At 41.1% G+C, this 71,408-nt stretch overlaps 4 protein-coding genes and 2 pseudogenes across 5 annotated transcripts in view; 1 reads left to right on the top strand and 5 right to left on the bottom strand.

Moving 5' to 3' along the window:
- Window positions 1-1,093, top strand: part of MC4 (metacaspase 4) — a 1,679-nt gene extending 586 nt beyond the window's left edge. The window contains exon 2 of the mRNA XM_089603009.1: window positions 1-1,093. This exon is cut by the window's left edge and continues 21 nt beyond it. Coding sequence (XP_089459135.1) covers window positions 1-908 — 908 coding nt within the window. The 3' untranslated portion in view covers window positions 909-1,093.
- Window positions 1,059-12,759, bottom strand: EMB1135 (RING/FYVE/PHD zinc finger superfamily protein). Its single transcript, XM_089603008.1, has 32 exons — window positions 12,003-12,759; window positions 11,593-11,658; window positions 11,259-11,432; window positions 11,033-11,163; window positions 10,803-10,879; window positions 10,057-10,241; window positions 9,875-9,952; window positions 9,588-9,720; window positions 9,430-9,490; window positions 9,271-9,352; window positions 7,432-7,557; window positions 7,126-7,269; window positions 6,899-6,998; window positions 6,689-6,817; window positions 5,965-6,035; window positions 5,718-5,890; window positions 5,527-5,620; window positions 4,680-4,777; window positions 4,466-4,601; window positions 4,221-4,327; window positions 3,826-3,921; window positions 3,635-3,722; window positions 3,401-3,521; window positions 3,113-3,218; window positions 2,910-3,033; window positions 2,591-2,668; window positions 2,396-2,514; window positions 2,176-2,229; window positions 1,982-2,084; window positions 1,781-1,909; window positions 1,578-1,689; window positions 1,059-1,461 (listed from the first exon to the last, which is right to left on the bottom strand). The coding sequence occupies exons 1-32, from the start codon at window positions 12,600-12,602 to the stop codon at window positions 1,430-1,432; spliced, it is 3,927 nt and encodes a 1,308-aa protein (XP_089459134.1). The 5' UTR covers window positions 12,603-12,759; the 3' UTR covers window positions 1,059-1,429.
- Window positions 12,760-14,290: 1,531 nt separating this feature from the next.
- LOC149378645 (transcription termination factor MTEF18, mitochondrial pseudogene) lies at window positions 14,291-16,967 on the bottom strand (annotated as a pseudogene).
- Window positions 16,968-26,083: 9,116 nt separating this feature from the next.
- LOC149378644 (transcription termination factor MTEF18, mitochondrial pseudogene) lies at window positions 26,084-28,835 on the bottom strand (annotated as a pseudogene). Its single transcript, XR_016294047.1, has 2 exons — window positions 26,507-28,835; window positions 26,084-26,374 (listed from the first exon to the last, which is right to left on the bottom strand). The product of XR_016294047.1 is annotated as a transcription termination factor MTEF18, mitochondrial pseudogene (transcript).
- Window positions 28,836-43,392: 14,557 nt separating this feature from the next.
- On the bottom strand, window positions 43,393-45,332 carry LOC149378643 (transcription termination factor MTEF18, mitochondrial-like). The gene is made up of 2 exons (XM_089602398.1): window positions 44,867-45,332; window positions 43,393-44,779 (listed from the first exon to the last, which is right to left on the bottom strand). Exons 1-2 carry the CDS (start codon window positions 45,157-45,159, stop codon window positions 43,465-43,467), a joined length of 1,608 nt encoding a protein of 535 aa, XP_089458524.1. The 5' UTR covers window positions 45,160-45,332; the 3' UTR covers window positions 43,393-43,464.
- A 684-nt stretch (window positions 45,333-46,016) lies between these two features.
- On the bottom strand, window positions 46,017-47,657 carry LOC149378642 (leucine-rich repeat extensin-like protein 4). The gene is made up of 4 exons (XM_089602830.1): window positions 47,621-47,657; window positions 47,448-47,548; window positions 46,278-46,820; window positions 46,017-46,037 (listed from the first exon to the last, which is right to left on the bottom strand). Exons 1-4 carry the CDS (start codon window positions 47,655-47,657, stop codon window positions 46,017-46,019), a joined length of 702 nt encoding a protein of 233 aa, XP_089458956.1.
- Window positions 47,658-71,408: the final 23,751 nt, after the last annotated feature.

Here is a 71,408-nt window from a genome sequence, read left to right as displayed (position 1 = left end):
TGGATCGGATCCCTGAAGGCTGCCGGATCACCATCGTCTCTGATTCGTGCCACAGCGGTGGTCTGATTGATGAGAGCAAGGAGCAGATCGGCGAGAGCCACAAGCGCACCGCCAAAGAAGAAGAAGAAGAAGAGGAAGGATCTTCTGGCGGATTCCATTTCGGGTTCAGAGACATGCTCCAGCGCAAAGTGGAAGGCGCGGCCAAATCCCGCGGCATCCACATCCCCAGCGCCCTCCGCCGCAAGAACGATGATGAAGAAGAAGAAGAGACGAGGGAGATGGAGATGGACGGGGAGGATGGGCCGATCAAGGTGAAGAGCCGGTCGCTGCCCCTCTCGACGCTGATCGAGATGCTCAAGGAGAAAACAGGGAAAGACGACATCGACGTGGGGAAACTCAGGCCGACTCTCTTCGACTGCTTTGGGGAAGACTCGAGCCCCAAGGTGAAGAAGTTCATGAAAGTCCTGCTGGACAAGCTCAACAGCGGCGGCAGTGGCGGATTCATGGGGATGGTGGGGAGCCTGGCTCAGGAGTTTCTGAAGACCAAGTTGGAGGAGAACGACGCGGACTATGCGAAGCCGGCGATGGCCACGGAGGTGGGAGCCAAGGAGGAGGTTTACGCGGGCTCAGCGGCCAAGAGGGAGCTTCCGGACGGAGGCATTTTGATCAGCGGGTGTCAGACCAGCGAGACTTCTGCGGACGCCACTCCTAGAGGGAATGCCTCCGAGGCCTATGGGGCTCTCAGCAATGCCATTCAGACCATCATTGCAGACACCCATGGTCGGGTCTCCAATCAGGACCTTGTGAGGGAGGCAAGGAAGATGCTCAAGAACCAGGGCTTCACTCAGAAGCCTGGACTCTACTGCAGCGACCACTTTGTTGATTCAGCCTTTGTCACCTCCGCTTGAAACCCTACATGCATACATGATCACTGGTGTTTCTTGTGTTGAAATCTCATCAACTACGTTTCTTCTGTTTTTGTTGGTTGTGTTTGTTGTGTGTGTAATGGTTTGGATTTTTAAGAGTGAGATGAAAAGAATTGTTTGGATTGGAGTTAAAAAAAAAAAAAAAAAAATTATTTGTTTTCTATTCATCATTCATTACAACACTCGTGGGGAAATGTTGTAGCGGAGAGATACGCCAAAATGAAACTATATATAAATCAGTGTGTCATTCATGTACAAAAATTATATGGCCAAAAAATAGAGAGCCAAAAGGTGAAACAAAACAAATAAATAAGAATGAGCTTGAACAAATGTTGCAGAGTTGTCTCGCTTTCCAAATTGATTGTAGCATTTGTTTTCTTCCTTCCTTATCATAATTATTATAATGAGTTCTTCGGGTCAGAAAGTAGGCTCGGATAACTCGCTTGATGCTATCCAATGGAAACAAACTACCCAGTTGACCAGTTGATGATTGTTGCTACATGTTAATCGTCAATTTCCTGAACCCACGCTAGTTCTGCAATTTCCAGACCAAAGATTAGAATCACTCTCAACAAGGAAAATTATCACCAAGTTTTAGATAATGCCAGTTAATGACTTGATGATGCTTATGAGAGAGAGAGAGAGAGAGACCTTGGAGCACTGTTTCAACTGCTGCGTTTGGGATAAATAACCCAACAATTCGCTGCTTATCTGTAGTAGTTTCAATGCGCACAACCCGAAGCCGCTTGTGGCTTTGCCGAGACTGTTAAGTTATTTCCAGGAATGACGAGCATAAATTAGCACTAAAAGTACAGGGTAAAGAAGACAGGGTTTGAATTAGTTTCATGATTAACCTGCTTCGCAAGGGCCTTGTCGATTGTGCCCCAAACTGGAAGAATAAGACCACCCAAAACATTTACTTCCTGTTGTCTTCTGCCAACAGTGCAGTAGTTTCCGAGCTTACATTTGGGACCGTGCATGCACTGCATAGCATATCATCACATCAAGTTATACACATTTATGACTTAGTCAACTATATTTCTATATATGCATACCTGTTTAGATGAATCATTGTATTCAGCTTCCCAGCCTTTGCGCGCCTTTTCCAAAGATGAAGTTTTCCGGTACTTGCTTTTCAGCTCTGGCAAAGGCATTTCCCTGTACAGTTGATATGCAGTAGGGTTAGCAGCAGAGAGGGAAAAACTAAGAATTGTAAAAGCATTTGCTTAACTTTATGAAAGATTTTTACCTTAGCGACTCTCCAACGGCCGGTCGTACAATTTTGTACATTCCCGATGAAGAGCTGCAACACAGTTTAAAGAAGAAAAATTCTAAACAAACAATAGGATGTCGCAGCCAAGGAATTAACAAGGAATCAACAACGTGTTTTGCTGGTATAGAATAAATTGCACTTATTTGACATGGAATGGGTTTGACATAAAAAGAGCACGTGAGATGAGGTTTGGTACCTTTCAAATGCCAAGGTGAAATGGCGTCTACCCATCCACTCCCTCCTTGATTCATAGAATCCATCGTGGTTTGACCCGAGCCCGTCCTTTTGCTTTTCTTCCAGCATCGTACTTGCATACTATTACAGTAAAAAAAATTAGTTACTATTTGCGATTACATAATAACGTAAAATGTGATGATAAACAGCCAATTACCTCCCATGTGATCCCACGATCTAGAGTGAAAGTGAAAAGCACTGTGGAGGCCCCAGACATTTCATCAACATGGACAACCTGCAAAGAAATTACAACACATGAGATGTCCAGAGTACAGACATAGGAAGCACTGGTGCAGTTTTAATGGAGAATGATGATATAGTCTATTTTGTTCCTTCGTAATTTTGTCCAGAGTACAGACATTTCATCCTTCGTAATTTTGTTCCCTGGCCTCATTATAGTCTACTTTTACTTCTCTTCCACAGCTCTTATTTTGGGATGATAAAACACAAACAAAAAAAACAACAGGAATGTTGACCTTCGGTTTCTCTTGTAATACCACGCTGTTAGCTTTCATATCAACAATACCAGAGTCCAGGTTCCCCTCAACTCGAGCATTGTGAACAATAAGATCTAAGACACTGACAAAGAACTCGAAAAGCCTGTAATTTGTAAACGCATAATCGTTAGCACATATGTGTAGTACAGAGCTACACTATCGAAAAGATGTCATTCACAGACCTATTCTGAATTTCAGGTTCCAGCCCTAATATACGATTGAGAAAGCGACCAACATCATGCTGATCAGACTCAGAAATTCGTCCAGACATCTTCCCAGAATCTTTACCTACGCAGAATAGGTGAATTATCGCACTTTCATCCAATTTTTTATACATGAAAAAGAAAACGATATGTAAAACAGAAAAACTTGACAAATATTTGACATGACAGTAAACGTAATAAATCTATTGAGTATTCGCACGCACGACTCATTCAGGTACAAGTAGACATATATTCTCTTAAAATTACCTATAAAGCTGTCCCTAACTATTCCTACTGCCACAAGAGCAGCTTGTGCCTTGTCAATGAATTCTTCGATTGTGTCTGGTTCTTCCATTGAACATCCGGGAGGTGCAACTGGCAGAGCACCCTGAAAACTGAAAATTTTAGTTATTCTAAAAATAAAAATAAAAATAAAAAAAAAAGGCTAACAAATTCTACTGATTAGCAGACAAAGCATTCTACAAAAATGTGCGTATAAACCTTTTCCATGATTCCTCTATACATCATCGCAAGCGCCCTTTTCCCATAAGCACTGTCATAATTGTAAGCACTTAGAGATGGTCCTGCCCTGCAATCCATCCAAAAACACCGTGAGACAAAATTGAGTAGACTAACTTGTCGAAAATAACCGATGTCACATTTTTATGGCTTAAAAAAGGATTCATACAGACCTTCGATCTCCCTGTGTTAAGGCTCCAAGAGACTCTAATCTCTTAGCAACAATAGAGGCAAACCGGCGTTCCCCACCAAGATTAGTAAAAAGTAGCCTACAAAACATATACCAATAAACTAAATTTAGGGAACAGTAAAAAAGCTTCATTAAATTCATACATAATCTAATTGTGGCAAATCAAACTTACAAGAGAGTAGATATTAAATCAATACAAATTACTTTAATCAATTTGATATGCGATTACAAGTTGGATACTTTGCCAAAAAAAAAAAGTATTAGCACAAGATTTAATTATATGGCTTGGAGTACTTTAACAGGCATAGCATGTGAGGGAACTATTAATATTCCTTGAACAATTCTTACGATCCAAGTGTGTGAAAACACTAAAAACACCTGTATTCAGGTGCCGATGCCTGATTAGATCGATGAGTTCTTCCAAACTGTTGAATTGCACGGTCTGCACTCCATGGAAGCTCCAGTGTCAAATGCACCCTTCGTTTCTGCAAAGAAACAGTAAAATTCACACAGCAGGAACAAATATTTGATAAATAAATGTTAAAACTACAATTCCAATCGTGTTTTTAGAATGGCCAGATGCCATGCTATGAACAATAGAAGTCTCATAAGATTTGACATACTTGGTTTGCTACCCTTCTATCAGCCTGCAATGATACACCAGCCGATCCAGCTTCAGAGATCACAGCAACCAGTTTCTTACCACCCATGAAAAGTTTCTTCTCGTGCATGTTGACCATCTCCATGGTAACTTCTTTTCTAAGGTAACAATGGAACCAGTAAATTATGCATCTCAAGAATGGAAATAGATAGAACTGAAAGTATACTGTAACTCACGTGTTCCGTGCCTGATAAGTTACACCTTTTCCATTAGCAGCCCTTACAAGCATGCCACGCCTACCTGTAATTTCTGCCACATTATCAGGGCCACCGAGCTGAAAAGAAAGGTTCACATGCGGTCATTGTAGGCAAGCATAAACAAGATACACAAGTACATTATTCATAGCTGAGAAATTATACACGGTGAAAATTAAATGTTTGGAACGAATGGTATTGTTTTTGCTTGTTTGTGCGCTTTAAGTCTGACAATAAAATTAAAAGTAGCCATTTAGATTAGTGTGATTCAACAAGGTTTTCCATGATAGAATTGAGTTCTACACTTCTTAGATGTGGAAGATACGTGAGGTTCTCATGTTAATATATATATATATATATATATATATATATATATATATATATATATGTATATATATATGTATATATGTGTGTGTGTGTGTGTGTGTGTGCTCACCTATATATATTCATGCCTCCACTCTCTTCATGAGTGTAAAAGTATCAATTCACACCTAGATCATCTTTTTCTTTTTTCTTTTTCTTTTTCTTTTTCTTTTTCTTTTTCTTTGTTCACAAATGTGAAATACAACCAATGTTTCTAACAAGTAGAATTAAGTGCATTCGTATGTGTGCATCAATCGATTCAGGAGCCCAGATAAACATGTAAAGCAACTTTTTCAGAAAATGGAAGCCCAACAAAATATTTTTTAGATGAAACTTATGTATAACTACTAATAGAACGTTAAAAGGAAATATCAACAATTAGCATAGGAGAAGTAACGAGACAGTTGTGCTTTATACCAGTCAAGGAAAGTACAAATTACAGATATATAAAATCATATTCAACTACCTGATCAATAATATCATCTAAAGGATTGTTAGGTAGATTCATGGAACGGATTATCTCCATGATATGTGTTTTACGCTCTACAGCTGCTTCATACCTGATATCAAGCACAAATCATCAGTACTCTTCGTAACCTGATCTTCGATCAGAGAACTACTGCAACAAAATACTCTTAACACTGAAATATTATCAACCTCTTCAAAAGTCCGGCTATATGGATCTGTCTTTGTTGAAGATATTCCTCAGTTTCTTCCTTGCATGAATGGCATGACCATTCTCCTGAGACTGCATCAGTCACAGGGGGGACGGGGCATGCAGGATGAACCAGTTTACCACAGCAAGAGCACTGCAGTAATTTCTTTCTTTCCTGCAGCAAAGAAATTTGTAAATCTTTATCATCTACAAACTGCTAATGGTTAAAAAAGATGTCAAGAAACTTACGTCTTCACCGGAGCAGATATCACAAATTTGGAACTCGTCATCGGAGTCATTAGACTCTTTACCAGAATCAGCTGCACGAAGAAATTACATCGTGAACAAAACAGCCTCACTTTTTTTCACTGAAAAAGCTGCATACTCATGCAAAAATATATTACAAGGAAAAAGGATATCTCCAAAAGAAGACACGGCAGATCTATAAGAGAAGCCAGAAACAGTAATACGTAAGACAGCAACGATATTAAAGAAGAGAACAAGATCGCGTATGTGACAGATAGTTGCAAGTTTACAAGACACTGTTCTTTGCCACGGGAAAAGAACAGCGTATACGCAGAAGCAAGCATCTCTGTATTGGCAGTTATTTGGGGGATCCAGAGTTACACCGGCGTATCTTCGAGTTAAAACAAGTCTGGGCAGATTGCTGTTTAAAGTGTATTAACCGCAGCAACGCTATTTGGGTTTACTCGAGCGATGCGGAAGAAACTAGCCAAGAGCTTTCTTTACCTGAGTTCTAAGTTGGAAATTTTCAGCAATATATATATATATATATATATATATATATATATATATATATATATTTCCAAAAACACTAGATACTTAACAACTTTTTAATCAAAATATATGACTAGTAATCCCAACAGAGCAGAAGGTTTTAGACAATCGCATATTTTTTCTTTACTTTATTTTTTCAATTTCTAGAATAAACGATACTCATATATACACTCACTTTCCGATTCTCCGAAACTTTCCTCATCACTGTCCGGTTTCCATTTTGCAATCTTCCTCACCCTCCCTTTCGATGATATGCCTGGAGTAGCTGAGTGTCGCTTCCTTTGAAGCTCCTTTACACTTTCATCTATAAATAACACCAGATTAAAGTAAATAGAATTGTAACCAAAAAGAAAAAACATTGAAGGAAAAAAAATCATACACAAACCTTGGGGAGGCTCGGGTTTGTCAGGCAAAGGATAATTCTCTTCAATAAATTTCAGCAAGAGTTCCCTAGGTCCAGATATAAAGTCGTCGAGTGCATTCCCCTACACGACCAGAAAATTGCACACTATATCAACACCACACTTATTTTTATACAAGTAAAGATAGAAAAAGCAAAAAGCATATCAAATAGAGTATTCTTGGACATGATACAAAACAAAATTTACCCACATATTTTGTAACTGCTTCCTCAGTTCGTGCCTCTCCAGTACTCTGAAGCCCAATGACCACACACTTATTTTCCTGCAATGCTTTCTGAGCCAGTCTCACAGTAGCAGGAACCTTAGCCGACATACACATATGTCTAAAAAAACGCTGGACAAAAAAGAGGGGGTTTTACATACATTAATATATACCCAGAAGGAAACATGAAAAGGACTCGCAATAGGGCAAGATATTAATTAAGGACAAAGTTAAACAGAAAAACCAAAACCCAGAATATTTGATTAAGTGGAAAAGGGAGGAAACAGACTATACCTGATGACTGGCCCAATATAATCGCCAGATTTGACTAGGATTAGGCTTGTCGTTAAGAACAGAACTAGCTATCAATAACTCTTGTCGCAACTCGACCCAAAATTCTGCTGCTTTTTTGTACATTTCCTACAAGAATAATTTTTAAAATCAGTCTAGCAGAATACTCTTTTATCTTCTTTTATATGTTAAAAAAATTCTCCGATACTAGGTTAACTTTCCAATAAATGTTACGAACATGTTGCAAACTAATGCAACAAGTATATACAATGATTGTATTCGAGCCATTACAGAATGGCACAACCGCATACAACGTAGACAGTAAAAGGAAATCAAAAACATTTGCAGCACTATGAACTTCCTTATTTTTTGTTCGAAGATTTGATTTTAATTAATTGCAGAATAGCCTTCGCCATTTAAGTTATCTATCATAAAAAAAAGGGGTTAAACCTCAAAAAAAAAAAAAAAAAAAAAAAATTAATAAATAAAAACTAAAAAAAAATTCATCAAAAGCTTGACCAAGAAAAAGGCTAGAAGTCCTCTTACCCTTCACCCAATTAGTAGCAAGGATGATTTCACCCAAGTGAGGAGTGACTCATACGAGTACTAATGCACAGATAAGGCTACAATTACAGCATTTGTCTTAGATTCTTTCAAATTTGGGCATCGCCCTTTATACTCACTGCAGCACTGGAACAACAGTAGAGCCGCTACTCGAATTAGAAGCCTCACTCACTTCCCTAATATCTACGTAGTTGTTTAATCCGTCTCCAGGATGAAAATAATAAGTTTATACGATTCTTGATATACTACATATAAAATAATTAAATTAGAAAAACACTGACAATTAGCACAACACTAGCATATAGCCAAGAAAACAAACAGTGGATGTAACTGAAATATAATACAAGTCTGCCACATAAATTCGAACACAGAGAAGTCCATAACTCGAATAGTAACTCTCTAGTCAGACAACATTAAACTTGAAATATAATCATCATCTAGAGTTAGCGGTAACACCATTGTGAATCAAGTCACTTATTATGAAATTGTAGTTTAATACTCACTGCCCTGTTTTTGGAAGACTAAAAAAGTCACAATTTTTTTTATTTACTGTTCCCTACCTGACCCCACGAAATTTGGGAACTTGAAACACTAGCAACTGCTAGGTAAGTACCCAGGTGTTGGTGAGAATCGAATTCATGACCTCTAGGAATCGAACTCAAGACCTCTTGGAAATAAACCCAGGGCCTGACCACTAGACAAACAACACTTGGGTAGTCTCACAATTTTTAATGCATGTCTTTGCCCCACCAGCAAGAGTACTTACACTGGCAGCATGATCCATCTTCATATTCATTTTTATCTTCTCAATGTTACACATTTATAACGGAGTGGCGCCTCGGAAATATTAGGGAAGCTCTAAGCCTAAACATAGCCCTTTGGCTCCACAACTCTTGTAAGGAGTTTAAAAACTTCTCCTTGACAGACCTCCAGCGAGATTGGGCTTACGTTATATAGGTTCCGTCCAAAAAGATCTTTTGTAAAGTTTAATATTAATCTTGACAGGCGTCCTGGTTCTTTGTGGGAGGTAAGACACGGTCCGCCTGTGCTTTCGCACCCTCTTTTGTAAAGTTTATTTTATCTTGACCGGCCTCATGGTTCTTTGTGGGAGGTAAGACACGGTCCGGCTGTGCTTTCGCACGCCGCTTTTGTAATTAGGCTTAATGTGCTGTTAATATAAAGAGTTTCGTTTCAAAAAAAAAAAATATTTACATTTATCACAGCCCCAAAAAACTTCCAAGACCGCAAATTTGAAACCATACAAATTAGAGACATTACCATCATTTCAGCTTCTAACGGCGCTTCAATAACTTCAAACTCTGCACCCTTGTAGCTAAGTGTACGACACACATACATGCCCCTGAAATTGTCAACAAATGTCATACTACGTATCTTTCAATCAAAAAACCTGTACAGAATATTCTTGTGCATAGCAACCTTGCTTTCATATCCATGGCAACAAGTTCTAGGGCTCCAACTCCTCCTTTCTCAAGTGAAACTGCAAAAGTTCAATCCTAAAATCAATCAGCTAACACAACAAATCAATATAATAGATTAAAATTGAGAATCTGGAAATAAGAATAAAAAAAATGCACCTAAAAAATCTTGGAAATCAATAAAAGATGTTCCAACTCCCCAAAGACCCAGACGAATCATATAACCCATATTCCGTGGCTCAGATGCACCAGTGGCTGAGCAGTAAACAACACGAGCATCAGGCAGCCGAGCCTGAGACATCAAAACTTGAACACTCAGAATGAAGACAGATCGAGATAGTTTTATCCCCTTCCTTTATGAAAAAGCCAAAGAAAGATAGCAAGATATGAATCTATCAGAAACATGGGTGGTTTCCGCACACTTTTAACCAGACTAAATGACAAACCTGAAGATCAAGGACTGCTTCACCCGTTCGTGTCGGCTGACTTCCAGCTTCAGGTACCAGATTCTTGGCTTTGTGGCACTACAATTATTCCATCACAACTTAATGGTCAATAGAAGATAACCAATGGGATTTGCATTGCATCCTTTTCAAACCAGAAGGTTAGACCTATGTATATGCACTACCTCATCAAATATGATAAGACCCTCAAATCCAGTTCCACCACACCACTGAACGAGTTGATTCTTACGTGAACGGCCCTTCTCAGTCGATGCAATAAGACTATTGTATGTCAAGAAAATAACTCCTTCCATTATACCAATTGCCTTTGAGTCAAGCTTTGAATACGGCAGCTTATTTAATGGATGAACTGCAACATGAACAGACAATTGAGAATAGTTTTTTTTTTTTTTTTTTTGTCAGAGTTGTATATCACACACCAAGATAAAAGCTTCCCCTTAAATGATTTAAAAGAAACTAAAACAGAAATAACAAAAAAGCTTCATGCTTTCTCACATACAGTTGACCAAAAAACTACCATCAACCTGGAATGTTTTTCACAATGCAGGCCCCCAAAGGATTCTTCTCTTGCAGCCATGTCCGATGAATCAAAAGCATTGATTTCATAAGCGAAACACAACAAAATAGCCAATATTTCACGTTTTATAGTATTCTAAATATTTGAGTGTGTTCATTGCGTATCCAAGTTTGAATGCAGTGAGGTTTTGCCATTTAGATTTTACTAGTTTTCTAATAAATGTGAAACATTGGCTATTTTGCGAAAGCCTAGATTTCATATGGTTAGATTTATAAAAGGGAAAGCAAGTTTTCATCAACAGAAAACTTATAGTAAGAAGTTCCAATCTACAGCTGCAGCATGCTTGTGTAACTAAATATATAACTATTTTGGTTATCCAGATAAAGGTTTAACCTATAATGCCTGTAGCACCCACATCCTTCAAGTCTCTTTCCGCATCAAATTTCAAATCCGAACCCACCGAAATCCACCTGACATAAGTCATAAGTACAGGTAAAGCATTACATAAGAATAGAAAACGTGTTAAAAGGTCTAAAGAATGAAGTCTGATTCGTTTAATGCCTAGAGAGGAAAAGTAAAGGCAGCAGTAATCACAAACAAAAGGATTAGATTAAAAAGCCTACAATGCTTTCCTCCTCCCCTTCTGCCAATTTTCCCATATCAACCCAGCAATTGTTCGTCCTTTTCCCACGCCAGCTCCGTCTCCGACAAAGAATCCTGCCCGGTCGCCACTAGGAAGTCGATATAGATGTCTCTGTCATTTGAGAAACACACTAAATTATTCAGTTAGAGTAGATACATACTTCATAACCCAAGCTTCATCACTATCACATCGCATTTAGTAGCAACCTGAGAAGCATAGACCAAAGTTTCAATCTGCAAACAAGACAACGTGTTGGTTTCTTCTAATTCATCCTTGATTTTCAGCTCGTATGTGGGCTCGGGTGGCTGTACAGCCGATAATGAAGATGTCTCCACAACTGGGTCTGGATGGGGTGGTCCAATGGATAGCTTGGGAGGTCGCTACACTCATAACCACACAAAGTTAAAGAATCACTCCAGATCCTGAAGTGCCAACTAATAAACCAGTTCATAAAGGGGACAATTTATATTTTCCAGGAAGAAAAATAGAAAACCCAAATTGGAGAAATGCAAAATTGACTAAATGAAATAAGATACTCACATAGTCTGTAAATGTTTCTCCCGCGGTCCCTCCTTCATCTTCTTCCCGTTCAACGTCAATGGCTTCCTGACAAATTAAGAAGTGAAATGGAATACAAAAAGCAAACTCGTAACACTCATTAAAAGTTGTTTGCTTCCCAATTTTAGTTATACACTTCTCCTAAAATTTCATTTCCCGCAAATATTCCTCAATCCAAACAACACGAGGAAAATACAATGGATTAACATTTCTTTCCCTCAGATTTTCGAGATTATAAATATCCCCCTCAAGTTCATTTTTTTAACATTGGTTCCCAAAATCCAACATCTGTGAAATCTCATAAAACTGCCAACTGTCAGTCTTAGCTACTCCATCAGCGGACCAAAACATCACATTCAGAACCCTAGGCTAAGCTGAATTCGAGAACGAACCTCATTGACCTCCTCGGGAGGAGGCATAGCCGGAGCCGGAGCCGGAGCCGGAAGCGGAGCCACGCCAGGCATTTGCATTGACGGAAGGTTTGGCATCAGCATCGGCAGCGGCGGCGCTGGAAGCGGAAGTGGCGGCGGAGGAGGACGAGGCGCGAAGAAATTATTAAACCTAGCATGATCAACAGCAAGGTCAATCCCGCACTGTGGGCACGAAAACCTAGCGAGACCGTGAGGCACGTTCAGAATAGCCTTGCAGTTCACACAAGGAAGCTGGATCTTCGTTGGATCGATGCCGTGCGCCGGCACGTGTGACATCGGAGGCGGCGGAAGGGTCGGCATCTGCGGCGGCCTCGGCGGCGGCGGTGGAGCGGCCGAGGGTTTTTTGGCGTTGCCGGAGCGGGACATGAGCTCCGGCGGTAGCATTTGGGGGAGCTTGCATGTGGGGCAAATGAATTCGGTGATTCCCGGCGCGACGGTGAGGATGGCGTTGCAACCGGCGCAGCGGACCTGGACGCCGGCGGGGGCGGCGGAGGGAGGGGAAATGACGGCTAAGGGAGTGGGCTGGGGGATCATCGGCGGCGGAGGAGGAGGGTGAGCCATCCGATAATTAGATCGGAGGAGAGAGGACCGAGAATTGGGCGCGCCAAAAAGTTTGAGGGTTTGCTTTTTGGGGGTTTTCTTTCTTCGGTTTTCTTTTTCCCACTTCCTTGCTCTCTCCCTCCCTCTCTCTGTTTTGCGAGTTTCTTTTTTTGCGAGTGAAATGTGTAATAAGCTTCGCACGTGCGGTTTTCAACTGATTGACTGACCAAAAACTCGTCTAGCTCAATTCAAAAACTTCAAATAAATAAGTCTAAACATATTGAAACGTTATTTTTAAGATCTAACCAACGTTTGTTAAATTTTGTAATCTAATCATTTTTTAAATTTGCGACTATGAAATATCGAATATATCATTGTGTGATTTAAATTAGTGAAAAATAAAATAATAACCAACATTTGAGACCTACTAATAAGAAAGTCAACAACGTTATTAGTACACGCTTTAATTCAAATTTGAATATTTAAAAAGAAAATCATTAATGAATATAATATATGACACAAAATATTGATTAAAATAAATAACTTGTGAATCGTGAGTAAATTTTCCTTAATTTTAATTTATAAATTATGCAATTTTCAAATGGGCTATTTTGTATATTAACTCAATTAGCTCACTAATATATTAACTCAATTAACTCATTTTATCCTCGAAGTTATAATGTCTTATAATGTCTTGAGTCTCTTCCCCGAAGGCGAAGTAGCCCAAGAGCCCAAAGCCGCCGTACATTACGGCGATGAACGCCCTTGCTCTTGCCTTTGATCTCCGACTCCAGAAGCAGAACCATTCCGAACCGGAAGACTCCGGTGCCGGAGGAGTGAGGGAGCTCCTGGCGCGGCTCCAGATTGGGAACGTGGAGTCAAGCACAGAGCGTTGGATGAGATCGTGGAGGCCATGAGGGAGGATGAGAAGCGCGTGACGGAGGTAATCGGCCGGAGCAGCGTGATGGCGCTCGTCAGCCTCCTCTCATCCTCCCGCCGCCGATGGTCGAGGAGAAGGCCGTGGCGGTGATATGCTCTCTGGCGGAGTCCGACGGGTGCGAATCAATTAATTAATTAACTGACTGAATTGAGATAAGTTAATTAATTAACTGATTGGTTGAATTAAGAATTATCTTAGGTACTGATTTTTTTTAGTAAAGTTAATTTACTAACTGACTAAATTAGGAATTAGATTAATTAATTGAATGCTTTGAATAGGAATTGACTCAAGTTCTGATTTTTGTAAATTTTTTGTGAATTTTCAATCCAAACATTTAGTTAATTAATTAACCTAACTCAATTCAGTCTGTTAATTAATTAACTGATTCGCGAAGGATATAATTGTCTGCTAAGAAAAAATGGGCTAGTTCCTTAATTAAAAGAAATTTGGGCTATTCCCCTAATAAAAAGTGTAAAATTGGCTAGTGACAACAAATTTCACTAATTATTAACTGAACAATTAATTTAATTAACTTTAATCTGGTGAGTTTGGACTAGATCTTTTAAAGGAGATAGTAGATTAACTAGTTGAAACAAATACTTATTTATTGATCCGTTCACTTTGCATGAAACTCACACCTCTATAACATCATCATTTTCTCTCTGATTTTTTAACATTTCACAATTTATTTTTTAATTATTAAGCAAATATAAAAAATAAAAATAAAAATTAAAAAAAAAAAAATTATAGAATGCCATGCGGGTGCAATGCATGGCACAAAACTAGTATAAAAAAACAGAAAACAAAGCTTAAAGCAAAAGTGTAACTGAATACTTAATAGGTTGAGGGCCCACGTAAGCCCAAAAAAACAACTTTTGAAATGTCCGATTCTCACCCCCGGCATTTTCATCAACCACCAACATTTCCATATACTCGAACCACCTCAATCATCGATGACCGTCATTGTAATCGTTCCCTTCATCTTCATTCGTAGACTTGCACGCTTTTCCCTCCTCATTTCTTTGTCGAGGATAAAATGAGTTTTCACAATCATTCTTAAATCAGGAACGTGGGAGACGGGTTTCGAGCATTCTCTATTCATCTTATGATGATCTCTCTCTATATTCTGCAACTTCTCTGTGTAAAATTTGTAAATGAGTTTGCTAGTAACTAAGAAAAATAGACACTTAAAAGAAAGCTCAAAAATAAATCTCTGATCAGACCTCACAAGCACTTTGACAAGCCCTTGAAGAAATGTTATACACCGTAATTTCTAGAAATGAAATCAACTCACACACTTCACAGGAAAGTAGAAAGCAACACTCGAGAGCATATTCGAGTATTCTTTCGAAACAAAACTGCTCAGCACAAGAACTTGATAGGATCAACTAGGCATATCAGCCTGTATGTGTACAATGCTTCTGAGATCATATAAAGTTAGAAATATCTCAGACTAAGTCGAATTTAGACAATGAATACCAAAGCCATAGCCAAATTATCGACATAGGATGGCCATCAATGAGCATTGTTTATATAGTTTCAGCAAATTACCAAAAGCAAACTTGTCATATTTTCAAAAATTGGTGACCATTTAGAGGTGTACAACAATATACCTCAGAACGCATAGCATATCGACATGGTACCTATATACGCCATATTCATAAGCAGCATAAAAGAAAGACACAAAACTCTAGAATAACCGAACTAGCTCTTGCTTAGATAACATTCTAAATATAGTTTCGGAGCAGCTCGATGGATACTGAAAATACGTGCTATGAACCTCTTTTCGCTGAGATCGATTATGCTTTGAACTGAATAGTTCTTTGTGCTCAACCCAGTCTCTCTAAGCCACACAAAAAACCTATGTCTGGGTTTCATCCGGTCCTCCAAGTCAAACACCAAAATCCTTGGAAAGCAAACCAAGTGCTTTATGGAAGACCCCATTTCATTGCAAATGTAGTCGACTTTCTTCTCCATGAGTTCCAAATTCAAACAGAGGATCCTCGGTGCTCTTTTTATCATCGAACAGACCTCGGAGTATTTGATACCGAGGCTGAGAAGATGATCAAACCGTTCTGGTAAACCACAACTAACTGTGAGCCATGCACGCAATGCAATTAGAGTCCATTCATTCTCCCCGAATCCCAGTCCCATCAAGAAATCTAATTGGGTCTTCGTATAAGTGCGAAGTCTTGTTGACTCAATCTTCTTCACTGCCTCTTGGAACTTTTTATCAACTTCTTCATCAGAGTAATCCATGGCATATGTTACGAATATTTGGCAACCCAAACTCTCAATCTTGTCAAAGAACCATTCATGTAGATCCAGCGCCCTCACTATACCAGGTAAATTACCCATTTTATTTCTTCCGAGTACATGACGGTATTTCTTGCTTAAGGACTGTAGTTCTTTGGCATCCATTCCAAAGTGTTCCAACAACCCCGACACCGATATCACCGGCGTTTGAAGGTCAAGACCAAAGAATTCTGGATTTTGGAGGAGCAAAGAGCCCACCTTATGTTTCCCAACCCCAAACTTGCAAAAGTAGTTTGCTTTATCCTCTAAAACCTGCTTTGGGCACCCGAGAAGAATTCGTTTCTCCGACAAGGTTCCTCTCTCACAACCCAACTCATAAAGAAACCGAATTTTACAGCAAATTTCGTACGAACCGTTCACATTCCCTTCCATATAACCTCCGTTATTGAAATCCTCTAAAACCCTCTTCACATCCTTAAACAACGCCTCAAAATCACCGCCCAGTTCGCCTTCACCGACCAACAATTCGGGGAAAGCTAAGCACACATCAACGAGCTGCGAATTGTGCAAACCACAGTAGTCTTGGACCATGCCAAGCCTTGCCATCAATTCTCCAACGGGCCGGCCAAAGATCGAATCTTCCTGAACATACAACTTCCCAAGAGTGTTCCAAGGAAACCCGAATCGATAAAGTGCCATGGCGGCTTCGAGAACGGGCCCGCCATCGCTGGCCAAGAAGAACCGGTCCCGGGGCAAGTATTTGGGAATGTCTCGATGGTGTATGCCTATGCTTTCAAAGAAAAACTCAAACTCGTTGATGACTTGGTACCTGAGGGCTTTCCGGAAGGTGGCCGCAAAAGCCGGGGCGGAGAATGGGACGTTGCGGAGGAGATTGGAGAGGGAGAAGAGAGAGCTCTTGGCGATCAGGTCGGCGAAGAAGAAGGGAAGGCCTTGCGTGGCGTGGAGGTACTCCGTCAGAGCCTTCTGGGACTCTTGGACGACGAACAGCTTATACTTCCGATAGATTCTGTTGGTGCAGCGGAGCGTTGGGGATGAGACTGCGGTGGCGGTGGCGAAACTCCGGCGGAAAAGACTGAAGAGGCGTTTCGTGGGTATGGGCATTTCAGGGAGCAAACAAAAGTTCGTATTTCGGAGTCGTGAGACAGTGAGGGAGACCATGGTAGATGGACGAGCTCATTAATTGGGAACAAGGATTAAAATATGTTTACTAAATTAAATATTGGGAATTGTTAAATAAGCAAAGTTTGTTAAATATTAGATAAATAATCAATTTTATATATTTACAAATATAAATATCAAGTAAATAATCACTATCATATTAACTCACTTCATCATTTATGGCTATTTAACTAATATTTACAAAACTTTAACCATTTAGCAATATCAAACGTTTAAATTGACTATTTTTCTAATTTTTTTGTTAAAATACTATATCGGTACTAATATCGTTTCTGATTTGATTATTTTGATACCGATTGATATATCAATTTATATTTTATAAAATTTTAATATCGATTACCGATGGTACCGATATATATCGACCACCGACGGATATATCGACGAAAATCCTATGACAAAATATAATTATGAAATATCCAATATATTACAGATATATATGTCTCCAAATCCAAAATATAAAATAGTTTTTATTTATTTATTAGTATGATAAAAACAGTTCTCAAATATTACATATTTAAGACAACAAATAAATTCAAAATACATACTAGAAATAATAAAATAATATGAAAATACTACCAATTTTTAATATAAAAATATTGTTGATTTTCTATTTACATACAATAAATTAATGATCTAGTTTATAGTATATTTTAACAAGTTATAAAAAGTAAAATTATGATAATTATATGTATATATACATATATATTCAAAAACTTTTTTTTTTACATAAAAATTAAAATTTTAAAATTAAAATGATGACAATGATATGTATATACATATATATATATATATATATATATATATATATATATATATATTCAAAAGCTTAATTCTTTATTAGATCCATTAGGAAAATGGCAGTGTAGCAAAATAGCCAAAATAAAACTATGAAATTTGTTTTTAGCCTACGTTTCATAATTTTCAGGGAAATGACCAACATGTTTATGTGTCAATAATTAATGTCTGATTTGCCCTTATTTATTAATAAATTCGTCATTTTCTCTGTCCTTCTTTTTTCCTACATTTTTGTACATAAAAACTTCAAAAAATCGTATCTATCTCATATGAACTCGAAATTGAGTGATTCCAAATCCTACGGATTCGTGACGCCAAGATCTTCAAAAATAGATCCATTGTGTTTGATGAAAAATCATGTTTAATACCATAGATGTAGAAAAATCACGTTACTACCTTAAATATGGAAATAACTAAATTTTTTTAAAATTATCAACATAAATATAATTTTTCATCAAACACAATGGGTCTATTTTTGAAGATCTCGATGCTACGAATTTGTAGAATCTAAAATCACTCAATTTCGAGTTCGTATGAGAAAGATACGAATTTTTGAAGTTTTGATGAAAAAAAAATATTTGAAAAAAAAAATAAGAGAGAGAAAGTGACGAATTTGTTAATAAATAAGGACAAATCATACCTTAATTATTGTCATATAAGTCATTTGGCAATATCACTAAAAATTGTCAAACATAGGTTAAATCCAAAATCACATGTTTGAAGTGGCCTAATTAGTTACAAATCTCTTAGGAAAATAGCAAACTTAAAAATTTGACATTACCAAATAACCAACGTTTGATAAATCTTAAGTAAATAGCCACTCTCGTTACAAATCTCTTAGGAAAATAGCAAACTTAAAAATTTGACATTACCAAATAACCAACGTTTGATAAATCTTAAGTAAATAGCCACTCTCATACGTAAATTTTAGGTAAATAGCCACTTTCATATACCAAACGATGATTATTTATCTAAGATTTATGTCTAAAAGTGGCTATTTACCAAAGATTTACCAAACGTTTGCGTTTTAGAAATGTCAAACGATTAAGTTGGCTATTTTTATTTATTTTACATATAGATATATACATAAAAATAGGTATTGTCATATATATATATATATATATATATATATATATATATATATATATATATTATTAAATATAAATAAGAAAATATTGGTAATAGAAATACTAAGTAAAATGAATAAGTAAAAGAAATAAAGAATAAGAAACAACGAATAAAAAACATAAAATAAAAAAGAAAATAATAAATTTTTTATTTAAAAAAATCAAATTCTGATGATTCTTCATCGATATTTTAGATTTTTTAACTACCAAAATATATCAATATTTTGTCGATATATCTTCGATATTTTAACGATATTTATAAAACGATAACGATTATAACTGAAATTTTACCGAGACTCTTCCAAAAAACGATATATTGTCAATATATAGATATATATCGGCGATATTTTGAACTTTGATTGGAAATAGAATGTCTAGTGGGAGAATAGAGTACCATCAAGTTATTTGTTGTGCAATCAGAGAAACGGAGTAGGAAAAAAAATATTACAATTGCCCGTATTTTGTGATTGATAGGCTTCTTTATATCTTTCATGCATTTTTTTTTCTTTTTTTAAGGATGTCTCACATTTAATGTTGGGGTAGCAACTCAAGTCCCACATCGGAAGAGTAGGTAAAAAATTATCTTGGATATAAGAGTCCCACCAGCTCCATTAGTATGAGGCCTTTTGGGAAGATGCCCAAAGACAAAACTGTTGTTGGTCATTTTCGGAAGACCTAGAAAGCCGAGAAGACACGCCGTTCAAAGGGCCGATGGTCAGGCCGGAGGTCCTGAAGAGTGGCAAGCCTTCCGACACAAGTCAACTGGCAAGTCCTCATGACGAATTTCAGCTCCTCGAGTCGAGTCGTTCTCCCCGAATCGAGTCTTGCTCCTCGAGTCGAGTCATACTCCTCGAGTCGAGATAACTCCTTGAGTAGAGTCATGTGTCCACGAGTCGATTGTCGGATCCTCGTGTCGACCATGATACCTCAAGTAGAGACTTTATTTTTCACACAACTTGCGTGAAATCCCGAGTCCCGAAGGCCCAACGGGCCGGGTCATCGAGGGCCTCCAAGGCCCGCAAACGGCCGACAAGTTGAGCCATATGCCCCTCGAAAAAGGACGCGTGCGAAGAAATCTACACGCCACCAAGGAAGGGCGCGCGCCGCGCCAGGGGTCTGCGTGCCGCTCCATGAGAGCTGCGCGCCGCACACCCCTGGGTCAGCGCATGCGCGCGCCGTCCGAAAGGCACGCCACGCACGGGTAGCGCGGGGCGCGCCGCACAAAGCACCCTGGGCGCCGCGAGGAAAGCGCGCTCCTCCTTGAGGGGAGCGAGCCCCCCCGTCCCATAGGGACGAGAAACAAACCTCCTAGGCCCCTCCAACTAGTATAAATACACCCTCTCATTGAGGGGGAGGCGATCTTATTCAATCTCATTCATTCTCTTGAATATCCGCCCTTCTCTCTACTTCTCTGGATGCCACCTTTGGCCTGAAGCGCTTTCTTCAAGTTTTCTCGTTCTCAGAGGTTCCGAAGCACTCTCGGGGACTCCCGGACGTTGCTCCCTCTGATTGAACACCGAATCTAGTGCCCAAGCGCGCTCCCAGCATTTTCCACCGAAAGTCCCTTACGCGTCCCGCGCGCCCGCCACAACAAGAGACTTTCGATTGAGAGTCTCTCACACCGCCAAGGGAGCGAAAACAGACATTATCTCTCGGGTCACTCGATCTCAGAGTTCTGAGACGTCGTCGAGGACTCCTCCGCCATCCACTTCCTCTGTCGAGCACGTCATCTAGGCTCCGCGCCTCATTCAGCGTTACATACGCCTTGAATACGTTCTGACCTGATCCCTGCTCACGAGGGTACGTAGAGAGCCTACACAAAAAGGCACGGTCACTCCTCCCAGTCACCCCTTCTCTCCTCCGAGAGGCCCTTCGACTGGAGGAAACCCGGCTCGAGGCTTTCAAGTTCACACCTTTGGATCGGGTGCGGCCACTTGGTCCGACCTTGGGTCGAACCGCCCGAAGCTTTCAATAGTTGTTCATTTTCATGCGACAATATTTTGGTGCTAGAAGTAGGGGACTTCCCGACTTTTTCAGCCAAAAACCCATTATGTCCATTGTCTTCTTTTCTCTTGAAAACTCGACTTTCTCGGACTCGAGAAAAGATGAGTAGTCAACCACCCATACGTTCTGAGGGCGTTAACAACCCTGATAACGCTACGGAGACCAAAAAATATTTCTTGCCCTCCCAAGCGCATGGTGACGAAGAGTCGCTCCCTGAAGAGAGCTCGACCCGTTCACCATCTCCATATCCAGATAGCAGGGACGGCCACATCATGGAGTTGGAGGAGAATATCCGCCAACTAAAGGCAAAGAATGCAAGATACCACAGCCGACTGGCTGCGAAACGACCTATGCATAACGCGGCGATCCCTGATGGGGACCCCGAAAACCTCAATGAGGAAAGTCGCGGCGCTGGCGATTCGGAGGATATCGAAACTTCTCTCACGAAGGACGGGGGACTCCCCGCAGTGAATGAAGCCAGTCCTTTGAACCCCTCACCTAAGACAGGGGATGTACCTGCGGCCTCCTAAGAGGGGAACTCCCGACGTTCGGCCCTTGACCGACTTGGTCAAAGGGAGAATGTTGCGGAAAGTCAAGTCACGCGAAGAGCGCGCCGTCGTAGACGAAGCCTGCGCCTCCATGCGACAAGCCCCGATCTTAGGGATCATCTTACTGCTCAACGCAACGAGCGTGGCCAGTTGGATCCCCCTCGCACAAGCCCGCCCACCAGTGCCTAGGGTTTGCGCGGGGGATGTCCTACCCGCCGCGCTATGGCCGGCGCAACCCAAGCGGCCCACCTCCGGCGCCAATGCCGGCCCGGATGTCATCACCCATCGTTGGAAGTAATTGAGGGCCGGCTAGGAGCAATGAGAATTAGTCCCAAAACTTGTCCAAATTCGCGTGAGAATCCCCTAGAAGGGCGGAGAGATCGTCATCAAAGGACCCACTAGCCGACAAACAGTTGGGGGGATCCATTGACACATGGAGCAAAGGGAAACGTGCCGAGAAACATGAATAAAATAATATTAAAAGAAAGAGAACCTACCTATTCAGCGATGGAACGTTTTGGTGAGTCAAGGGATGGCAAAAGACGCTTGAGTTTACCAAACGGTCTACGCCCGATAATAATCTCGGGGGGCTAATGTTATCGGCCCGTCCCAGACCGACAACGTTGGGGGACTCGCCCGGCCAATGGCCGGCCCAATTTCTCTCGGCCATTGGCCGGTCCAAGTTCCGCCCGGCCAATGGCCAGCCCAATCGCTCTTGGCCATTGGCAGGCCCGAGTCCAGCCTGGCCAATGGCCGGCCCACGTTCTCTCTTGGCCATTGGCCGACCTGAGTCCCGCCCGGCCAATAGTCGGCCTGAGTCCCGCCCGACCAATGGTCGGCCCATAATTTCTCCCGGTCATAGGCCGGCCCAGTTTCTCTCGGCCATTGGCCGGCCCGAGTCCCGCCCGGCAAATGATCGGCCCACATTCTTTCTTGGCCATTGGCCAGCCCGAGGCCTGCCTGGCCAATGGCCGACCCACATTTTCTCTCGGCCATTGGCCGGCCCGAGTCCCGCCCGGCCAATGGCCGGCCCACATCCTCTCTCGGCCATTGGCCAGCCAAGTCTCGCCCAGCCAATGGCCGACCCACTTTCCTTCGGCTGTTGGCTGACCAAACCTTATTCGGCCGATGGCTAGCTAGGCACACTTGGCCAAGGAACATTCAAAACGTTCTTTGGTCGTCTATAAATAGAGAAGCCCACTCTCCAAAAAAGGTAATCCAACTTTGAGCCTTGAAACGCTGTCGAACTCATACTTCACTCGTTTCACTCATCTTTCGCCTCTAAACACCTAAACCTTCTTTTTCACCTCAATCCCACTAATGTTGAGCATCGAAGAGGTAAACAGAGGCAACCCATCTGTTTCCCTTTGATAGCTCGTTGTATACCCTCTTTCAGGTACGACGACGATGGACATCACCATCGCCATTGCAAGAGTAGACTTGGGATACCAAGTCTAAAGCACTCGAAGCCCGAATGCGACCACTTGGTCTGGCCTTGGGTCAAACCATTGCGGGTGTTAAATAGTTGTCCAAAAAGAGTCCTGAGCGCCGGAAGGCTCTCCGACATCGGAAGATGGCGCATTCGGAGCCTCGACCGCCTTAGGCAAAGTTGGAGTTATGGTCTTGCTTGGAGTATCCGTCTTAGAAGCCACCCGCTGACGCTTGGGATTGGCCGGAATATCAGGTGGAGCCGATCTTTTTCTCCCCATCTCTGTAAGAGACTAGGTAAACCTCACTAAATTAATAAGGTTAATAAACATAAAAGGAGAACAATGAAACAAGAAACTACTTACTCGAGTAAGGGTAAAGGTAACGCTCCAAGACGTAAGGATCCGACAAAACGTAAGTCGACCATTCCGACTCAGATAGATCAATGATCTGAGACCGATCAGGAAGGTCCTCGTCTTCGTACTAAGGCAACGAACATGAGAACAAAAAGGTTGAAGTTAGACAAAGTAACTAAGAAAGTTGTTGTTGGCCCGTCCCGAACCAACGAAGGCAAAACCGTCACAACGTCTTCACGGGCGCTACGGCCCGCACCCGCCTCTCGGTCGGCCACTGGCTCTTGGCTCGTCCGGCCATCAGCTCGGCCGACCATCAACTCTTCCATTCACTCGGCCCACTTCATCTATAAATAGAGACCCCCTCTCTATTCCAAAGGGAATTCACTTTTGAGTCCCGAAGCGCTATCGAACATCTGAGTCACTCGTTTCACTCATCTTTGGTCTCTCACCCCTAAACACCTTTCTTCCACCTCAGTCATCCTAATGTTGAGCATCGGATAGGTAAACAGAGGCAACTCCCATGTTTTCCCCTTCTAGTTCATCGTTTCCTTCTCTTGTAGGACCAACGACGGACGAGATAAAAACCATTCACAGCTAGGGAGACTCAGGATACCGAGTTCATGACGCTCAAGCCTGGACGCGACCACTTGGTCCGACCTTAGGTCGAATTGTTTGGGGTCCCCCTTGACCCAGAAAAAGTAATCTTTCCACTTCTTCTGACTGGTTGGAAGGCGGGTGACGACCTTCTCTGAAGTATCGTGCGCACATGCATAGTAAAAACCATGTTGATCCGGAGACGACTTCAAGCTATAAAATTGGGCAAAATCCGCCAACACCGGAGGCTCGTTGTAGTCTTTGGCCCACAGAACTGTCATCTCGACGAATATACGATAAACGTTGGGGACGAGCTGAGTCAGAGCACAGCCGAGATCGACCACAAACTGAGAGATGAGCGGATGCATAGGTAACCTGCCGATCACCCTCACGATGGCAACATTAAGCGCCACTTTCCCAGGTTGAGGGCTACAAGACAGCTCATGTTCCCCAAGGACTGACAAAACAATGTCATCCGGTATCTGGAACGCCTTACGTACTTACTCAAGATACGATGGAGAGACCCGAGAAGTCCACTGGGAGGCCGAGAACTGCCCCTCCACACGTTCCAAGATGTCCTCGTCTAGATCGTCTTCCGGGACATCCACGCCGAAGGTCCGACCACTTGGACCAGGCGAATCGGGGCCCCTAGCCTCATCCTCAACCTCAGACACAGAAAATGACGCAAGCTCCGAGATCGGGCTCGGAGGAGTGCTAGCTTGTTCCGAGGACGCAAGTGCACTCGATTCTGAAGACATTCCTTCCCTGCAATAAAATCTTGAGGAATCAAAAACCCTATCCACAAGCTCCTCATAAGCTCGGGATCCACGAGAGGATGGTGAAAAACTTCGGAAAGCGCGATGGCAAAGACAGGTTGGTCCCAGCCAATTTCCGGAACGTGATACCACTCACAATCTCGAAAGAAAGAGACACTAAATCCAAATGGGAGAATGACCTCCTCGGGATTCGGTTCTCTCCTCCGGACTTCTCGAGGATCAGTCCTCAGATTCGGTCTCGACCGAATACCCATTCCCTATGATATCACATAATAAGCTATAATTTCTAGCATAAATGACTGAGCGGACTCGAAACGCAACCCTCGACACGTCTCTCCGAAAAAAGAGTAAAAAGCATGCATTGTGGACAAAAACCACAGAAAGAAAGCATAAGCAACTTACCCAGAATATTTAAAGACGGGAGAGCTAAAACAATCAAGTCTTCACCTGAAAACAGCGCCGAAAAAAGAGAGAATCGCTGGAGAATTACGGGAAAACGAAAACCCAGAAACCAGAGAAAATGTTGAAATAAAGACCAAAAATCTGGAATGGAGCCTTATATACTTTGATGACGAACGGCTCAGATGAAGCGTATGAAGGAAGCTTCGCAAATCTAACGGCGGACATGGATAGTCGCTTTGTTTCAAACGAAAATGACATAAAACGACACTATACGCACGATATAAACCTGGAAAGGAATAATATGGTGGAAAAATAAAATCCCACCTCGGCCAGAGCCGAGAAGACAAAATAATAAAAATGCATAAAGTTTAATTGAATGAAAGATTAGACTATATAGTTCCTTACCATTTTTGCTAAAATACTAAGAAACTGGAAGGCTGCTGCTAGTCATGTAATCCGAAACGGCCAAAGAGGCTCCTCGAAATCTCGAGAACCGAAAAAATCCAGAACATAGTTTGAGTCAAATAGGCCAAAAAACTCGCGAAAGATAAGGAACGATTCGTTCATAAGTCACGAACGGCCCCTACCGAGGGGAACTTCGAAGAGAAGAGAAGCCGCTAGGTCAAAGATTAGTCAAAACAAATAAAAAAAACGTGTAAATAATCAAAATGAAAGATAAAACGCTCACCTCGACGGTTACGACCAAGGAAAGCACGAAGAAAAAACGCCCACTAAACACACGAGCACGGAGCAATTACTTGATAACCGTCTGAGACGTGGGACTCATCACTCCACGTATTCGACTCAATGCAACTATAAATAGAAGAAGAACTCCAAGGAATGAGGACGGAACTTTTTAGAGCAGAATAGTCATAGTTTACATCCTTCAAAACTCTTCATCATTTTTTCCTTTTACGAGATTAGTCTGTATATTGGAAAAGCCTTGCCTAAACACTTAGTATTCTCGGGACCACGTTCTCGGTATTCAGTGTATTGTTGTACTATTTTTTCAGGTCAACAATGATGGAAAAAAAAAAGTTTAAAGCAAAACTGTAACTGAATACTTGATAGGTACAGAGTCTACATGAGTTCCAAAAAAATAAAAATAAAAGCACTTCTTTTTTTAACATGTCAAATGCTAAGCGGACCCCGTACTAAACGAGCGCTGATAACCGAATTATAGATATAAGTTATAATCCACCTTCATGATTCAATTCTATCTTCTCTTAGTTTACATTTACTGTTGCGAAAATGAACTTGCACCGAGACAGCAAAAACAACACACACAAAATGAGCCTCTATTCTCTGCCATCAAAGCATCCAAATTCATGTTCCCCAGCTCCAGAATTCCTTCTAAGCTTCTGATACTATAAAAGTAAATAAGCCGTAAGGCATATTTATCTGATAAATAACGCGTTTCGTAAAGTAAGTTAACATGCTAACACTTCATATATTAAAAAAAAATGACATTTTCAAGCATAGAGAGGCTTATCACATACCACCAGAAGTCGAGACGTAACTGGATTCAATCAGCCTCATAAAAAGGCAACGAACACACGTCAAAATATAGTATCAATCTAAACCGCTTTGCAGCATAGCTTGAATCTTGATAGAATCAACTAGGCATTTCACCCTGAATGTTTGGAGATCATCAAAGTTCACACTAAGCCCATGGAATCTGATGAATATCCTTTTTGCCCAAGCATGACGTAATAAGCATATACAAAAGTCCATGAGCCTCCAAGCACGCCATTCTTCGTTCAAATATTCAAAAAAAACAAAAGTAAAATGAAAGGCCATCCGATATGTCAGATGGCTTGGCATTATGTTATGCACTGATTAGGTTGTAAATAGAGAGATAATCTAGATGCGCCCAAGTGATAAAAATGTAAATATAAATGAAGAAGAATACGCAAACGGTTCCATACATACCCCAAAATGTTAAGAGGAAAAAGTAAGAGAAAATGTGCCAAACACAGTCAACTCTTTGTACGGACTAGCTCTTTCTTAGATAACATTCTAAATATAGTTTCGGAGCAGCTCGATGAATGTATGAAATGCGTGCCATGAACCTCTTTTCACTAAGGTCAATTATGCTATGAGCCGTATAGCTCTTGGTATACAAGCCAGTCTGTCTAAGCCACACAAAAAATCTGTGTCTTGGCTTGATGCGGTTCTCCAAGTCATACACCAAAATCCTTGGGAAACAAACTAGGTGCTTTAGAGAAGACCCCATTTCTCTGCACAAGTAGTCGAGTTTCTTCTCCAAGAGTTCCGGGTTTAAACAGAGGGTCCTCGGCGCCATTTTCATCAGCAAACAGATCTCCGAGTGTTTGATACCGAGGCCGAGAAGGTAATCGAACCGTTCTTGTAACCCGCAACAAGTAGCTGACTGCAAGCCACTCAACACATTTAGAGTCGATGCATTCTCTCCAAATCCGAGCCCCATCAGGAAATCTAGTTGCGCCATTGTACGAGTGTGACATCTTTTGGACTCGATCTTCTTCACGGCAGCTTGGAATTTTTTATCAACTCCCTTGTCAGAGTGATCGATGGCATAGCTTACAAATATCTGGCAACCCGAATTCTCAATCTTATCAAAGCACCATTCGTTTATATCCAAAGCCCTCGCTATACCGGGTAAACTACCCAATTTATTTCTTCCGAATACATGAGGGTATTTCGTGCTTAAAGACAGTAATTCTTTGGCATCCATTCCAAAGTGCTCCAACAACCCCGCCACCGATATCATCGGAGTTCGAAGGTCAAGACAAAAGAATTCTGGATTCCGGAGAAGCAACAAACCCACCTTATCTTTCCCAACACCAAACTTGCAAAAGTATTTTGCTTTATCTTCAAAAACCTTCTTTGGGCACTTTAGAAGAATTTGTCTCTCCCAGACCGTTCCTCTTTCGCAACCCAACTCGTAAAGAAACCTAATTTTACAGCATAGCTCATACCAGTCGTCCAAATTCCCTTTTGCGCCAAATTCCTCGAAAACCCTCTTCAGATCTTGAAACAAGGCCTCAGAATCAGCAGCCAGTTTGCCTTGGCCGACCAACAATTCTGGGAAAGCTAAGCACATGCCAACAGTCTGCGAGTTATTGAAACCGCAGTCGCCGCCAATCCCGCCAAGCCTTGCCGTCAGTTCTCCAACGGGTCTGCTGAAGATCGAAACTTGGTTGACATACAACTTCCCAAGAGTGTTCCAAGGAAACCCGAACTGAAAAAGCGCCGCGGCTGCTTCCAGAACCGCCCCACCGTCGTCGGACAAGAAGAACCTGTCCCGGGGCAAGTACCGGGGAATGTCTTGGTGCTCTATGCCTATGCTTTCAAGGAAAAACTCAAACTCGTTGATGGATTGGTACCTAAGGTATTTCCGTATGGTGGTCGGAAAAGCCGGGGCGGAGAATCGGAAATTGCGGAGGAGGTTGGAGAGGCAGAAGAGAGAGTTCTTGGCGATTTGGTCGGCGAAGAAGAAGGGAAGGCCTTGCGTGCCGTGGAGATACTCAGTGAGAGCCTTTTGAGACTCTTGGACAACGAAGTGCTTGTAAGTCCAAGAGATTTCATTGGTGCAGCGCAGAGTTGGCCGAGAGACTGCGGTAGTCGAGGCCGAGGCCGAGGCCGTAGCCGTTGTGATATTCGGGCGGAGGAGAGTGAAGAAATGTTTTACGAGGATGGGCATTTATGGGTATGGGTGCGGATCGAGAGAACTACGGCGAGTTCAGAGAGATCGGGGGTCATAATTGGTCGACGAAACCATGGAGTGTTCGATAGTACGTTGAGGGGCTATTCACTGTAATTCATAGTTTGTCAATTTTTTGGCTCGGACATAGTTTAATAGTTCATTTCTAGGGCTTGTATTTATATGTCTCCAAAATTAAAAATCCGAGATATATGTGTAACTTTAGGGAAATGATTGTTGGCACGGGCCACGATTCCCGAACGATCCACTCAGACAACGTCACGTGTCTCCTTATCACTTTTGGGAGACACGTGGCGTTGTCTGAGTGGATCGTTCGGGAATCGGGCCCGTGCCACCACTCAGACAACGCCACGTGTCTCCTTATCGTCAATTTTTTGGCTCGGACATAGTTTAATAGTTCATTTCTAGGGCTTGTATTTATATGTCTCCAAAATTAAAAATCCGAGATATATGTGTATTTAGGGAAATGATTGTTGGCACGGGCCACGATTCCCGAACGATCCACTCAGACAACGTCACGTGTCTCCTTATCACTTTTGGGAGACACGTGGCGTTGTCTGAGTGGATCGTTCGGGAATCGGGCCCGTGCCACCACTCAGACAATGCCACGTGTCTCCTTATCACTTTTGGGAGACACGTGGCGTTGTCTGAGTGGATCGTTCGGGAATCGGGCCCGTGCCAAATAGCATTCCTCGTAACTTTATATAAAATGTACTTAGGCTAGGCACATATATTTTACAAAAAATATAATATATATATATATATATATATATATATATATAATTAGGATGTGTTTAATCCAATTCAAATGTCGTTTTCGTTGTCATTTCAAGCCTCTTGATTTATTGAAAAACCGACACGCCAACGAAAAATCGAACGGAAAAAATATAATGTAGAAAAGAAAATTTGATACGCCGTTTTCAAATGCCGTTTTCCATAAAAAAAACTGACATGCCGATGAAAAACCGAATATAAATAATGTTGCATAATATATCAAAAATGTATATATATAAATACATATATATCTTCAATTTCAAATTTGTAAAATATATGATACTTGATATATGTATGTAATTTATAATAGCATTTTATATATAAAAAAGTATAATTTATAAGAATCTCTCTAAACTCCTACACGGTTAACGACTTGCTCTGATGTCGAAAATCGTACACAACAAACTTTGAAATCCTGCATTGTATCAAAATGAGGACTTTCGTCAACATTTTATCACAGACGTGAAGTTATGATCATATTTTTAGCACGTGACAAGAGCATAAATGTAATTATATTGATATACGTAATAATAAAAGTTAAATAAAATAGAAATGAATTTTAATCAACATTTCTATTCGACGTTTTCAAAATAGCAAAAAAAGAAAAAAAAACCTTAAATGCAATTTGGGGAAGATGACCTTGCCTACCTGGAAGTCCAAAGCGAAGTCGCCGACAAAGAAGAAATCGCCTCTTCGAAAATCCAATGCGAAGTCACCGGCAAAGAAGAAAATACCTCCTCGGAAATTCGATGCGAAGAAGTCACCAGAGAAGAATCAAAGACCACACTATGGTACATATTTATATGTAATAGTGGTCCCCGAGTTATTGTAGTCGAAGGTTTTGTCTGGTTTTGTTCGGATTAATATTCGTTGTGGTGGATCCAAAGTTAGAGTTTTGTTTGGTATTGTTGGTGGTCCCGATTTTATGTTGTTGTCTAGTGTTTGTCTTGGTGGTTGTGGTCCCATTTAATATTTTTTTGCGAATATTAGTATTTCAATTCTAGGTAAAGTAATATTTGTTTAACCATTGTATTTTATGTTGTCAATGGTGCCCACAAGAAGAGTTGTAGTCTTTATTTTGAACATTTGATGTAATAAAGTCTCATGAAGACTCTTGCTTGTAATTGCCTATTCATTCATTAATAAAGTTGAAACGTTCATTCAATCTTCCTTGTCTGAAGCTTTATGATAAAACCATAGTCTTTTAGTCCATAAACAAACTTAACAACTTACGAAGAGACAAATGTAGATTTGCATGAACAAACTCTTCGTAGTTTGCTTAAAACGATATATTCGCAATCTTAGGGTCAAAGGACTATTGACCTCAGTATGATTGTTAGAAGAATCTATGATGTCTGGTTATGAGGCATTGAGAGTTAGGAACTCTATAGTTCTTCTAGGTATCTTCCGAAGGTACTGAATTGACCAGTGCACTTCTAGAGACAAGATAAGAACAAAACCATTTAACCTCTTATGTCTCGAAGTCACTATGTATGAATTGCATCATGCTTACCTTAATCCTGAAATGAGACATGCCATTTCACACCTTAGTATTCTCATTTGAGAAAGTCAAAGTTCGGACTCACTATGTGATTCCGAACAAGGCCTATTGGTGAAGTACTAAGTTGTGAGTCTGTCATGAGTAACTTTGTGAAGTTCTCATAGATATGGAATTCATGTACAAGATTGCTGAAATGCAATGTATGTCACCTCATGCTTTGTTCCTTGGAGTGTGAATAAATGAACTGGCCAGTGTCCAAATTGAGTCCTGACTCTTTTGGATGAAACAATGTGACTTGTTAGCTCCTCGTCAATACATTGTTTCTAACTTATTCACAAGCGACAAAGGAGTTGAGGAAATAACAGCTAGAAGGGTAAAATGGTAATTTTAGTAAATCCCGACTAGCTGATGATATTCATGAAGGGAAAACATAGATAATATTCAGTGGATCCGCTCATCATAATTAGGTCGAATTCTTGAGTAGAAAATAAATTCATTTGAACCGAGAGATTTTCAGTGTCAGCTCTTTAGTGGAGTCAGTTGGCATTAAGCTAAACTTGGAAAAGGTTTGTGAACTTTTGAGTCCAAGTGTTTAGCTAAAGCTTTGTTCATTTGGGTCCATGAGGTCACTGTCACGAATCACATCGATAGGAATAGTTAAACTGGAAGCTAAGCCAAAACAAGAACGAAAATAGTTAAAAGGGTATTTTTATCTTTTGAGACAAAGGATGAAATGAATGTCAATAAATTTTTTGACAAAGTCATTTTATGACATGTTTCACTCGGCCATGACTTGATCATTGGGCCTTGTGAATTAATTTCATTTCATAAGAATTTCATTGAAAATTCTTAATGGGCCTTTTTCATGTTCTCATGAATAAATGAAGAAGCTTCTAGAAGCTCCTTCTAGAGACATGTTGGGCGCCCAACATACCTAAGGAAAGAGAGTTTATTTTGTGCATAAATGTATTTAGATACTTGCCAAAAGAAAAAAAGGAAACAAATTTCCCACACAAGCATGGGGAATTTCGGCCAAGAGACTAATAGGCAAGCCAAGGAACAAAAAAGGAAACAAATCCTAGCCTTCTAGAAGGCTGCCTTGGACGCCTAAGAGGAATGGGAAATAAGGGTTATTTTGCTCATGAATATGTGATATTCTATAGAAGAGGAAACTACCTTATTGAAGGTGAGACCTCTCCTATAAATAGGAGCCTTATTTCCTCACAATTCATTCAACATAAGTTAGAGATTGAGAGACTCTCTCTCTCTAGACATTGTTGGCCGCCCCTCTTCTCTCTCTTTCTAGTTTCTATTTTCGATTTTTCTTGTCTTGGCACCTAGGTCCTCACTCGACCTAGTCTTTAGCTCTGCGACTTTGAGACTCGTTCTTAAGTCGTAGTGTTTAAAAGTGCCCACTCACTGATTCCTTCTTTTCGAGTGATTTAGTGATAGAAACTTTCGTGGTTGCTCGAGTTGCCGAGGAAAGAAAGAGAGACGTGCTGCGAGGGGAGACGAGCGTTGCAACTTTCCAAAAGCTTCTACAAGGTTCAAGCTTCAAGAAAGGTTAGTAACTTTAATAACTCATATTAGTTTTTATTTACATGTACATGCTCTTGTCTAGGTTAGTAAAAACTAGTTTTACTTAAAAAGAAATTTTTTAAAATTCCGCCGCTTAACGAAGCGTTAAACTTTTTCTCAAACCCTAGATCGATTCCAACAAATGGTATCAGAGCTATGGTCAAAGGAATGCATGTGCATGTTTTTAAATTATGAGCTTGAAAATCGTTTTCGAAAGTTTACTAATTTTGTGACAAGTTAGAATTGTAATCTTAGATTTTTTTTAATTTATTGCTCTTGTTTCTAAATTAAAAACCATGTTGATTTTCTATGAGTTTGGGATGATGTTAAAACACATTAGAATCAGTTCTAAAAGTTTTTAATTTTTTATATTGAAAAACGTGTTTTAAAGGTTTGAGAATTTTCGAGTAAATTTTGTGACTAGTTTTATTTTCTTGCTAGTTTCGTTTATTTACTTGAATCGTTTTATGCATGTTGTTATTTCTTTTATTCTATGTTATTACCCTGCTAATAAAACACAAATAAAAGCTTTAAACAACATCTTAAAACGTTCCGTTACACTCGATTCTTTTTCGCACCTAAAAGGACGAAGCTTTAATTTATTTCTTTTTCTTCGAGCTGGAATGTAAACCCGCATTAAAAGCGGCATAACTCTCTGCTCAGAAATCGAAATTTAATGATTCTTGAATCAAATTAAAGCTCTGTCTGTCCTCTGTCCAATGCCACCGGTTTCGGCTGAAAAGGACATCGGAGCCGCCAGATATGGCGATTTTACTCCGAGGTGCGCGGCTGTCTGAAACTCCAGTTTTTTTTTAGAAATCCGGATTTTCAAACCCCACTACCATGAGTTATAGAACTCTAATGAGAAAACTTTCTTGAGCAAAAATGTTTTTCATATGATTATAAACATGATGTGTAAAGATTAAAAGTTTTGATTTTTGAAAGATTAATTGAAATTGAATTTTTACAAAACTAGTTTGAATTTTGAAAAACCGTTTTCACTTTCAAACTTGAAAATATTTTGTCATCCAAATCAAATAAGTTTTCAAAATGTTTTCAAAACTATATCTATATCACATATGTTCAAAATCTATATGCTCTTGAAATTTTGAGTGGGAGGTCTCCTTGTAGACAAGCCGAAAAATAAAAAGATGTGTAATCTCAAACTTTCAAGTGTTCGAGTGAGTTGAAGTTCACACTTCCCTCACGCACTCTCCCGAAATAGAAAATAGGAAAAGATCGAGTATGTACCTTGTGCCTTTATGCACTAATACTGCTCTGAACATGTCGATCTAGGATTCTCTTCTAGTTGTCCGCTCTGTCGCTCTCTAACTAGGAAATTTGTTTCCGAACTTAAAAGAGTCGATGAACCAACTCCAAAAACTAAGTGGGAGGGTTATACTCGTTGTTTGTAACCCGCGATCCCCAACACTAGTGAAAGATGCAATAACGTGGGACTAAGAGCCGCTCTTGCGACCCTCACTTAAATGTGAGTACTCCAAGGCGTTATTGCTTCGATCATTGCTCAATGAGCTACGTCCGAGAGTGATGCAATGATGGCAAGGCCTCCCCTTGGGGGATTGTTTTTCAAAGCTAATCTTTTGGACTAAGTGGTTGGTTGCACACTTAGGATCAATCCCTAGTATCCTTCCTTAAGGCTCTGCGAAAGGATATGAGTGATCAAACCAATTTACAAGGTGGCTAGTCAAAATAGATGTATTGACATCTTGGCTTAGCATTAATGATGTGTCATTTACTTATAAATGGAGATTTTTTGCGGCCTTCTCTTGAGGGAGTAAATTATCGTTTGGTTTATAACACCTTTGGGTTTTACAAAAGTCTTAATGAAACTTAAATCCTAAACCAAAGACTAATCATAAACTTGTTTCAACTTATATAGGCAATTTGTCTCTCAACCATCTCTCAATCTTTCTTTCCTCGAATAAACTCGAAAACGAAAACTACGTAGATTCGAAACGTAACTTCGACATAAAACCTACCGTTAACAAGCACAAATGGGTACTCACCACCCCGTGTCCTCCTCTGACGAATGATGATTCAACTCAAGAGGACAATGACGCCTTAGCGGCCTGGCTTCGATCCGATGAGATTGTGAGGTGCTATATCTTGGCATCTATGAACAATGTGCTGAGAGAGCAACATCGTGACATCGAGACTACCGCTGACATGCTCTACAATCTCCTTGAGATGTTTGGAGGGCAGAGGCATCAAACAAGGCTACAAGCAGTCCGACAGTTTATGAACTGTCATATGCAGGCTAGGACTCCTGTTGGAGACTTCATGATACTGATCATTAGTTTTCTGAATAAAATGGAAATCCTAGGATCTGAGATTGATGGGAAGAATATCATAGATATGATCTTAGAAACTCTCCCCGCATCTCTTGATACCGCCAAGATGAACTACTCCATAAACAAGCTAGAGTACATTGTTACCAAGCTTATGAAGGAGTTTCACACTGCTGAAGGTCTCACTAAGAGAAAGAGGAATCAAGGAGAGGCACATGCTACTGAGCAAAAAGCCTCCGCCTCTGGAACTGTGAAGAGACCTTACAAGGCCGATAAAAGGAACTGTCCTGCCTATCTCAAAGCAAAGGAACATAGTATTGTACTAGTTACCGAAGCATGCTTAGTAGCTGATAATGTATCAACGTGGATTCTTGACTCCGCTGCTACTAACCATATTTGTTGTTCCTTGAATTGTTTCAAGAAAACCAAAAGCTTAGAGGAAGACGAGTTCTGTTTCAAATGGGGTGATGGGAGCCTGGTGTCCGCGAAGGCTGTGGGATCCGTGACGCTGTCTTTTAAAGACCGCACTTTAAACTTGAATAATGTTTATTTTGTTCCTACCTTTGGGAAGAACTTAATATCCGTTGCTCATCTTCGTGAGCAAGATTATTGTTTAAAGTTCATTAAGAATGGAATTCGTATTTCGTTTCCTGATAATTCTTTAGTCACTGATGCATGTATGAAGAATGCTCTTTTCTACATCTATCCCACTCAACCTTCTCTTTTAGACACCGAAATAGATAATGATCTTATTAGGGAGCCAAAGAGGATCAAACTTTCTGAATCCTCCGATCTAACAAAATCAACATACCTCTAGCACTTAAGACTTGGTCAAATCAGTCTAGATAGGATTAAGAGACTTGTGAGGGATGGTCCACTCCAAGCCTCTGCAATAGGTTCACTACCTACTTGTGAATCCTGCATAGAAGGAAAAATGACTAAGCGACCTTTCTCCGATAAGGGTCGAAGAGCCACTGAGTTGCTGGAACTAATACATTCTGATGTATGTGGTCCGCTCAACCAACAGGCACGTGGAGGATACGAATACTTCGTTACCTTCACTGATGACTACTCAAGATATGGGTTTGTCTATTTGCTTAAACACAAATCCGAGACCTTTAACGTATTTAAGGTCTTTGGGGCTTTAGTGGAAAAGCAAACTGGCAAAGTGATCAAAACCCTTTGATCTGATCGAGGTGGTGAGTATATGTCTGGAGAGTTCGATGACTTTCTTAAAGAAGAAGGTATCGCTTCTCAGCTTACCGCACCTGGCACACCTCAACAAAACGGAGTGTCAGAGAGAAGAAACCGAACTCTTATGGAGATGGTTAGATCAATGATGAGTTACTCATCACTCCCGCTTTCCTTTTGGGGATATGCCCTCGAAACAGCCGCCTACATTCTGAACCAAGTTCCGTCCAAGACGGTTCCTGGTACTCCTTATGAACGATGGACTGGCCATAAAGTGAATCTTGGCCGCATCCGAATTTGGGGTTGCCCTGCACACGTGCTGAGGCAAAAGACTAGCAAGTTGGCTAGTAGGTCAGAATTGTGCCTGTTTGTAGGATATCCGAAGGAAACCAAAGGTTTTACTTTCTATAGTCCCGAGGACGATAAGACTTTCGTTAGCACGAATGCTCGTTTCCTTGAGGAGGACTTTATGAAGGATGCAAAACCTAGAAGCAAAATTGTGCTTGAAGAAAAGTTGGGTGAGGAAGCTTCTACCTCATCTGTAAGAACTGTTCTTACCCCAACTGAAACACAACCTAACTCAACAGAATCTCGTCAAGTAGTACTTCGACGTAGTGGGAGGGCTGTTCAAAAGCCTGACAGGTACATGTCTTATGGAGACTCTCTTGTAGCCGTCTCTGACATGGATGACCCTGTTTCCTATAGCCAAGCAATTGCTTGTTCTGAATCAAACCTTTGGCTTGACGCCATGAAAGTTGAAATGCACTCGATGTATGTCAACAAAGTCTGGAAACTTGTAGACCTTCCTGAAGGGATTAAACCCGTAGGGTGTAAGTGGATATACAAGAAGAAAAGGGGTCCTGATGGGAACGTCGAGACGTTCAAAGCACGACTTTTGGCGAAGGGTTATACCCAACAAGAAGGGATTGACTATGAAGAAACCTTCTCGCCAGTCGCGATGCTTAAATCCATCCGCATACTCCTATCCATAGCTGCAGCTCTCGACTATGAGATCTGGCAAATGGATGTCAAGACAGCCTTTCTGAATGGCAATCTTGACGAGCGCATTTACATGGCTCAACCAGACGGTTTCGTGGATAAAGGTCAAGAGACCAAGGTTTGTGAGTTGCTTAAATCCATTTATGGACTAAAGCAAGCATCTAGGTCATGGAATATTAGATTCGATGAAACTGTAAAGAGCTTCGGCTTTGAACAGTCAATAGATGAGCCTTGTGTTTACAAGTTAATACACGAAGGCAAAGTTGTGTTTCTGGTACTATATGTCGATGATATACTACTCATTGGTAATGACGTGGTTAAGTTATCTGAGGTTAAGGTCTGGCTAGCAAAACAATTCGATATGAAGGATCTAGGAGAAGCCGCGTACATTCTGGGGAACCAAATCTTTCGAGATAGGAAAAACCGGACCCTGTCACTCTCTCAAGCATCTTATATTGATAAGGTGATGGATCGCTTCTCGATGCAAGACTGCAAGAGGGGTCAAACACCCTTTAGGCATGGAGTTTCACTCTCTAAGGACCAGTCTCCCAAGACTGCACAAGAGATTGAAGACATGAGGAAAATTCCTTACGCCTCTGCCGTAGGAAGCCTTATGTATGCTATGCTTTGCACTAGACCTGACATCTGTTTCGCCGTTGGCGTAGTTAGCCGTTTCCAATCCAACCCTGGACCCGAGCACTGGATTGCTGTTAAGCATGTTCTTAAGTATCTTCGAAGAACTAGGAACTTGATGCTTACATACTCAGGTACTGACCTGACTATGACGGGATATACCGACTCCGATTTTCAAGCGGATAAGGATTCCAGGAAATCCACTTCGGGATCTGTGTTCATCCTTAATGGTGGAGCTGTTGTGTGGAGAAGTATTAAGCAATCTTGCATTGCTGACTCCACAATGGAAGCAGAATATGTGGCTGCTTGTGAAGCATCCAAAGAGGCTGTATGGCTTAGAAAGTTCCTTAAGTATTTGGAAATTGTTCCAAACATCGACGAGCCCATGACCCTTTATTGTGATAATAGTGGGGCTGTCGCTAACTCAAAGGAACCTAGAAGCCATAAGCGCTCTAAACATATTGAGAGGAAATACCATTTGATTCGAGAGATCGCGCAACGCGGAGACGTGGAGGTGAAGTAGATCTCTGGAAGATCCATTCACCAAGGCCCTAGCGAACATGGTCTTCGACCAACTTCGAGAGGGATTAGGCATGTAGGACTACACACACCTTCTTTGAGTCAAGTGGGAGTTTGTTGTCAATGGTGCCCACAAGAAGAGTTGTAGTCTTTATTTTGAACATTTGATGTAATAAAGTCTCATGAAGACTCTTGCTTGTAATTGCCTATTCATTCATTAATAAAGTTGAAACGTTCATTCAATCTTCCTTGTCTGAAGCTTTATGATAAAACCATAGTCTTTTAGTCCATAAACAAACTTAACAACTTACGAAGAGACAAATGTAGATTTGCATGAACAAACTCTTCGTAGTTTGCTTAAAACGATATATTCGCAATCTTAGGGTCAAAGGACTATTGACCTCAGTATGATTGTTAGAAGAATCTATGATGTCTGGTTATGAGGCATTGAGAGTTAGGAACTCTATAGTTCTTCTAGGTATCTTCCGAAGGTACTGAATTGACCAGTGCACTTCTAGAGACAAGATAAGAACAAAACCATTTAACCTCTTATGTCTCGAAGTCACTATGTATGAATTGCATCATGCTTACCTTAATCCTGAAATGAGACATGCCATTTCACACCTTAGTATTCTCATTTGAGAAAGTCAAAGTTCGGACTCACTATGTGATTCCGAACAAGGCCTATTGGTGAAGTACTAAGTTGTGAGTCTGTCATGAGTAACTTTGTGAAGTTCTCATAGATATGGAATTCATGTACAAGATTGCTGAAATGCAATGTATGTCACCTCATGCTTTGTTCCTTGGAGTGTGAATAAATGAACTGGCCAGTGTCCAAATTGAGTCCTGACTCTTTTGGATGAAACAATGTGACTTGTTAGCTCCTCGTCAATACATTGTTTCTAACTTATTCACAAGCGACAAAGGAGTTGAGGAAATAACAGCTAGAAGGGTAAAATGGTAATTTTAGTAAATCCCGACTAGCTGATGATATTCATGAAGGGTAAACATAGATAATATTCAGTGGATCCGTTCATCATAATTAGGTCGAATTCTTGAGTAGAAAATAAATTCATTTGAACCGAGAGATTTTCAGTGTCAGCTCTTTAGTGGAGTCAGTTGGCATTAAGCTAAACTTGGAAAAGGTTTGTGAACTTTTGAGTCCAAGTGTTTAGCTAAAGCTTTGTTCATTTGGGTCCATGAGGTCACTGTCACGAATCACATCGATAGGAATAGTTAAACTGGAAGCTAAGCCAAAACAAGAACGAAAATAGTTAAAAGGGTATTTTTATCTTTTGAGACAAAGGATGAAATGAATGTCAATAAATTTTTTGACAAGGTCATTTTATGACATGTTTCACTCGGCCATGACTTGATCATTGGGCCTTGTGAATTAATTTCATTTCATAAGAATTTCATTGAAAATTCTTAATGGGCCTTTTTCATGTTCTCATGAATAAATGAAGAAGCTTCTAGAAGCTCCTTCTAGAGACATGTTGGGCGCCCAACATACCTAAGGAAAGAGAGTTTATTTTGTGCATAAATGTATTTAGATACTTGCCAAAAGAAAAAGAGGAAACAAATTTCCCACACAAGCATGGGGAATTTCGGCCAAGAGACTAATAGGCAAGCCAAGGAACAAAAAAGGAAACAAATCCTAGCCTTCTAGAAGGCTGCCTTGGACGCCTAAGAGGAATGGGAAATAAGGGTTATTTTGCTCATGAATATGTGATATTCTATAGAAGAGGAAACTACCTTATTGAAGGTGAGACCTCTCCTATAAATAGGAGCCTCATTTCCTCACAATTCATTCAACATAAGTTAGAGATTGAGAGACTCTCTCTCTCTAGACATTGTTGGCCGCCCCTCTTCTCTCTCTTTCTAGTTTCTATTTTCGATTTTTCTTGTCTTGGCACCTAGGTCCTCACTCGACCTAGTCTTTAGCTCTGCGACTTTGAGACTCGTTCTTAAGTCGTAGTGTTTAAAAGTGCCCACTCACTGATTCCTTCTTTTCGAGTGATTTAGTGATAGAAACTTTCGTGGTTGCTCGAGTTGCCGAGGAAAGAAAGAGAGACGTGCTGCGAGGGGAGACGAGCGTTGCAACTTTCCAAAAGCTTCTACAAGGTTCAAGCTTCAAGAAAGGTTAGTAACTTTAATAGCTCATATTAGTTTTTATTTACATGTACATGCTCTTGTCTAGGTTAGTAAAAACTAGTTTTACTTAAAAAGAAATTTTTTAAAATTCCGCCGCTTAACGAAGCGTTAAACTTTTTCTCAAACCCTAGATCGATTCCAACATTTTACTGGTGGTGGTTGTGGTCCCATTTAATATTATTGTTCGGTGTTTGTCTAGTGGTTTAATTTGACTTTTGCAGACCTACCCTCGACATGTTCACTATCAAACTCCATCACGGTGGTTCAATGGAACTTATCAATGATATTTCGACGTATATTAATGAAGCTCATCTACATAGACAACGTCGACTTGGATAGGATACCCCTGGTCATTATAGACTCTTTGTTAAGGAAAAGTTTTGGGTATGAGAAAAGACCATGCTATTACGTATCTATAGCGGGGTCGACAACGAAAAAGGAGTTGATTGCTACCGATGAAGATTTCTTTTGTGAATTGGGTGAGTTAATAGAGGTCACACGAGAAATAGATGCTTACTGCAATCACCCATGTGAGTCCTATGTCCCAGCGTTGTAAATTCAGCATAGCCAAGATGATGACAATCCATTCGAGGAACTTGCAGAAGAACAAGAAGAAGTAGTTGCTGAGAGAGTGAAATTTGAAGAAGAGTCGGAGAAAGTGCAAGAAGAACACACTAAGAGAGTGTGAGAAGAAGAAGCTGATAAAGTTCAAGAAGAAGAAGGATCTGAACATAGTGATGAACAGATCGATGAGCAAAGTTCGATACATGAAGATAGAGGTTACGAACGTAGTGATTATGACATTGTTGTTGACGGAGAAGCTGTAGATGGAGCTCTTAGTGGATTTATCAATAAAGGGAAAGGTGAGATGAATGAAGAATGAAGACATTGAATACAAAGATGAGTTTGATGTGAGGGTACGCTACGAGTCAGAGAGTGAGACGAAGGAGCTACATGTAAGACGTCATGTCAATATCTAAAAAATTTTGCCAAACTTCCAAAAGAATGATTTTGACAGAGTACGTGCCGAGTGTAGAGACCCTAACTGTCAATGAGTTTATTTTGCATCAATTGTTGGCAAATCAACAACTTGGATGATCAAAACGTATCGATAAGAACACACTTGTGCAAGAACAATGAAAAAAAATTTGCAACATCTGCGTGGCTGTCAAAGACTTATCTGCAGGATTTCCAAAAAAGTGAGTCGTGGTCAACAACAAATTTCACGAGCAAGGTCCAAAAAGACTACATTTAGGAATGTTCAAGGATGAATGCATACAGAACAAAGAAAGCTGTTGAGCTTGTAATTCAAGGGAGTTATGAGAAGCAGTAAGCTGTCATATGAGATTATGGAGCTGACATCAAAAGGTCAAACTCGGGGTCAATTGTTGAGTTTGACTGTGATTTTGACCTTGACGGAAATCCTATTTTCAAGAGGCTATACATTTGCTATGAGATGATTTGAAAATACAAAAGGGCCTTCATTAGACTTTCATCACAAACAAGCATAAGGGTTTGAAAGAGGCATTAAATGGTCTATGGGCCCTCATTTGTATTTTTTTTTTAATTAAAAATAACATCATTTAGATTTAAAAAAATCATTAACAAATAAATAGTGCATCAGGGATATTTTAGATCTCTCAAATTGCTAACCGACTTCATTAGTAACGCCTCGACTCAACAAATTAACTTGCGCCGATTGCGAGTACGACTACGAACAAAATTTTTAAATCTTAAACATCAAGTTTAAACATTCGGAATTAGTTGATTAATAATGATAATTGAAAAGAAAAAAAAAACTATGTGATTCTTTAAGTGCTTTAAGAAACAAGTTATTGTCCAATTTTGCAAGTTCACAACATTTTACAAGAATAAAAAAGCAAAAATCCAATGCACACTTCTTCTTCTTTTGCATCTTCTTGGTGTACCTTCTCTTCCTCACTTTCTTGTCGGTTATTTAACCTGTTAGAAACCCAACAGACTATATTGAATTTTAATTTACTTACAATCACTAAAGAAACATTGGAAATTGTCATTGAGACTCACAAAGTTTCAACGAAGAAGACGTCTGATCTCCATAGATAATTATCTCGTGAGGCATCTTATCGATGTGGGTTTGTTGTACGGGGAATGTAATGTGTCTAACTTTGTCGGTTATCTAGATTGTAAATGTTATTTACCAACATCCAAATGCCTTGCCTAGACTCAATGAAAAATGTAGTCATAATAGGTCCAAGAATGGCCATTCATTACAATTGTTAAGATAATTTCTTTGAATAGTTTAAAGTGTCAGCAACAAAAATGTGTTGCGATCCGGGAGGGAATCATAGTTGTTGCTTCGTGTGTGGTTGACTTATTTTTTACTGCACCTTTGTTTGGCAAGATGTATGACAACATGCTCCAAGATATGTTGAAACATCATTGCATTTGTGTGCAGAACTATATTTTTGGCAAATTTCCTGAATTGCCAAAATGTTTCGCCAAAGGCTTTCTTCTTTGGTTCTCTTCGCGTATATGGGTAAGGAAACCCTAAATTGACTATTACAGAGGTGTTGACTAATATAAAATCCAAGCGCTTCTTTGGTTTATCATACATGAGTTCTTAAACGTGCACGATCGGCATATTGAGAAACTAATTGTTTGATGTGTGTGGTATAATTCTCTAAACAGGTTTCCAGACATTTGAGTGTTAGAGAGTTGTTATGTTTTGTTATTTCGTGATTGGACTTTTAACAAGCGTTGACATCGAAAAATACCAAACACTGAGAAAGTGTTTGAGAGTGGAATTGAGGGGCTCCAAAGTAGATGACGTTGCGTTGATCAAGCGACGGTTTTCAATTGCATTTCTGATTTCTGTGAGAGTCGGCAATGCTTTGTCATTGGAAAACCTGTTTTGAGTACAATGGTGAGGCAGATAGAATACAATTAGATGTCTTTTTTATATGAGATTGAAAAATACGTTTCCTTTATTCAAATTTGTTAGTAGCATTTTGAAGTATATTTATTCAAATTTCTCTGCCCCAGTCAAAAGAAAAATGAATAATTATTAATATATTTGTAATAAAAAAAAATCAACAAAAATCCCTAACATAGTCAACTCTTGCAAAGATAACATTCAAAATACAGTTTCGGAGCAGCTCGATGAAGGGTTGAAATTCGTGCTATGAATCTTTTTTCGCTAAGATCAATAATGCTTTGAATTGAAGAATTGTTAGCCATAAAGCCAGTCTGTCTAAGCCACACAGAAAATCGGTGTCTGGGTTTAATCCACTTCTCTAGATCAAACAGCAAAAACCTCGGAAAACAATCTAGGTGCTCGACTGAAGATCCCATTTCGTTGCACAAGTACTCAACTTTCTTCTCCACGAGCTCAGGACTTACACAGAGGATCCTCGGTGCCGTTTTTATCATCGAACAAGCCTCCGAGTATTTGATACCCAGGCTGAGAAGATGATTGAACCGTTCTTGTAACCCATTATTGGCGACCTCTAAGCAGTGCAACACCTTTAGAGTCGATGCATTTTCTCCGAAACCAAGTCCCATCAATAGATCTAGTTTGGTCATTATCTTACTGCGATATCTTTTTGACTCGATCTTCTTCAAGGCGTCTCGGAACATTTTGTCAACTTCTTTATCAGAGCAATCCATGGCATAGGTTGCAAATGTCTGGCAACCCACACTCTTGAACTTATCGAAGAACCATTTGTGTAGGTCCAAAGCCCTCGCTATACCGGGCAAATTACCCATTTTATTTCTTCCGAATACATGAGGGTATTTCATGCTTAAGGACCGTAATTCTTTTGCATCCATTCCAAAGTGTTCCAACAATCCCGACACTGATATCACCGGCGTTTGAAGGTCGAGACCTAACAGCTCTGGATTTTGGAGGAGCAAAGAGCGTACCTCATTTTTCCCAACACCAAACTTGGAAAAATAGTTTGCTTTATCCTCCAAAATCTGCTTTGGAAGCTCGAGAAGAGTCCGTGTTCGTCCTCTACACATGAATTCCCACACTGTTCCTCTCTCGCAGCCCAACTCGTATAGAAACCGAATCTTACAGCAAACATCATACCAACCATCTACATTCCCTTCCACGCAACCACCGTTATCGAATTCCTCGAATACCCTCTTCAGATCCTGAAATAACGCCTCGAAATCACCACCCAATTCGCAGGCTTCACCGACCAATAAGTCAGGGAAAGCTAAGCACGCACCAACAAGTGGCAAATTGTGGAAGCCACTGAACTCTCCAATCCCGCCAAGCCTTGCCGTCAATTCTTCGCTGGGTCTGTTAAAGATCGAAATCTCCTCCGCGTACAACTTCCCGAGAGTGTTCCAAGGAAACCCAAATTGAAAAAGTGCCGCGGCGGCTTCTAGAACCGCCCCGCCATTGTCGGACAAGAAGAACCTGTCTCGGGGCAAATACTGGGCAATGTCTCGGTGGTCTATGCCTATGCTTTCAAGGAAAAACTCAAACTCGTTGATAACTTGGTACCTGAGGGCTTTCCGGATCGTGGTGGGAAAAGCCGCGACAGAGAAGCGGAGATCGCGGATGATTTTGGAGAGGCAGAAGAGAGAGTTGTTGGCGATTTGGTCGGCGAAGAAGAAGGGAAGGCCTTGCGTGGCGTGGAGGTACTCCGTTAGAGCCTTCTGGGACTCTTGGACGACAAACAGTTGGTACTTCCGACGGATTTGGTTGGTGCAGCGGAAAGTTGGGGATGAAACTGCGGTGGCGGTGGAGAAACTCCGGCGGAAGAGAACGACGAGGTGTTTCGTGGGTATGGGCATTTCTGGGGATTTCAGGGAGTTTTTTGTCTTTTGTTTTGTTTTTTTTTTTTTTAATATCGGGGATTTCGGAGAGTCTGTGAGACATTATTGTTTGATGATATCATCTAGTGGGAATCAGTTATCTTGTAGGAGAGACCCATGAAGTTGGTGGTACCTTGTATTCATACTTCTCAAGCTGCTTGTTCTTTAGGGCTCTTCATCTCTACTGCTAATTTATTTTATGGAAATAGTCAAAACTGACTTCATTTTAATTTTTTTTCAATATTAACCGCTGAGTTTTTTTAATTTTCTTAAGTAACTGTTATCAATAACATTTAACAAGATTTCAATAGTTGTTGACCAGATTTCAATAACACTTAATTAGATTTCAATAATTATCGACCATATTTCAATAATTATTGACTAAATTTCAATAACTTTTAATCAGATTTAAATAACAGTTAACAAGATTGCAATAACACTTAACTAGATTTCAATAATTGTTAACTAGATTTCAATAATTTGTTATCAAATTTCAGTAATTATTGACTAAATTTTTGAACATAAAGGTATTTTTGTCCAAAAAAAAGAGAAACTGTTACTGGTAAAATGTTTTGAAAATATGCGTGAAAAATGATAAGTGACGGATATTTCAAATTAGTTATGAAATTTTCTCATTTATTTTGCAATTTGACTCTTTGCAGTAGAGTAGAAAAGTAGCCAATAATTTGAAAAACTAAGAGTAAATTTTTTTTGTCAAATTTTGTATTTTTGGACTATTTTTGTAATTTTTATTTGTAGGAATATTCTATTAAATGAGAGGTAAAATACTTGCATATACAAATTTAAAGTCTCTTAATACACCATATAACAATGGTCTAAATCGAAAAATTCCAACTCTATTACAAATCAAAACAAACATGATAAAAAAAACAATTGACACAAATTAAAATGATTTTATTGATTATTAAATTGTCTTGGTCAGATTCACACACTAAGGGCCTGTTTGGTAACATTTTTTGTTTTTTGTTTTTAAAAATACAAATTATGTTTTGTTTTGTTTTCTAATTTTTAAAGAATACAAACATGTTTGGTAGTCGTGTTTTTATTTTTTATTTTTAAAAATAAAAAATAAAAACATGTTTGGTAATCATTTTCCCGATGCTCCGGGGAAGACGGCCGCCGAGATCGTTGTTCGCCAAGACGAGCACGGAGACCGGCGAGTTTCCGAGATTCGCCGGAATTTCGAGGCGGAACCGGTTGTCGTTCAGGAAGATCACGTCCATCGGGCGGTTGAAGAGCTTCGGAGGCACCGGACCTTCGAACTCGTTGAATCCGAGGTCGAGGAACTTCATGCGAGGGAGGAACAGCACCAGCGACGGAAATCCACCGGCGAATCGGTTGTTCGAGAGATCCAGCTCGTGGAGGAGCTTCAGTCGCCGGAAAGACTTCGAAACGACGCCGCAGAAGCGGTTCGAGTTGACGTGGAAGAGAGAGAGATCGGTGAGGAGGCCGAGCTCCGACGGGAGGTAGCCGGCGATGTCGCCGTGGTTCAGATAGATTCCGGCGACCACCCGGAGTTTAGGGTTCCACGGCGACGGAGCACAGAAGACTCCGGTGTAGGAACAGACCGAAGGACCGGTCCACGTGGCGGTGAAGTTTTGCGGATCGGCGACCAAGGTCTGTTTTTGTTTTCGTTTAAGAAAATAAAGAGACGATCGAGAGTTTTTGTTTTTAAAAATTTGAAAACAAGTTTTTTTTATTCTCCAGTTTTTGTTTTATTCTCTCCCCTATTTTTTAAAACAAAAAACAAAAATGACTTTATCAAACACGTTTTTTTGCCTAACGGTCACTTTTTAATTTTTAAAAATAAAAAACAAAAAATAAAAACATTACCAAACAGCCCCTAATTATGCACTGGCGAAAACCTTATGGGCATGTTTGGTTTGATGTATTGGGTCTGGAATGGAATTGTCATTACTTTAAAAAGGGCTCATTCTATTGTTTGGTTAAAAAATAAGGGTAATTAAGCTAAATAGCCTCCTAAAAATAGACAATTTATTTTTAGCCCACATTTTGTTAATAAGTGGTAAATAGGCAGGAGGATTTATTTATAGCCAAAATATGACGAGACTACCCTTATATTTTCCCGCCCACTATGTATCGGCTCATTAATACGTGATCAACTCTAATATTTGGATATTAATGCACGCGAAAATCGAGGAGTAATTATAACCGTCAGCTGCGCTCACATTAACACGCAACCCCTCAAATTTATTGTTTAAAAAAAAAAGAAGCCCAGAAAAAACGCGAACAAGCAACTGCTCAAATTCTGCCGGGGGGTCTTCATGACTAGAATGAGGCAATAAAGCTTTCGACGATTTATGGCATTGTTGCTCAAATAAATTCACTGAAAAAAGGGTAAAATTGCATGAGGAAACAATTATCAAAACTGCATAAAATGATAAAAAAAAACACATACCTGAATCAATTAGAGAAAAGGACGACCATTCATCCATGCTTTGGGACAGTTATGATTTTTGGAAATAATTTTTTTTTCAAACGTTGAAACCTGGAAAATAAAAATTTGAACAATTATTGGCGGCCAAGTATTTGAATAAAGCGTTCAACAAATATCAACTATAAATATTTTCAATAAATAGAATTATTATTAACAGATTTTCAGTAAATAATTTGTAAAAAAATTAGAAACTAATAACCTAAAAATACGCGCTCATAATAACTACCTGCACGAATTCAAAATTGAAATTTTGAATCAGAATTTTCAAGATTCTCGCAAAAATTGAATATTGTTTAATTAAAACTTACCGAATTTTTTTTCAAATTTCAAACAAAAAAACTGCCTAAAAAAGAAGTTACCAAATCGGTCAAACAAGGGCAAATCAGTAAAAAAATCCTTCTTAAATGAGCTGCCACGTAAGCATCTAAGCTATTTACGGATTATTAACAAAACGTTGGCCAATTTTAAATTGCTACACATTTCGTGGCTTAAGCAACCAATTTTTTTATTATATATTTGCTTTGTTTATTTGTATGATAGTTTCCATATTAATGAATACTTAGCATATGAAATGTATGCTAATAATTATTTACAGCCATATATGACTATATATTAGGTAATTTTGACATCTGACTATATTTTTAATTTATAATAATAATAATAATAATAATAATAATAATAATAATAATAATAATAATAATAATATTAATTAAATTATATTTATAAGTGTATATACCTTCTTATATAAACTTGTGTACTTAAATGAAATTAATATTATAAGCCCTTTTTTCATTTTAATATATATACAACAAGGGTAATTATGTAAAAAGAAGTTTGATTCCATTCTATTATGCTAATAACCAAACATGTTATTATATATTCAACCATCATTCCAATATACTAACCAAACAGATTAATCCAATTTTTCTTTCCATTCCATTTCTTCTTTATTCCATTATATTCTCATTCTCATTATCAAAACACCATTGCAACCAAACATGCCCTATATGGCACCCTCAAATCCAATAAGTATTGGTGATCCGAAGGCTAGATTCGGAAGAGGAAAGTAACACTCAATCATACTTAATTTTGTACCTTATTTTAAGAGTAGTTTTGCACCCTTTTTAATAGTATTTTTGTACTTAATTATGTTTTGTACATAAACTTTTGTTTATAGAGAGACAAGTATCAATAAATCCATCTTCTTTAGGAATACTAATCTTCTTATTGTTTGATAACAATAAAAATAAAACCTACCGTAACAACATCACACTATTCCACAATATATTTTCGTAGTAAATTAAATTTATTATGCTGATAATTTAATAATTCTTCTAATGAACTACGACAAACACAATAATTCTTAATAAAATAAACGTGCACAATAATTTCCTTAAATGCAATTATCAATTATATCAAATAAGAACAACAAAGCTCTCTCTTAATGGTAAATAAAATTTACTTTTCTAGTGATTATAATTTACTAAATAAAACTAAGAATTTTTTTTAGTAAATGAAATTTTTTAGATGAACTATGAGAATTAAAAGAGAATGAACATACAATAATAAAATATTAAATTTAACCAGCAAAACCTGAAAAGATTTCTATCTTAATAGTAATTGAAATATTTACTAAGTTATTAAAATCGCACTCATTCACTCATGGAGGGAACTCTTTCTTACTCACTTAATTTCACTCACTCAAAACCACTTGAGATTAAACAAGGACAATTAAATCTAGATTACTTCACATTATACCCAAACTAATGTTGAGTGACCGTTCGTGCCCGATAGTTTACGTTTCTCTCATTTTCTAAGAAGCGACGACCACGAGCTCACTTCCGGCGAGAACTTCCATTCTCTCTCTCTCTCTCTCTCTCTCTCTCTCTCTCTATGTTATCATAATGTAGAGGATCGTGCCTCTATTTTATCCCTCTAGTTATATTATCACTTCGCTATTATGATACTTGTGCGAGATACTTCTAATTCCTTGACTCCTATCATTCGTTTAAACTTTTTTTTCTTCTTAAATCTGTGTTGCAGCTCTTCATGGGGAATGTACAAAATTGTACGACCGGCCGTTGGAGAGTCACTAAGGTAAAAATCTTACATAAATTATGTGGAAGCTTTTACGATTCATAGTTTTTCCCTCAGCAGCTAACCCCTGCGTACAGAGAAATGCCTTTGGAAAAGGTCAGCAAAGGCTGGGAAGCTGAATACAACGATTAATCTAAACAGGTATGCATATATAGAAATATAGTTGACTAAGTCAGAAATGTGTATAACTTGATGTGACGATATGCTATGCAGTGCATGCACGGTCCCAAATGTAAGCTTGAAAACTACTGCACTGCTGGCAGAAGACGACAGGAAGTAAATGTTTTGGGTGGTCTTATTCTTCCAGTGTGGGGCACAACCGACAAGGCCCTTGTGAAGCAGGTTAATCACGAAACCAATTCAAACCCTGTCTTCCTTATCCTTTTAGTGCTAATCTATGCTTGTCATTCCTGGATATAACTTAAACTCCTAACAGTCTCGGCAAAGCCACAAGCGGCTTTGGGTTGCGCGCATTGAAACTACTACAGATAAGCAGCGAATTGTCGGATTATTTGTCCCAAATGCAGCAGTTGAAACAGTGAGCTCCTCCTAAAGCAATGGCTGAAAGAGGAAGAACCGATCTTCGACTCAGTCCGGAGAGGAGTCTCTAGAGGCCGACGACTCTGGCAGCCTACTAGGTCGCACTATGAGACGTCCCTGTTAAATTCCAATAGTCCCAACGTGTCGACGTTGGTGCATGATATGGAACACCATGACCAGTTGGCGTGGAACTGCTGGCGTCAAGCCTCTCAACAACTCATATGTATAATTAGTAAAAAAGATCAGTACGAAATACAATATAGTTTCAACGGCGGCAGTGGCAGAGCAGGCGTCGGACATCCAGACCTTGTACGTAAACTGATCTACCTTTGCCGAAGCTCCCATGCCTCTTCCTCGAACACGCTCACCACAGAAATCTCACTTGATGACGAAACAGCCATAACAAGTTCCGGGTGGTGATAGATGATCATATTTTGAATTATTTCTTTGAATAGTTTCAGCAAACACTGACGAGTTTATTCCCCTCTGTGCAAATATTAGCTGGTACAATAAATAGAATGTAACAAAAATAAATAAATCAATAAGAACCGTTAATTTAACAAGGAGGAGTAACGGCTCTATTTTATATAACGCTCTAGACATAGTTTCGGCGCAGCTCGATGAATGCTTAAAACGCGCACTATGAACCTTTTTTTCACTAGTGTCAATCATGGTTTTGATTGAATAGTTCTTGGTATCCAAGCCATTCTGTCTGAGCTATTAAGATTCGACACGTACAAATCTGAGCTAAAATCTGAAAATAAAATTCGCAAAGAACAAAAATAAAACACACATAAATTTATAGTGGTTCACTTTCAATGCGAAAACTACATCCACTTTTGCCGCTTTTAGATTCACTAAAACTCAAATCGGGATAAAAGGTGTATACAACTCTCTTGCGCTCTACAAAGAGCATCGGCGCATAGGGTATTTATAGGAAACTTCGGCACAAGTCGATCCGTAAATAGTCTTCGTAAGGTCTTCAGTCGTTAATTCGTCACCTCGGCACCAATTAGACTCCACACTTCTATTAATCTCTCACTTGGAGACTAGTCTCATCTCATGTCTCCATCTGTAGCAGCGACTCCGATCCTCAAGCAAGGAGTCCAACTAAAGTTGAGCATAATTTCAGTTTGTCATATTGCACTGACTTCGTCAACATGTCAGCTGGATTCTGACTTCCTGCGACCTTCTAAAGCACTAGCACTCCATCTTCCAATGCCGATCTGATGAAGTGGTATCGCAACTGTATATGCTTCATCCGAGCATGATACACCGAGTTCTTTGCAACCTGAATGACACCCTGGCTATCAATGTACATCACACTCTCGTCGTGGTCTTGATCCAGCTCGGGCAGATTCATCTGCAGCCATATCATCTCATTCGTGGCCTCGGTGATGGCCACGTACTTCGCCTCACACCTCGACCAGGCAATAATCTTTTGCAGCCTCGACACCCACCAAATTTCCGTCCCTCCAAACGTATAGACGTATCCGAACGTGCTCTTCCTGTTGTCGACGTCGCCATCATAGTCTGTATCGACGTAGCCTTGAAGTCTTAGCTCGGACTTCCTAAATATCAACGCCAAACTCGAGCTGCCTCTCAAACATCGGAGGATCCACTTCACAGCCTCTCAATGCTCTGTCATCGGGTTACTCATAAACCTGCTCATAACTCTCACTGCATGAGCAATGTTCGGCCTCGTACACACCATTGCGTACATCAACCTTTCGATGGCCGAAGCATAGGGGATTTTGTCCATGTACGCCAACTCGTCATCCGTCACCGGTGATTGCTCCTTAGACAGTTTGAAGTGGCTAGCAAGCGGCGGAAGATAAAAATTTCTTTAAAAAACCCGTAAAACAATTTTACTACCTAGACAAACAACATGAACGTATAATTTAAAATTTAAAAACTACTTTGAGTTTTCACTCGGTACCAACCTCGTTAGAAGCTTGAGCGTTGAGAAGCCTTTAGAAAGGTTGAATCGCTTGTCTCCCCACTAAACTTGCCTCCCTCAAGTCTTCTTGAACCTGTGAGTAACCACGAACGTTTCTACCACTAGAGTCTTTCGAGTATGGTTAGGATTTAGTGTGTGGGCACTTTTAAACACTATGACTCAAGAACTTGTCTTGGAGCCAAAGAGCTAAAACAAAATGCTAGGTCTAATGAGGACCTATGTGCCAAAAAAAATAACAAGAAGAGAGAGAGAGAGAGAGAGAGAGAGAGAGAGAGAGAGAGAGAGAGAGAGAGAGGCAAGGCTAGAAAAAGAAGCTCTCAATCTCTAAAACTTGTGTGTTGCATATTATGAATGAGGTGGGGTATTTATAGGAGGATGGATTGCCTTGAAAATGTATTTTCCACTCTTCTATTGAATATCACATATTCATGAGCAAATCCATTCTTTCCTCTTCTCCTCTTGGACGTGCAACATGGTGCATCAAGTCCTTGGATTTGTTTCCTCACTAGTTTCCCTCCTTGCTTGCCGCCCATAAGCATCCATGATGATATGGATTTGTTTCCTCTTTTTCTTTTGGCAAGTATATTCATACATCAATGCACAGAATAAAGTCTCTTTCTCTCTATGGTATGGATGGTTTTGAGCTTCTAGAACATGCTTCTAGATGTTTCTTTATTTGTTCATGACAATATAAGAAAAACCCGTGTATAATTTTCACATAAAATTCAATGAAATGAAATTCAATCCTCAAGGCCCAATACCTTCATTGTGGCCGTGTGGACTATTTCATTGTCATCATATGACAATGTAAAAAAAACTTATTTATTGACATTCATACCATCTTATGTCCAAAAGAACAAAATTACCCTTTAGACAATTTTTGTAAAACTTGTCTAGTTCAACATTTTAACTTGTTTTGACTTAGCTTCTAGTTTAACTAATCCTACTCTAATGACTTGTGGTAGTGACCTCATGGATCCAAATGAACAAAGCTTGAGCTAGCATACTTGGACTCAAAAGTTTACAAACCTTTTCCAAGTTCTAGCTTAATGTCAACTGACTCCACTAAAGAGCTGACACTGAAATCTCTCGGTTCAAATGAATATATTTTCTACTCAAGAATTCTACTTAATTTTGTTGAGTGGATCCATTGAATATTATCTATGTTTACCCTTCATGAATATCATCAACTAGATGGGGATTTATGAAATTACCATTTTACTCTTCTAGTTGTTATTTCCTCAACTCCTTTGTCGCTTGTGAATAAGTTAGAAACAATGTATTGACGAGGAGCTAACAAATCACATTGATTCATCCAAAAGTGTCATGACTCAATTTGGACACTGGCCAGTTCATTTATTCACATTCCAAAGAAAAAAGCATGAGGTGATATACATTGCATTTCAGCAACCTTGTACATGAATTTCATATCTATGAGATCTTCACAAAGTTGTTCATGACATCTTCATACTTAGAACTTCACCAATATGTCTTGTCTATATCACAGAGTGAATCTAGAACTCTGACTTTCTCAAATGAGAATACTTAAGCTATGAAATGACATGTCTCATTTCAGGATTGAGGTAAGCATGATGCAATTCATACATAGTGACTCTGAGACAGAAGAGGTTAAATGGTTTGTTCTTACAATGTCTCTAGAGATGCACTGGTCAATTCAGTATCTTCAGAAGATACCTAGAAAGAACTATAGAGTCTCCAACTCTCTATGTCTCATAACCAGACATCATAGATTCTCCTAACAATCATACTGAGATTAATAGCCCTTTGATCCTTACATAGTGAATCTAGAACTCTGACTTTCTCAAATGAGAATACTTAAGCTATGAAATGACATGTCTCATTTCAGGATTGAGGTAAGCATGATGCAATTCATACATAGTGACTCTGAGACAGAAAAGGTTAAATGGTTTGTTCTTACAATGTCTCTAGAGATGCACTGGTCAATTCAGTATCTTCAGAAGATACCTAGAAAGAACTATAGAGTCTCCAACTCTCTATGTCTCATAACCAGACATCATAGATTCTCCTAACAATCATACTGAGATTAATAGCCCTTTGATCCTTAGATTGTGAATATGCTGTTTTAAGCAAACCATGAAGAGTTTGTTCATGCAAATCTATATTTGACTCTTCATTTGTTGTTAGGTTTGTTTAAGGACTAAAGACTATGGTTTATTAGAAAACTTCAAACAGACAAGGAAGAATGAATGAAAATTTTAACTTTTATTAATTATTCAGCAGTTACAAGCAAGAGTCTTCGTGGGACATTATTACATCAAATATATATAAGTAATGGTTACTACTCTTCTTGTGGGCACCAATGCCAACAAACTCCCACTTGAATAAAAGAAGATGTGAGTAGTCCTTCATGCCTAATCCCTCCCGATGCTGGTCGAAGACCTTGTTGGCTAAAGCTTTGGTGAATGGATCTGCCAAGTTGTCCACCGTTGAGATCTTGTTCACCACCATGTCTCCGCGCTGCACGATCTCACAACTTTGCCTTCGTGTATTAAATTGTAAACACAAGGCTCATCTATTGACTGTTCAAAGCCGAAGCTTTTCACAGTTTCATCGAATATAATATTCCATGACCTAGATGCTTGCTTTAGTCCATAAATGAACTTAAGTAACTCACAAACCTTGGTCTCTTGACCTTTTTCCATGAAACCGTCTAGTTGAGCCGTGTAAATGCGCTCGTCAAGATTGCCATTCAGGAAGGCAGTCTTAACATCCATTTGCCAGATCTCATAGTCGAGAGCTGCATCAATGGATAGAAGTATGCAGATGGATTTAAGCATCGCGACTGGAGAGAAGGTATCCTCATAGTCAATACCTTCCTTTTGGGTATAACCCTTAGCCACTAGTCGTGCTTTGAATGTCTCAACGTTCCCATCCGGACCCCTTTTGTTCTTGTATATCCACTTAAACCCTACGGGTTTAATCCTTCGGGAAGGTCTACAAGTTTCCAGACTTTGTTGACGTACATCGAGTGTCTTTCAATTTTCAAAACCAGCCATTGCATGGCTGTAGGAAACAGGGTCATCCATGTCAGAGACAGCTACGAGAGTATCCCCGTAAGACATGTACTTATCAGGCTTTTGAGAAGCGCTCCCACTGTTGGAATTGATCTAGGATTTAATAAAAGTTTAACGCTTCGTTAAGCGGCGGAATTTTAAAAATTTTCTTTTTCAAGTAAAACAGTTTTTACTAACCTAGACAAAGTGCAAGCACATGTAAATAAAAATAATATGAGCATAATAAATTTACTAACCTCTTTAGAAGCTTGAACATTGATAAACCTTCGGAAGGTTGAAAACGTTCGTCTCCCCTCGTAGCACGTCTCTCTTCCTTCCTCGGCAACTCGAGCAACCACGAAAGTTTCTATCACTAAATCACTCGAGAGAAAAGGAATTAGTGAGTGGACACTTTTAAACACTACGACTTAAGAACGAGTCTTGAAGTCGCAGAGCTAAACACTAGGTCAAATGAGGACCTAGGTGCCAAAAAAAATAAAACAAAATTGACTAGAGAGAGAGAGAGAGAGGAGTCGGCCACAAGGTCTAGAGAGAGAGGCTCTCAATCTCTAACTTATGTGGAATGACTAGAATGAGAGGAATGAGGTCTCTATTTATAGGGGAGGCATGAGCAAATCTTATTTCCTCTTTTTTACCCATGTTGGACGTTCATGACATGTCATGCAAGTCCTTGGATTTGTTTCCTCATTCGTTCTCTCTTAGTTGGCCGAAAATGCACTTTCCTTCTAGAGGAAATTTGTTTCCTCTTTTTCTTTTGGCAAGTATCTTCATACATTAATGCACAAAATAAACTCTCTTTCCCACTATGGCATGAACGAAATTCAGCCTTATTTTCCTTGGGTTGGACGAAATTTGAGCTTCTAGAAGGAGCTTCTAGATGTTTCTTCATTTGTTCATGACAACATAAGAAAAACCCATTAAGAATTTTCAAGTAAAATTCTATGAAATGAAATTAATCCTCAAGGCCCAAATTCTTTAAGTTGGCCGTGTGATTTAAATTTCATTTGTCATCATATGACAATGTCAAAAAATTTATTGACATTCATTTCGTCCTATGTCTAAAAAGACAACAATACCCTTTAGACAATTTTCACAAAACTTGTCTCGTTCTTGTTTTGACTTAGCTGCTAGTTTAACTATTCCTACTCGATATGATTTGTGACAGTGACCTCATGGATCCAAATGAACAAAGCTTGAGCTAAACACTTGGACTCAAAAGTTTACAAACCTTTTCCAATTTTATCTTAATGTCAACTGACTCCACTAAAGAGTTGACACTGAAAATCTCTCGGTTCAAATGAATTTATTTTCTACTCAAGAATTCAACCTAATTGTAATGAGCGGATCCACTGAATATTATCTATGTTTACCCTTCATGAATACCATCAGCTAGTCGTGATTTACAAAATTACCATTTTACCCTTCTAGTTGTTATTTCCTCAACTCCTTTGTCGCTTGTGAATAAGTCAGAAACAATGTATTGACGAGAAGGTAACAAGTCACATTGTTTCATTCAAAAGAGTCAAGACTCAATTTGGACACTGGCCAGTTCATTTATTCACATTCCAAGGAACAAAGCATGAGGTGATATACATTGCATTTCAGCAATCTTGTACATGAATTCCATATCTATGAGAACTTCACAAAGTTACTCATGACATTCTCACAACTTAGTACTTCACCAATAGGCCTTGTTCGGAATCACATAGTGAGTCCAAACTCTGACTTTCTCAAATGAGAATACGTAAGGTGTGAAATGACATGTCTCATTTCAGGATTAAGGTAAGCACGATGCAATTCATACGTAGTGACTTTGAGACATAAGAGGTTAAATGGTTTGTTCTTATCTTGTCTCTAGAAGTGCACTGGTCAATTCAATACCTTCGGAAGATACCAAGAAGAACTATAGAGTCTCCAACTCTCAATGCCTCATAACCAGACATCATAGATTCTTCTAACAATCATATTGAGGTCGATAGTCCTTTGACCCTTAGATTGCGAATATATCATTTTAAGCAAACTACGAAGAGTTTGTTCATGCAAATCTACATTTGTCTCTTCGTAAGTTGTTAAGTTTGTTTATGGACTAAAAGACTAAGGTTTTATCATAAAGCTTCAGACAAGGAAGATTGAATGAACGTTTCAACTTTTATTAATAAAAAAGCAGTTACAAGCAAGAGTCTTCGTAAGACTATATGACATCAAATGTACATAAATACACACTACAACTCTTCTTGTGGGCACCATTGACAACACCCACTACGTCGAAGTACTACTTGACGAGATTTTGATGAGTTAGGTTATGTTTCAGCTGGGGTAAGAACAGTTCTTACAGATAAGGTAGAAGCATCCTCACCCAACTTTTCTTCAAGCACAATTTTGCTTCTTGGTTTGCCATCTTTCATAAAGTCCTCCTCAAGTAAACGAGCGTTCGTGCTAACGAATGTTTTGTCATCCTCGGGACTATAGAATGTGAAACCTTTGGTTTCCTTATGATATCCAACAAACAGACATAATTCTGACCTACTAGCCAACTTGCTAGTCTTTTGCCTTGCATATGTGCAGGGCAACCCCAAATTCTGATGTGGCCTAGATTTACTTTACGGCAAGTCCATCGTTCATAAGGATTCCAGGAACCGTTTTTAGACAGGATTTGGTTCAGAATTTAAGCTGTTGTTTCAAGGGCATATCCCCAAAAAGAAAGAGGGAGTGATGAGTCACTCATCATCAATCTAACCATCTCCATTAAATATTGGTTCCTTCTCTCTGACACTCCATTTTGCTGAGGTGTGCCAGGTGCTGTAAGCTGAGAAGCGATACCTTCTTCTTTAAGAAATTCATCGAACTCTCCAGACATATACTCACCATCTCAATGCGATCGAAGGGTTTTGATCTGTTTGCCAATTTGCTTTTCCACTAAAGCCCGGAAGACCTTAAATACGTCAAATGTCTCGGATTTGTATTTGAGCAGATAGACAAAACCGTATCTTGAGTAATCATCGGTGAAGGTAACGAAGTATTCGTATCCTCTCCGTGCCTATGTACTGAGCGGACCACATAAATCAGAATGTACAAGTTCCAACAATTCAGTGGCTCTTTGACCCTTTGCAAAGAAAGGTCGCTTAGTCATTTTCATTCCATACAAGATTCACATGTAGGCAATGAACCTATTGCAGAGGCTTGGAGTGAGCCGTCCCTCACAAGTCTCTTAATCCTGTTTAGACTGATATGACCAAGTCTCAAGTGCTAGAGATATGTTGATTTTATTAGATCAGAGGAATAAGAAAGTTTGATCCTATTTGGCTCCCTAATTAGATCATTATCTATTTCAGTGTCTAAAAGCGAAGGTTGCATGGGATAAATATAAAAGAGAGCATTCTTCATACATGCATCAGTGACAAAAGCATTTGAAAGAGAAATACGAATTTCATTCTTTATAAACTTTAAACAATAATCTTGCTCAAAAATTCGAGCAACACATATAAATTTTTTCCTGAAGGAAGGAACAAAATAAATATTATTTAAATTTAAAGTTCTGTCTACAAAAGACAGCGTCACTGATCCCACATCCTTCGCTGATACCGAGCTCCCATCAGGGATCTGAAGGAGAAGTCACCTTCATCTAAACTTTTGCTTTTCCTGAAATCAGTCAAGGAAAGCGGAGTCAAGAATCCACGTTGATACATTATCAGCTAATAATCTTGCTTCGGTAATCAATACAATACCTTTTTCCTTAGTTTTGAGGTAGGTAGGATAATTCCTGCGCCAGTGTCCAGGTTCATTGCAATGGTGGCACTTGCCGTTAGACTTATCCACCTAGCAGCCCGGGGCTTCTTCTTCTTTTGAACCTTGGGTTGGTTCTTCTTCTCGGCCTTGCAAGGTCTCTTCTTAGATCCAGAGGTGAAGGCTCTATGCTTAGTAGCATGTACCTTTCCTTGAGTCCTCTTTTTCTTAGTAAGACCTTCAGTAGTGTGAAGCTCCTTCATAAGCTCGGTAACAGTGTACTTAGCTTGTTCATGGAGTAGTTCAGCTTGAAGGTATGGAAAGATTCGGGGAGAGTTTCCAAGATCATATCTATTTTAGTTTCCCCGTCAATTTTGGATCCTAGGATTTCCATCTCGTTCAGGTAACTAATGCGACAGTTCATAAACTATCTGAGTGCTTGTTGTCTAGCCTGACGCCCTTGCCCTCCAAACATCTCATGGAGATTGTAGAGCGTATCGGTGGCCGTCTCTATGTCATGATGTTGCTGTTGCAGCACATTGTTCATCGATGCTAAGATATAGCACCTTGTAATCTCATTGGATCAGAGCCAGGCCGCCAATGCGTCTTTTTCCTCTTGAGTCGAATCATCATTCGCTTGAGGACATGGGGTGGTGAGTACCCATTTGTGCTTGTCGACGGTAAGGACGATGTCGAGGTAACATTTCCAGTCTACGTAGTTCTCGCCTTTGAGTTTATTTGAGGAAAGGATGGTTGAGATGTTGGAATTGATCTAGGGTTTAAGAAAAATTTTAACGCTTCGTTAAGCGGCGGAATTTTAAAAATTTTCTTTTACAAGTAAAACAGTTTTTACGAACCTAGAGAAAGAGCAAGCACATGTAAATAAAAACTAATATGAGCATAGAAGTTTACTAACCTTTTTAGACGCTTGAACGTTGAGAAGCTTTTGGAAAAAGGCTGTAACGTTCGTCTCCCCTCGCATCACGTCTCTCTTTCTTCCTCGGCAACTCGAGCAACCACAAAAGTTTCTATCACTAAATCACTCGAGAGAAAAGGAATTAGTGAGTGGGCACTTTTAAACACTAAGACTTAAGAACGAGTCTTGAAGTCGCAGAGCTAAACACTAGGTCAAATGAGGACCTAGGTGCCAAAACAAAAACCGAAAATTAACTAGAGAGAGAGAGAGAGGAGTTCGGCCAAGTTCTAGAGAGAGAGTCTCTCAAATCTCTTAAACTTGGATGAATGAAATGTGTGGAATGAGGCTCCTATTTATAGGAGAGGTCTCACCTTCAATGAGGTAGTTTCCTCTTCTATAGAATATCACATATTCATGAGCCAATTTCCCTTTTTTCCTCTTGAGATGCTCGGCCAACATAGTCTTCAATAAGCCTTGGATTTGTTTCCTATTTTGTTCCATGCCTTGCCTTTGACTCTCTCTTGGCCGAATTCCCTTAAGCATCCTCATGCAAATTTGTTTCCTCTTTTTCTTTTGGTAAGTATCTTGATACATTTATGCACAAAATATTCTCTCTTTTCTCTTGGGTGGTGGGCGCCCAACATGTCCTAGAAGGAGCTTCTAGAAGCTTCTTCATTTGTTCATGACAACATGAGAAAGGCCCATTAAGAATTTTCAATAAAATTCTTATGAAATGAAATTAATCAACAAGGCCCAATTAATCTAATTTGGCCGAGTGACATTAAGTCATCAAATGACCTTGTCAAAAATATATTGACATTCATTTCATGCTATGTCTCAAAAGACAAAAATACCCTTTTGACAATTTTCGTTCTTGTTTTGACTTAGCTTCCAGTTTAACTATTCCTACTCGATGTGATTCCTCATGGATCCAAATGAACAAAGCTTGAGCTAAATACTTGAACTCAAAAGTTCACAAACCTTTTCCAAGTTTAGCTTAATGTCAACTGACTCCACTAAAGAGTTGACACTGAAAAATCTCTCGGTTCAAATGAATTTATTTTCTACTCAAGCATTCAACCTAATTGTAATGAGCGGATCCACAGAATATTATCAGTGTTTACCCTTCATGAATATCATCAGCTAGTCGGGATTTACAAAATTACCATTTTACCCTTCTAGCTGTTATTTCCTCAACTCCTTTATCGCTTGTGAATAAGTTAGAAACAATGTATTGACGAGGAGCTAACAAGTCACATTGTTTCATCCAAAAGACTCAAGACTAAATTTGGACACTGGCCAGTTCATTTATTCACACTCCAAGGAACAAAGCATGAGGTGATATACATTGCATTTCAGCAATCTTGTACATGAATTCCATATCTATGAGAACTTCACAAAGTTACTCATGACATTCTCACAACTTAGTACTTCACCAATAGGCCTTGTTCGGAATCACATAGTGAGTCCGAACTCTAACTTTCTCAAATGAGAATACGTAAGGTGTGAAATGGCATGTCTCATTTCAGGATTAAGGTAGGCACGATGCAATTCATACGTAGTGACTTCGAGACATAAGAGGTTAAATGGTTTGTTCTTATCTTGTCTCTAGAATTGCACTGGTCAATTCAGTACCTTTGGAAGATACCTAGAAGAACTATAGAGTCTCCAACTCTCAATGCCTCATAACCAGACATCATAGATTCTTCTAACAATCATACTGAGGTCAATAGTCCTTTGACCCTTAGATTGCGAATATCTCGTTTTAAGAAAACTACGAAGAGTTTGTTCATGCAAATCTACATTTGTCTTTTCGTAAGTTGTTTAGTTTGTTTATGGACTAAAGACTAATGTTTTATCAGAAAGCTTCAAACAGACAAGGAAGAATGAATGAATGTTTTCAAACTTTTTATTAATTAATAAGCAATTACAAGCAAGAGTCTTCATGAGACTTTATTACATCAAATGTACAATATAAGGATTACAACTCTTCTTGTGGGCACCATTGACAACATGAGAGACAGTATGCTGAAAAGTTGAAACAAGTTTATGATTAGTCTTTAGGTTTAGAATTTAAGTTTATTTAAGTTTTTAAGATGAACAAGACAGGAAAAATCCAAAGATGTTATGAACGAAATGACACTCTACTCCTTTGAGAGAAGGCCGCAAAGAGTCTCCTTTCATAAGTAAATGACTCATCATTAATGCATAGCCAAGATATCAATACATTGAGCTTGACTAGCCACCTTGTAAAAAAGTTTGATCACTCACATCCTTTCGCAGGGCCTCGAGGGAGGATTACTAGGGATTGAGTCTAAGTGTGTAACCAACCACTTAGTCCAAGAGATCGACTTTGAAAAACAATCCACCCAGGGGAGGCCTTGTCTCATCGTCTCACTCTCAGACGTAGCTCTTCGAGCAATGATTAGAGCAAAGAGCCGTTGAGTACTCTCATTTAAGAGAGGGCTACGAGGGTGACTCTTAATCTGGCGATAATTGCACTTTTCATTAGTGTTGGGGATCGTGGGTTGCAAACAACAAGTATAACCCTCCCACTTAGTTTTTAGAGTTGGCACATCGTCTCTTATAAGTTCAGAAACACATTTCCTAGTTATAGAGCGATAGAGTGGAATTCTAGAAATTGAATCTTAGATCGTCATGTTGATAGGAAGAGCAGTGTTAGTGCATAAAGGCACAAGGTACATACTCATACATTTTCTTATATTTTGTACTTGGGAAAGTGTATGAGGGAAGTATGAACTTCTAACTCATTCGAACACTTGAAGTTTGAGATTACACATCTTCTTGCAGTTTTTTGACTAGTGTACGAGGAGACCTCCCACTTAAATTTTCAAGAGCAAATAGATTTTGAACATAAGTGATATAGATATAGTTTTGAAAACTTATTTGATTTGGATGACAAAACATTTTCGAGTTTGAAAGTGAAAACGGTTTTTCAAGATTCAAACTAGTTTTTGTAATAGTTCAATTTCAATTAAATATTCAAAAATAAAAACTTTTCAATCTTACACATTATGTTTATAACATTTAGAAAAATATTTTTTCTCGAGGAAATTTTTCCATTTGAGTTCTAGAACTCTTGGAATGGGAGCCGAGATTCAAAATTCAAAAATTAAATTTTCAAGAAATCCTGGAAACACTGGCACCAAACACCTCGGAGTAAAAATTCCACAAATAGAGACTCCAATGTCCAATTGAGCTAATTCTAACTGTTTTGGAAAGTAGACTAACAAACCTTTAATTTGGTTCAAGAATCATTCAAATCCAAGTTTCGAGCAGAAAGATACGTCCCTTTTACAGTAGGTATTTTTTAAGCTCAATGAAAACTGGACAGAATTTCGGTCGGGACTTAAGTGCAAAAGATTTAAGTGTAACAGAACGTTTTATTGAGTTGTTAAGTCTTTGAGATGTGTCTTATTAACATATTAATAGTATAGCATAAGAGATAATACCAACAAAAATAAAACGAGCGAGTAAATAAGCAAAGTAAACAAGACAATATTACTTGTCATAAAATTATCCGCTTAGCCGCCCACTATGACATTGAAGAATGAATGAACGTTTTGGCGATCGACTATTTCACGAAGTGGGTAGAGGCCGAACCGCTGGCGAAGATCACCGAGGCGAACACGACGAGCTTCATCTGGAAGAACATTGTCTGCCGCTTCGGGATCCCCGCGTCGATTGTGACCGACAACGGAAAGCAATTTGACAACGCGCGCCTCCGAGACATGTGCGAATAATTGGGCATTAGCAAGACTTTCTCTTCTCCCCACCATCCACATGGCAACGGTCAAGTCGAGGCGGTCAACAAGACGATCAAAGAGAACCTGAAGAAGAATCTAGAAGAAAGAAAGGGGGCTTGGGCCGACGAGCTTCCCATGGTCTTGTGGGCGTACCGAACCACCGCGCGAAATGCGACCGGCAAAACCCCTTTCGCTCTCGCATTCGGCGTCGAGGCCGTGGTACCTGTCGAGACCAAGCTGCCAACCTTGCGCATCGAGGAGTATGAAGAAGCCGCCAACGACGACGCAATCAGGCTCGAGTTGGACCTCATAGACGAGAAGAGGGCGGACGCACTCTCCCGCCTCGCCGCACAAAAGAGAAAGGTCGAGAAGTACTACAACTCCAAGATCAAGCTGCGGAAGTACGCCGACGGAAGCCTCGTCCTTAGAAGGGTGTTCCAAAACACCAAGGTGCAAGGTGCGGGAGTTCTGGGCCCCACCTGGGAAGGCCCGTACCGTGTACGCCGAGCCATCCACAACGGCACGTACGAGCTCGAGAACCTAGAGGGACTCGTATTCGCGCATCCGTGGAACGCGGAGCACCTGTGGCAATACTACCAATAGAAGCCCGTTCCCGCTTGCCATATGTTTTGTTATTTTCATCTCATTTTCGATGTTAGCAAAAAAACAATTTCAAATTTCAAGTACGGCCAACGGCCTGGGAATTACCGTAGATGTTCCGCGTTCCACGGGTGAGTGAACACGAGCCCTTCTAGGTTTTCGAGCTCGTATGTGCCGTTGTGTATGGCTCGGCGTACACGATACGGGCCTTCCCAGGTGGGGCCCAGGAGTTCCGCTCCTTGCACTTTGGTGTTTTTGGAACACCCTTCTGAGGACGAGGCTCCCGTTGGCGAATTTCCACAGCTTGACCTTGGAATTGTAGTAGTTCTCAACCTTCCTCTTTTGTGCGGCAAGGTGAGTGAATGCGTCCGCCCTCTTCTTGTCTATGAGGTCTAGCTCGAGCCTGATTGCTTCGCTGTTGGCGGCTTCTTCATACTCTTCGATGCGAAAAGTTGGCAGCTTGGTCTCGACGGGTACCACGGCCTCGATGCCGAATGCCAGAGCGAAAGGGGTTTCGCCGGTCGCGTTCCGTGCGGTGGTCCGGTATGCCCAGGAGACCATGGGAAGCTCTTCGGCCCAAGCCCCTTTTCTCTCTTCCAGCTTCTTCTTCAGGTTCTCTTTGATTGTCTTATTAACTGCCTCGACCTGACCGTTGGCTTGAGGATGGTGGGGAGAGGAGAAAGTCTTGCTGATGCCCAACTGTTCGCATATGTCCCGGAGGCGCGCATTATCAAATTGCTTTCCGTTGTCGGTCACAATTGATGCGGGGATCCCGAAGCTGTTCGCCTCAGTGATCTTCGCTAACGGTTCGGCCTCTACCCATTTCGTGAAGTAATTGATAGCCACGATCGCGTGCTTATACTGCCTCGGGGCCGTAGGCAGCTCACCGATGAGGTCGATCCCCCACTTCGCGAAGGGTTGAGGTACAATGATTGGGCACAATGGGGCCGGCGCTTGGCGCGGGATGTGGGCAAACCTTTGGAATTTATCGCACCTTTTGGCCCATTCATGGGAGTCCTTTTTCAAGGTAGGCCAAAAGTATCCGAGCCTTAGTAGCTTCAGGGCCAAAGATTGTCCGGCGGCATGGTTTCCACACACCCCTTCGTGCACCTCGCGGAGCCCTTTCTTTGCCTCGACTTCGGTCAAGCATTGGAGAAGGGGCATGGAGTATCCTCATATGGTATTTAGGCGCCAAGCTTCTCAGCTTTCTAGCCTCTTCTTTGTCTTCAGGGATGACTCATCGCCTGAGGTACTCCACGAGTGGTGTCATCCATGAGGGGGGCGGAGTTCCGTCGACCAACCCTACGTCGCCTCTCGAGATGTAGGGTCGAGACAGTATTTCTATTGGGATGCTGCCTTCTCCCTCTTCATCTATCCCGGATGCAAGGCACGCCAGGGTGTCGGCGTCAATGTTCACCTCTCGGGGAACTTGGACTATTTCGAACCACGACAGGGCCTCCAGATTCTTCTGGGTCTTTGACAAATATGCGACCATGTTTGGCTCTTTGGCTGCGTAGTCGCCCTTAACTTGGTTCACAATCAACTGTGAGTCACAATGGATGCGCAGGTTTTGGACGTCTAGCTTGTTTGCCAATTCCAAGCCAACGATCAGAGCCTAGTACTCTGCCTCGTTGTTGGAAGCCTTGAACTCGAATCGCATGGCATATCTCAGCTTTTCCCTATCGGGGTTCGTGAGCACAACGACGGCGCCAGCCCCCCTAGCGTTTGATGCGCCATCCAAGTGTAAGTCCCAGACCGGCCTTACCGGGTTAATGGTCCTCTTCTTCGACGATCCGTCGTGGTCGTTCTCATTGTCTTCCTCGTTCTCGTTGTCTTTGTTGCCCTCGCCTGTTGAGGGCGCGTTAGTGAATTCGGCCACAAAATCGGCGAGGGCCTGGCCCTTAATAGCGGTTCTCGGTTGAAACTCGACCCCGTACTCGCCCAGCTCTTGGGACCATATGGCCATTCGAGACGAGGTCCCTTTTTGTAAGGCCTTCTCGATGGGATGTCTCGTGCGTACCACAATTGGGTGCGCTTGGATGTAGGGGCGAAGTTTTCTCGCGCTCATGTCAAGGGCGAGGGATAATTTCTCGATTTCCGGGTATCGAGTCTCGGCGTCGAGGAGCGCCTTGCTAACGTAGTAAACCGGCCATTGTAACTTGTCTTCTTCGCGTATTAGAACTGCGCTCACGGCCCTGTCGGAAACCGCGAGGTAGACATACAAGGTCTCACCATCCTTCAGTTTTGCAAGGAACGGGGGGGAGCTGAAGTAGGCTTTCATTTCGCGGAACGCCTCCTCGCACTCCTTCGTCCAAACAAACCCGTCGGTCTTCTTCAATGCCTTGAAAAATGGTTGGCACCTATCGGTTGCCTTGGAAACGAATCGTGTTAAGGCGGCGATCCTTCCCGTCAAACTCTGTACCTCTTTAACTTTCTACGGCGACCTCATCTCAGAGATCGCCTTAATCTTATCGGGATTGCTTCAATCCAGCGGCGGCTCACCATGTAGCCCAGGAATTTTCCAGACTCAACCCCAAAAGTGCACTTATTGGGGTTGAGCTTCATCTTGTAGCGCCGCAAGATTGTGAACATTTCCCTGAGGCCTCGAACGTGGTCATGGGCCTTGAGGCTTTTGACTAGCATGTCATCCACGTAGACCTCCATCGTTTTGCGAATTTGATTGGCGAAAATTCGGTTCACTAAGCTTTGATACGTTGCTCCCGCGTTTTTGAGGCCAAAGGGCATGACCTTGTAGTAATAAAGTCCGCGATTCGTAACAAAGGTGGTCTTGATTTGATCCGGCTCGTGCATGCGGATCTGATTGTAGCCTGAGTAGGCGTCCATGAAGCTTAGCAGCTCGTGGCCCGCCGTGGCGTCCACAAGTTGCTCGATTCTCGGGAGAGTGAAGCTGTCTTTCGGCAGGCCTTGTTGAGGTCTTTATAATCGATACAAATTTGCCACTTCCCGTTTGGCTTCCTAACCATTACGACATTGGATACCCATTTGGGGTGTTCTGCCTCCCTGATGAAGTTGGCGTCGAGAAGTTTGTCAACTTCTTCACCAATGCCTTGGTTGGACGCGCTCGGTCACCCTCTTGTCGTCATTGAGGCGGTGGACCATTATCTCGGGGTTGATCCCCGGCATGTCGGCGTGTGTCCACGCGAAGACGTCTTTGAACTCGCGGAGGAAGGCTGCGAGCTGGAGTCGGATTTCAGACCAGAGCTGGGCACCTACCTTGACCACTTGGTCATGCTTGGCGTTGTCCAGCACGACGGGAACGAGGTCGTCCGGTGTCTCCACCTTCCGACGCTCGACATCGTCCCTTTGGTCCAACTCTCCGAAGGTGCCTCCTTCCTCAATCTTGCACGGGAATTTGTCTCCGAGTTGGAAGATGGTGCTCACAATCTTCCACTTTCCCTTTCCGTCCACACCTTGGATGTAGCACATCCTTGCCATCGATTGGTCTCCCAAATTTATGGCAATCCCCTTCTCGGTCGGGAATTTCATCATCAGGTGGTAGGTAGACGTTATAGCCTTCAACCGATTGAGAGTCGGGCCGCCGATGATGATGTTGTACACCGAGGGTTGGTCCACAACTAGGAATGACACGATGTGGGTGACCTCGATCCCCCCCGGTGTCCTGAAGGTGACCGAGAGATCGATGGTACCTTCTGTCATGCCCCTCTCCCCGGAGAAGCCGAAGAGTGGGGTCGAGATCGGGGTCGGTCTCAGCCTGGTTAGCTTAATCTTGTCCAATGCCGATTTGAAGATGATGTCGGCGGAGTTGCTGTTGTCGATTAGGATTCTTCGGACAAGATTGTTGGCGACCGGGACCGAGACGACTATCGCGTCATTGTGCGGGTGGAGCACTCGCACCGCCTCTTGGCTAGTGAAAAACATGGACTCGAACGGGGCTGGAGGAGGAGCCTCGTACGTGTGGTTGATGTAATGCGCTATCTTCCCTTGGGAGACTTCTCGCACATACTTCTCCTTTTCATGCCCGAGTCCCCGAACTCTGGGCCACCCATGATTGAGCCCACGACGTGCATTTGTGAGCTCTCCGGTTCTTGGTTCGCTGCTCGGTCCGTAACAGTTACTGTCGCCGGACCTTTCCTTTCTTGCCGCGGGCGCTCTCCGTTTGTCGCGGCCATCCCGATCGTTCTGAGGACGTATTCTTTCAACTTCCCGTCTTGAATGAGGGCTTCGATCTGACGTTTGAACTGGTAACATTCGGACGTCAAATGCCCATGGTCTTGATGGTGTTCGCAGAACTTGCTTCGGTCCCGCTTCGCGGGATCCTTCGTGAGAGGAGCGGGGCTTCCTAGCTTGTCACGGTGCAGAGCAAGGATCCGCTCTTGCGGAGTGTTCAGGGGAGTGAATGCCGAGAACTTTCGGAAGCTATCGACATGTGATGGTCTTGGCCCGGGGAGGGAGCGACCGTTAGGGGCCAGGCCTCCCTTGTTCCTCCTCTTTCGAGGGTCGGGACGATCTCCATCCTGATCGTCGCGACGGCGACCGCTTTGTCCCCCTGAGTTTCGGCCGTCTCGGCCATCGAGGTAGTCCTCGATTCCGATGTAGGTGTGGGCTCTCGACATTAGCTCTACCATGTCCCGTGGGACCTTTCCAACAATAGATTTGAGGAAGTCGCTCGTGCGAGCTCCCTCAGTGATTGGCCGTGATGGCATCTTTATCGTCGAACCGCTCGACCTTTTGAAGCGAGCGAGCGAGCTACTGCCTCAAGGTCTCGTCTCTCCCCTGCCGGATAGACAAGAGGTAGGTTTTCGACTTCTTTTGCGCCACGAGAGTGGCGAAACGAGCTAGGAAGGCTTCTCGCAAAGCCCGGAAGGACGAGATGCTCCCTGGCCTTAGACTCCGGAACCATTCAAATCCCGACCCTGTGAGGGTCAGGCTGAAGGCTTGACACAGGATGGCGTTCAACTGTCCCTGCATTGTCATCCACGTCTCGAAGTGCTGGATGTGGAAGTTCGGGTCCGTCCGTCCGTCATAGGGAGGGATGGACGGCAGCTTGAAATTCCCTACGCAAGGCTGTGCGAGGATTTGAGCGGCGAAGGGAGAGTATGATTCCTCGATCCCTCCATAGGGCCTCTGCCTCCCCGATTCTCTCATTTCGATGATTTGGTTTTGGAGGCTCTGAATCATCGTCACCATGTCGAGCCCGTTGGTAGGGCTGACCGTCGGGGCCGCGGGAGTCACTTGTTGGCGCTCGTTGGACGCTTGGTCCCCGGTATTGGCCTGAGGTCAGCCAAGAGTTGTGGCGGGAAGTGCGTCCCTCCGAGAGTTGAGCCTTTGGCGGAGATCCTCCCCTCGGGAGTTTCTCTGCGCCGTTAGGCGTTCTCTAAGGTCCACACTCAGTGCTTGGTAGGGCGAGGTCGCCCTTGGCCGGATTGTCCGGCGAGCGCTCCGGCTATCGGCCCCATCGTCCCCTAGGGCCGCCCTCTCCCCGGCGAGGGGCCGTGTCCGGCCGCCTCTTGAAACCGAGGGGGCGAGTCCTCGGGAATGTAACCGTGCCTGTTGTCGCGCCGGGTGCGACGGTCCGGCCAAGGCGCCATTCGTCCTTTCCGACCGTGACTGGGCGAGGCTAGGGGTTGCCTCGTCGGTCCTCGACTCCCCCACATAGTCGGGATCCGATTTGTCTCAGGCAGACTTGTCCTCGACGTCGTAGCTGAGAAGGTCGGCGATGAGCGTACCATCGACACCGGGACGGTCTAGGAGCTCGGCGGGCCTTCGAACCGTGTCCTCTCGGAGCGCGGCCTCAGGGTCATTCGCCGGGCCTTGGGGCTGGCTCTCGTTGTCACAAGGCTGCCCTCCTATACGGTGCGCGAGGCTTTGGAGGCCGTATCTCGAGCTCGTCACACGAGTGCCTGCGGAGGTAGCGGGAACTTGACTCATCTCTCGAGAGTCGTAGAAGCAGTAAGAGAAAGGATTGAAAGGGAGAGCAACGCCAAGGTCGGGAGATCCCCTCCTTCTAATTCCAAAATGTTGTCGCTCGTTTTCGGACAACGATTTGGGAATCGAAAGCGGTCTGACCCAAGGCCGGACCAAGTGATCTCGCTTCGGTTTGAGCGTGTCGGACTTGGTATCCCAAGTCTTCCCTTAGCTGTTTATGATGCCTATCTCGTCCAAACACTTGAAAAGTAGAGAGGGGAACGTGAACTACAAAGGGGAAACAGAGGGGGTGCCTCTGTTTACCTCTCCGACGCTCAACATTAGTAGGATTGAGGTGGGTAAAAGAGATTGGGTGTTTAGAGAGCCGAGACTTGAGAGAAACGAGCGAGTTACGAGTTCGACAGCGTTTCAGTACTCAAAATCGGATTACCTGACTCGAGGGGTCGAGCCTCGCATTTATAGGCGACCTAGGGACGTTTTTGAGGTCCCTAGGCCGAGTGAGGGTTCAAGACTGGCCGAGCGCCGGCCCTGGGCCGGCCATTGGCCGAGCGACGACCCAGGGCCGGCCGAGCGACTTCCTAGACCCGGCCAATGGCCGAGTGCCGACCCTGGGCCGGCCATTGGCCGAGTGAAGACCCAGGGCCGGCCGAGTGACTTCCCAGGCCCGGCCAATGGCCGACTCTTAAATTATGCTACAATGATTAAACGCCTCCACAATAAGGTTAGAGAGCTATAAGAGAGTCGCCTAACTACTCATGCAGTGCAAGGGATGATGGCCTATGTGGCATCTCCCTTTAAAGCAAACATCCTCGCGGAGTACTATGCAGGATTCACACTACCACCCATCCGCTACAATGGGATATGCGATCATGTTGACCACATCCAGTAGTATCAGACCTGGATGGCAATTGGTTGTTACTCACCGGCAAAGATGTGTCAGGCCTTCAGCCTTACCTGGATACAAACAGTTTAAGGGCCTCAAGAGGGGAACAATCAATTCGTTCGAGGAGCTTCAAAGACAGTTTTTCACTCGGTTTGCAACTTCCCGAGTCAAAAAGAAAACAAGCTGCACCTCATCTCCATAAAGCAGGGAGAGAGAGACCCTTAGAAGGTACCTCTCCAGATTCATTGAGGAGTCACATAAAGTCTATCGATTCGACGATGAAAACGCCATCACTGAGAG

Source organism: Urtica dioica, chromosome 12, assembly GCF_054948205.1.
Source record: "Urtica dioica subsp. dioica isolate 48M chromosome 12, U.dioica_male_clone48M_v1_H2, whole genome shotgun sequence".
NCBI classification, from domain to species: Eukaryota; Viridiplantae; Streptophyta; class Magnoliopsida; order Rosales; family Urticaceae; genus Urtica; species Urtica dioica.
This window is presented reverse-complemented; position numbering and strand designations above follow the sequence as displayed.

Coding starts and splice junctions, on each gene's coding strand:
- EMB1135 (XM_089603008.1), bottom strand. CDS start 12,602: ATGGCTCACCCTCCTCCTCCGCCGCCGATGATCCCCCAGCCCACTCCC. Junction 4,328..4,465: donor ATAGAAGGGTAGCAAACCAA/GTATGTCAAATC, acceptor GTTTCTTTGCAG/AAACGAAGGGTGCATTTGAC. Junction 2,085..2,175: donor GCCGTTGGAGAGTCGCTAAG/GTAAAAATCTTT, acceptor TCAACTGTACAG/GGAAATGCCTTTGCCAGAGC.
- LOC149378643 (XM_089602398.1), bottom strand. CDS start 45,159: ATGCCCATACCCACGAAACACCTCGTCGTTCTCTTCCGCCGGAGTTTC. Junction 44,780..44,866: donor ACGATCCGGAAAGCCCTCAG/GTACCAAGTTAT, acceptor GCCCCGAGACAG/GTTCTTCTTGTCCGACAATG.
- LOC149378642 (XM_089602830.1), bottom strand. CDS start 47,657: ATGGATGAATGGTCGTCCTTTTCTCTAATTGATTCAG. Junction 47,549..47,620: donor CTTTTCTCTAATTGATTCAG/GTATGTGTTTTT, acceptor CCCTTTTTTCAG/TGAATTTATTTGAGCAACAA. Junction 46,821..47,447: donor TTGAGCAGTTGCTTGTTCGC/GTTTTTTCTGGG, acceptor AAACAAAAACAG/ACCTTGGTCGCCGATCCGCA.